Source organism: Monodelphis domestica, chromosome 1 (assembly GCF_027887165.1).
Source record: "Monodelphis domestica isolate mMonDom1 chromosome 1, mMonDom1.pri, whole genome shotgun sequence".
Lineage (NCBI taxonomy): Eukaryota > Metazoa > Chordata > Mammalia > Didelphimorphia > Didelphidae > Monodelphis > Monodelphis domestica.
Genome location: NC_077227.1, coordinates 631,224,354 through 631,296,442, shown reverse-complemented (window position 1 = coordinate 631,296,442; position 72,089 = coordinate 631,224,354).

Below are 72,089 nucleotides of genomic sequence, written 5' to 3'. Positions count from 1 at the left end.
TAAATGATCTAGTTCATTTATTTATTTGTTTATTTATTTATTTATTCATTTAATTATTTATTTATTTATGAGGTCTAGTTGAAAATATGGGAATAGAAAAAGGAAAACTTGGGTTGGAATATATATCTAGATCCACATAGAGTTGGAAGAAAATTTGGAGATCACCCTCTATAAAAACAGGTGTATAATTCTTCAGGTAATGAGAGAAAAAGGAAAAAAACCTACATATTCTAAATATGTATAGCAGCTCACTCCGTGGTGGCAAAAAACTGGAAATCAAGGGGATGTCCATCAATTGGGGAATGACTAAGTTGTGGCACATGATTATAATTTAATATTATTGTGTCATAAAAATGATGAGCAGGTTAATTAAAAAAAAAACATGGAAATATCTACATGAAATTATGAATAGTAAAACAAGAAGAACCAAGAGAATATTATATAAATCTATAGGAATATTGCTTAAAAAATAACTCGTATTTGTCCACCTCCATAGGAAAAATTGATAAATAGAAATAAGTAAGATATAGTTATATATGTATATATATAACTATGGCTTGTTTGTTTGTTTCTATTTATGTATATATTATGTATGTGTGTGTACATGTATATATATATATATATATATATATTTGTCAAATGATGTCTTCTCTAGTATGGGGAGGGGAGGAAGGAAGAGAGGTACCTGGGAACTTTAATGGAACATACAAACTAATTTTTAAAAATAGATGAGGAAACTGAGGTCTAGGGACAGCAATTGATATAAGCTCACAGAGTAACTTTGTCGCAGTCAAGACAAACCTAGGTCTTCTTGACTACTAGTCTATTATTCCTGCCACTATACTTTACTACCAGAAATATCTGAAGGATTATCATAGGTAAGAGGGCTTAACCTCTGATGCTTTGTAGCTTCAGAGAATATAATAAGAACCAATTGTTAGAAGTAGTGGAGATGTATATTTTGTTACAACCTAAGAAATTATTTTCTGGTAATGTTAGCTCTATAATAATTGGAGGAAAGCATGATAGCTTCAGATCCAGTAAGACCTGGGTTTTAAGTTCTGCCTCTGATATATATACTGAGCTGGCCATTTAACTTTTCAGTGTGCTGGGCAATATGTAAAACTAGAATATGCAAAGAATTTGCCAATTTACATGATCTTATCTGGTAGTTTCCTCAGCCATTGAAAAAAAAAATACCAGCTCTCAGTAAAGAGTAAAAAGGGAACTTTACAGATACAAACTTACTTCTTCTCAAAGACCTTGGGCACTTAGGTGAAGTATTATCTCTGATTCTATCTTACTACCAATGACCTACTGGTACTAAAATATTCATTGCAGCTTTTTGTGTGTGTGTGTGGTGGCAAAGAATTGGAAATTGAGATGTTTCTAGCTGTGTAGTAGTAGTCTCTCCATAACCGAAGATTGTCTTTGTGCGCTTTCATCTGTGATGTAGATGAGTGTGCACAAAAACACTTGTGTGTGAAGGAGATTTAAGTGGAAAAGTCGTTGCACAGAGACAGTCCCACTCTCTCAGCGTTGGAAGCCTGGGTCCAGTGGCACGAAAAGTCGTTACACCTGGAGACTTCCTCAGCTGCATTGGATGACAATCCACAGTGCTTTGCTGAGTCACCATCTCAGCTGCTGAACCTTCTTATTGGTTTCTTCCATCTGTTTGGCTGAAGCAGTCTTCACATGCTGGGTGAGCAAAGCCCTGGTTCACCAGGGGTCAACGACCCGATGGCTACCCTCACAAGGTTTAACCAGCCTGTCGAAGCCATTGCCCGGGGTGTGGCCGCTGCTGCATGCTAGCAGCTACTGGGAGCCACAAGTGAGAGCTGGGTGTCAGGTGAGGGTCAGAGGTTGGAGAGCTGCCCTAGGAGGGCACGACAAGCCCTTCATACCAGAGATACTACCCCTCCCTGAACACCCCATACACCCCTAGCTGTGACATCAATGTAATTGCTCTCCCTCTGTCAGATACTCATTCCCTTTTCCCATTTATCTTCTCTGTTATAATAGGTAGTTAGCTAGACTAACATTGTATGCTGGGTTTAGCTATATAGCATACGTGTAGATTTGTTTACTTCCTGACTCATATATGTTCTCTAGGTCCCCAGGGCATTTTAATTATTTTATGTTACTTAGGGACTTCTCTGACTTTTCTACCACACCCTAAGACACTTATCATCTTGCAACACCCCATCAGCCTTAAGACACCCTCTTCTGTTTCCTTCAGATTGAGCGAGAGTGGAGACATGAACTCCAAAAGCTCCATTTCAGAAGGTAGTTCAGTTCTGAACATTTTCTCATTTCTCACCTGACTGTTATGACTCTGGGACTTCTCTGACTTATACTCTACTTTATGGCTCTGCCCTGACCCCAGCTTTTCAGTTCCTTTTGTGTATTGTCTCTTTCCATTAGATCATAAACTCATTGAGAGCAGAGACTGTTTCTTTTTTTCTTTATTTGTATCTCTGGCACTGAGCACAGTAGGCATACAGTTGTAGTTGCTTACTAAATGTTTACTGATTATTTGATTAAGTGAGGGGGGGAAGCAGTTTCAGAAGCCTAAGATCTGAACCTTGTTTCTGACACTATTATTATTCATAGCCCAGAAAATAGAAACTCTGTCCTTCCCTGGACTGAGGTCAACCAAAGCTTTTTACTAGAAGGATATTCACTTCATGTTTCACCTGGTATAATTACATTTTTGTCTCATTTTTGAAGATTCCAAAACAAAAGGGAGAAAGGTCTTCAGGTTCCACGAAAGCACCCACACTAACAGTATATCAAATATAAGACATTTAACTTAACAAACAAGGCAAAACAGAAAGTTCACACATCTGAGCTCAAAAACACTAATGATAAATAGAATTGAAAGACTAGATTCCCTTTCTAATTCTAGTAATCTATTTAGCAGTCCCAGTATTGTCTTGTGCATATCATAGGAGAAAAAAGCAAAGAATTTTTAGTCTATAGATACCAATTCTTACACCTATATCTAAATCTTCATATAAAATTATATAATTAACTAACTAAAATATGCCAACTATAGACTGAAAATTAGATCAAGTCAGTGTGTTCTGCCATCACTATTGGCAACTTCTTTGATGCTGAGGTTTATTACCCATAGCAAGGGGAACCAATCCATTTATCCACTCTAGGCAAGCCATGGAAATTTTTCACTCTTCCCTCCATCCTCCATTGATGCATGAACCCAATTTTGCCTATTAAAAATGTAGTTTAAATATTTTTGGAATAACAGCAACAGTAGCACAACAGATGATTGCTATTTCTAAACAGTAACATTTTCAAATTCAGTAAAAATTATATTCTAATAACTAAGTTTTACATTGTAGAAGAAATGAGAAAATGTACTTCTGCCCTTCTTTGGAAACATGAAGGAACTAAGGATGGCTATGGAACATCATAGATAACATAATAGTCAATTAATATGTTGGTTAGTTTCACTACCTTTTTTTAAAAATTTAAATGAGTACTGGCTGCCTTCTCAAAGAGAGGAGAGGAAAATAGGGAGTGAGAGAATTTGGAACTCAAAAGTTTTAGAAAATGAATGTAAAACTTATTTTTACATGAAATTGGGAAAAACTAGAATATTAAAAGAGCAAATATTTTTAAATCGGTTGCTCTTAGGGAAAGGTAGGTGAGGATATATATTTAGAAATTAAATAAAACCAAAAAATATCAATATAATATAAAAACAATGATAAAAAAGAATTATAATGCAACTTCCCTCTGTATTGGTTACTGTTGTTGATTATATATCATCATAAACAATGCACTTTGCACAATTGTATTCCATAATAATATTATCTATACTCACTATGATCTCTTGAACTCTATGGTTCTTTTTTCTTTCTACTCACAATTATATAACAAACAAAAATAATTTCCAGATGTATGGTCAATCCATTTGGGTTGATAACATTCAGTACCCAAAGAAAATTCTTGCTTAAACTTTGACAAGGAAATCACTTTAAAAGACTGATATATATTAATTTAAGGTCGCCAAGGAATTCAGCTATGTAATTCCTTAATGAAAACTCAAGTCAGCAGTCAACCTTTATGGAGTTTTTAATTACAAACAGGAGGAAGAAAGGTAAGAGAGAGAGAGAGAGAGAAAGAGAGAGAGAGAGAGAGAGAGGGAGAGAGAGAGAGAGAGAGAGAGAGAGAGAGAGAGAGAAGGAAATAGGACTTAAATACCCCCTCTGTTTAGGCTGGGCCAAAAGGCCCAAGCCCTTAGATAGTTGTGGCAAAGAAAAGAGATCAGTCCCTATCACTCACGTGACCAAAATGGAGAAACAATCTCAGGGGCCTCCACCTCCAGCTTCCTTCAGAGCAAGCTTCTCAGAGCACAACCTCTCAGAGCAAAACCTCTCCAACCTCCCTAGTCCTCAGACCCTGCTATCTTTAAGGAAACCATCTAAGTTCCCTCCCCTCAGTTCTCACATCTACCAATCACTGTCCATGTCTTCCCTGTGCCGATGGTGGCTCTAGCTTAACCCAGGACCACCCAGAGGTGTGTGGCTTTGCATATGTCTGTTGAAGGTCATATTCTCAAATAATTAAATCTTGATCTATGCTGCAGCCCTTCCTAAATCCTTATTTTTTAAAATCTGATTTAATTAGTCAATTTAGAATAGTTTTCCTTGGTTACAAGTCATGTTCTTTCCCTCTCCTCCCCTCCCCCTACCCCCTCCAGTAGCCCACAGGCAATTCCACTGGGTTTTACGTTTGTTCTTGATCAAAACCTATTTCCATATTATTGATGTTTGCACTAGGGACTACCACATCTTCCTAAGGTAAAGTTCCAATTCTCTTTGCTATACCTCCACATCTGCCAAGGAGGGATACCATGACTTGCCATCAATCTATAATAAATATTGTTGTTTTATAGTGTCTAACCATGACAAAACACTTTAAAATCAGGAATACTATTTGATCCCCACAACAATCTGTGGTGTAGGAAGATATTTCCTCTTCACAGATAAAAACAATAATAATTTCTCACAACACCACTCAACTGAGAAGGGATGGACCAGGAAACAAATCTCCTGCCACAGAATTTGGGGGTCTTACCCCTTCTGATTCTCTGTTAGAAGTTATGAAAATATGTAAGGTTAAGAGGATGCTAATCAGCACTATGCACAGAGAACTGAACTTGGAATCAAGAAGACTTGAGGTCAAATAGAACCTCAGACTATTCTAGATGTGGCAACTCTAATCAAGTCACTTAATCTCCGAAAGTCTCAGTCTGTTCATGTGTAAAATGGAAATAATAGTTGCCATGCACATATGCATGTATGAGTGAGTGTGTGTGTGTGTATGGTATTTCATTACTTGCAAAGTACTTTACAAATAACATCACATTTTATTCTCATAGCAATCCTGGAAAATAAATGCTATTGTTATCCTCGGTTTTATATGATAAGGAAATTGCATCAAATGGAAGTTAAGTGACTTGCCCAGGGTGATATAGCTAGTATGTGTCTAAGTTCTAATTTCAACTCGGATTCAGGTTCTCTACTCCAGATCCAACATTCTTTTCAGAGTCACCTAGCTATCAGTGTTGTGAAGACCAAAGGAAATAATATATATAAAGTACTTTGCAAAATTTAAAATGCTATATAAATGCCAGCTATTACTATTAAGAGAGACTACTCAAGAAATAAAGGTCTTGCAGGAAATCCCAGGATTAGCAGCAAGAACAGCAATCATTTCTACCTCCTTTTTATAAACTACACTGGTCAGGGAGCAATCAGTATCAGTATCCTTCAGCCTACACCATTCTTTACAGTGAGTTGGCATATCTCACATTGCTAGATCAGTTGAAGAAAAAAATCCATCATTCACAGTGAGAGGAGGACAATTATTTTTTTAATAGAATTCTAACATAAAATTTTAAATAGTTACATTTTAGCTGACTCTAATTTCATTGGGCATGTAGAAAGATAATTAGTTTGAAAGTTTATCGTCACGAGATCACTTTTTTTTTTTGGTGATTTTTGTATAATTGCTATAGTCCAGATCTCTCTCTCCCCCACTCTACACCCAAAAGAAGAAGGTACCAAAATAACACACAACCTAGTTGCTTTTTGCTTATTGCTTTACCATTTACAGAGTATTTCACAATACTATCTTCTCAATAAGAATCAACATGGTATAGTGTATACAGCCTTTGCCAGTTTTAAATGTCAAAAAAACCTGAATCACTTAAATCTTTCAGTGCCTTAGGCAACTCTCTAAGACTATATTCCAATTTGCCTTGGCAGAGACAATTTCCTTGTTGAAGTTCTCTAAACACCAATGAAATCATGGGTCAATATGGGAGGTGGGGTGGGGATTCACACTCACATGGAAAAAATGACCAGTTGTTTGATTTTGTGAGAAACACTAAGATATGAAAAGGAGGCATTTCTGTCTCTATTTAAATTGTTTCCTTTAATTAAATAATGGGAAATTTTACCCTAATTTAGATTCATTTATTCAGCATCTATTAAGCATTAACTCTGTATGAGGGCACTGTACTAAACATAGTGAAGGATACAAAAATAAATGTCTTGGTCAGATCCCTATTCTCAAGTACATAATAGAGAATATAAGACATGTAAGGGCCAGCTAGATGACACAATGAATAGAGCACCCCATCTGAAATCAGGAATACAAGTTCAAATGTGCCATTAGACAGTTTCTGACTATATTTTGCTAGTCAAGTCACCCAATTCTATTTGCCCCAGTCTCATCTGTAAAATGAAGTGAAGAAGGAAATGGCAAACCATTCCAATATCTTTGCCAAGAAAACTCAAATGGGGTCACAAAAAATTAGACAAGACTGAAAACAACAGACTAACAAACTTATAGACATATAAACCAATAACCAAATAAACCAAAATTCAATAAATTATATGGGAGAGGCACTGAAAAAATGCTCTAAAATTCAAAAGAGGGGATAAATCACCATTGACTGAGGAATCTAGGAAGACTTTGTAGACATTATATTTGTCATTGCAAGGAAGAAAAAAAGGAAACAATCTATATATCCAACTGATATAGGACTGCTAAATAAATTATGATTTATTCATGAATATTACAATGTTTAAAAATAAATATGAAATAAGAAAGAAATATGTAGTCTAAATGAGATGATACAAAAATGAAATGAGAAATAAAAACTAGAACCATATGCATGCTAACCACTATTATATAATAATTATGGAAGAAGTAAGGGGGGGGTGGAAGAAGTAGATACAGGAAGCTGAAGACATAGGACAAAATAGCGCTAAAGATGAATGAATTTCAGAAAAGTTTCATAGAAGACATAGAACAAAAGCATCTTATTTTCTTTTTCTCAATTCTTTAGGTTCTTCATTCATGTGGCCAAGGAGATTATAGTAAGATTTTAACCTTTTTTTCCTATAATTTTTGTTGTTGATGGTAATTGTTTATAACTTTTTATAGTTTTAGAGGATTAAAGATTTAGTTAATTACTGTCAAATTTTAGGAAAGACAATTTGATAAAAGTTGTGAATTGTTGGAATATTAATTTAGTAGGTATTTAAGATGGATAGGAGGTAGACACTGAGTCTATAAATTAAGTAAGGAATCTGTAGCAGTCTTCCAAGGGAGAAATAGTTAAGAACAAGAATTAAGGTGTTGTCTGAACAAGTGGAAAAGAGAAGAAAGGAGGTATAATAGACAAAACTTGGAAACGGGAAAAAAAGATAACTAGTAAATTGCAAGCTTGAGTTATTAGGATTAATTAAGCCATAGGGCTAATGAGGACCATTTGGAGTAATTGGGATCTTAGCAGCTAAGGACAGGGTAAAGAATAGTGGGTAAGTGCCGGGGGCCATCAAGCCACGCTATTTTGACACGGTCACTTGTGGAAACCAGGAGGTCACAGGTGGCTCCTAAGAAGGATGGAGACATCCACTTGGCCCCCTCTGTGTGATTTCTCTCACTAACATCCCCTTAATATTGGAACTTCTGTTACTTAGCCCCAGGAAAAATAGATGAGAACAACATGCTTGCAGGGTTAATGCAAATGTCCTGCTCTGTCCCCCCAGAATATCATCAGGAGATCCTACTTACAAAATGTAATAGAGGGTATTTTTCAGTTGGTAAAGAATCAGAGAGGGAGAATAGAGTGCTCTCCCCCTCAAGGCAAGGCAAAGAAGGTGTCTCTGTTGGTAAAGTTGACCCAGAAAGAAAAGGAAGGTGAGTCTGTTTTGTTTTCTTTCCCTTGAACCTTCTTAATTATGTCCCCTCACCTAGCCTGCCAGATTATTACCCTCTCTATCACTTTGTTGCTATTCAGCAAGCCCCTATCCTCAAGTGAATAGAGGTCACTTCACTCCCAACTCAGTTTGAGATGCCCCTCACTCAGGTTTCAGCCAGTTAATAACAAATCACAAGTTCATTCTACTTAGGTAATAAAACAAGGTGGAGTGAAGAAAATGGGGTGAGTTGAGGTAAAGGAAAGAGGAAAAGAGGGATCCCTAACTATTTAAACCCCTTTCTCCCAAAGTTGGGGTGGCTTGAGCTCAAAAGCCTCAAGCCCCTGAGGGGTTCAAGGTGGTGAACCCTAACTTTTAGCTCTGCCCAGGAGAAACCTCAGTTCAAGAGAGGAGACTGTGATTTCCTCTTGTAGACTTTCCTTCTTTCTCAATCTCTGTCTCCTTGTTGGTGGTTTTAGGGTGATAGGTATTAGGAGTCAGTGAAAAAGAGGTTTCTTGGAATCTGGACCCAGTCAAAGATTGTACCTTCTCCTCAGCTTTCTCAAAGCCAAAGACACAGGCACCAACTGTCTCTCCAAATTCCCCTCTCTCAGAATTTCAAGATCTCTCCCCCATCCCCTGCTGCTGCAGCTGGGATCCTTTGTATTCATTCTAGGCTCCTTGCATGTCCAAGAAGTTTCTGGCTTTCCTCCTCTCACAAAAATTAAACCAAAGAATTCTTATGTACCCACTTAGTTAGTGTAAAGATTAAAATTTATGGAATATGGGGAGACTGAGGTATGAGGTAGAAATTAGTTCTCTCTGCAAGGAGTATTATATTTTTTAGAGGTTTATTAAAGGCTAAAGATTAAAGAATATACAAGTAAGAAACATGTGCCTAGGCCAGAGGCCTAGACAAAATAACCTCACATCACCCAAGAGATGAGCCTGCTCCAAAACGGAAGTCCAAAAAGAGCCAACCCCTCAAAAGCCTTTGAATCAGCTTAAATACCTTCTCGATCTCGGCCCAGGTGAGATTACAAGGCATTCTGGGGAAGTGGAGCAAAGGCTCGTGGGGATTGTAGTCCTGTATTCGAGTCTATTTTTTACATTAGGACCCTCTTTTCTAGGCAAAAAACCTCAGGCAAATCTGTGTTCAGAATTCCCCAACCTAAATCTGAGTCATGTTGATTCTACCCTCTGACCCCACACTTAGCAACAATATTGTGTTGACTATCTCCTTGGGCTTCGTGTCTGTTGTTAGGATCTATGGAAACATGTATGTTGCGAATGAAACTCATTCTCATGTGCCAAGTAGATGTGTGACCATGAGAGTATAAAATAAAGCCAAGCCTCAGCCAAGGTAGAGCAGTTTTCCTGTGAAACTTGTGCTGCAATTTGAATACAAAAGCTGTGTCCTATTCATTCTGCTGACATAGTCCCACTTCTAAGAACCCCTTCCCCTGTGGGAGGCTGGCCCACCCCACAACAGGTAAGGTTTATTTAAGGCCAGACAGAATCTTGGGAAGGGGGCATATGGAATTCTGCATAACCTGAGTCAGTTGGGCTTTTCCAGCTGCCAACCTACATGGCAAGGGTCTCCTGGAGGTTTTTTTCCCTAAGAGAAGGCTGGTGTTTCTGTTCCCTGAAACACTGAAAACCCCCAGTGGCAAGTGAAGGAAGAGAACAGATTAGAGTTTCTGGAATAAGTTTGTGAGGGAAATCAACAGAAAAGAAAAAGAGAGAGGCAGTTTTTCCTTTGTGTGACAGCTGAGAGGGTCAAGCCATTTTGAGACCTTCTTAGGCTGAAAAGCCTAGCTAGACCCAGAAGGACTGGCAGTGGGCAGGGAGAGAGTGAATAACCAAACTGATTTAAAGTTGAAAGAGATCTAAGGAGACAGAAAAGAGACAGAAAGAGATTGTGTTTTTCCTCTGTGTGGCTGGATACAGAGGCAGCCATTTTTGAGGCCTGTGTAGGCCCAGAAGACTGCTTAGGCAGAAAAGCCTAACTATGCCTGGAAGGGCTGGCAGTTGGCAGAGACACTGATTCAAAGCTGAGAGAAATTAACTGATAGTAAACTTTATTATAAATAAGAGGGTTATAATTTAGCATAGAGTTTTTAGACTAGATCTGGGAATTAGTATAGATTAAGGAGGGATAAGAAGGCTCGAGGTAACCTGAGCAAGAAGCAAGTTCTGGAGAACTAGAGGGAAGTGGGTAAAAGTTTAGACCCCTGTTAGATTTAGGGATCCTATCCTCAACCTTCATTACCTTTCCTTACCTTTCTTCAAACCTTTTCCTTAATATTTATTAAATAGAGGTTTTGGTTTTACAAACTGCCTCCAAGTACTGTTACTCTTGGCAATTTTACTAGGCAAAAACCTGTTATACAGGGTCCAGTTTAAGCTATTAGGCACTTGTCTGATTCTCTACAAGCAGTAAAAAGATACTGTTTCCAATTCCCCACCCCCACCCCATAACATTCTTATATTAACAGTTCCTGGCCATTCTTATTTACAACATTCGTTGCAACATTATTTCTAACAGGGTTACTACAAAAATGGTGGTACCTTGAATACAAATTAGGAGTTCAGGTGGAAGAATAAGTTTATAGAATAAAGATTATGGTTTGGTTGGGACAAGTTAAATTTAGGATATTATGTGTGCTAGTCTGGACTGGTGAATGGCTGGGTCTTTCCTCCTAAGCCCTAATCTAGCAATCAACTTGAATTTTCTGTGTCCTATTAGCAACACACTAAAGGATTTATATATAAGACATGGGGAAATGGCCCTTAAATTCTTCTAAAAACAACATATCCTTTAATCTCCTCAAATTAAGAGCAATCATAGAATTGGTCATAGATTCTCCTATGCAACACCCTTGAACTGGGAGTGACTGGGTGGGAAAGAAGAGAAGACAGTAGACAAACATTGCATTTTCAAGAAAAGAAATTTTCTTACTAATGAAAGGAAAGAGAACAATGAGAGATTAATTTGGGGAAGGATTTTCTTCTTTTTTTTTTTAAGTTTAGAAGATTCCAAAGTATGTTTCCAGACAAAGATTTAAGGAATCACTAGAGGGGAAAAAATGAACTTACAAAACATGAATGACTATTGGGACAAAGTCTTGGAGAGTCAGGAAGGGATAGTAGCAATGGGAATAAGGGAACAGTTAAATCTTAAAAGGTGGGAGAGAAAAAAGAAATGAAGAGAAAGAAAAATATTGAAGTATAGAGAACTTGAGGAAAACCATGTCACCAAACCCCATCTCAGTTAAGTAAGAGAGATGCTCAAAATGAGAGGTGGGGATGAGCTTGAGGAGAGTAAAACAGATTTAAAATAGCTGTTGGAGATTTGATAGGGAGTCAATATGTTATGAATAGAATGATTGTTGGGAAAATTGGGAACCTGAAATCAGAAAGAATTTTTGTAGATTGTAACAGGTGAATTTCATTATTTCCTCCAATAATGCTTCAGAGACCAAGAGTAAGAGTAAAAAGTGTTTATGAGAGCTATCCATGATAATAAGAGGGCTAGGGACATAGATAGGAACCAGACCTGTGATTTCACTGATCTGTTAACTTCCAAAAGAGGAAATTCCCATCAACAGTGCTGGTTAACATCAAGAGCTTCCTAAAGCAACAAGACATTAAGTGATATACCTACTGTCACACAACTAGTATGCATGAGAGGCCCAATAGGATAAAAATTTTAGGAAATTATTCAATACTCATTAACTTTTACATAAGAATGAGAACATTAGCCATATAAACAGTTTCTAAGGAATATGGTAAGTAAGCTTTCTTTTCCTTTCTATCTTTATAGGTCAATAAGACCAATGTTTATTTTTTCCCTCATTCATTAACCATATTGTGGTTATGATGGACTGTTTATACTTAGTTATCTCAGTTAAAAATCTTTTAAAAGTAACTGAAGCTTGCACTAGTAAGATAAAACCTGTCCTTCAGGCAATAGCCACATTTTGGACTCTATTAAAAATGTAATCATGGGAAATCTTAAGCTCTTATCAGTATTTTCTTTTCTCAGATTTCTTTAGTTAAATATAATATACTCCAAAGACAAGGTTTTACTACATGCGCCTATGTGTATTGCTAAGAGTTTGGAAGAAAAGTCTGAAATCACAAAATGTCATTCTCTGGCCAGGAATAGCTCCTACACCAAAATATAAAAAGTGAGTTGATTAACTAACATAGGAAGAAATAAGGGTCAAAGCAAGGCCAGTGGCTTAACAAACTAGATTGCCCTATCTTTTAACTTTATCTTTTTTTAAAGATTTCATTATTGGAAAAGACAATGCCTAATTTAAAAGAATAAGTCTCTAATGATGGAATTTATGGCAGTGGAACAATTTGGTAAGCAAGATGCAGGGCAAGAGATGCTCTATATCTGAGATAGTCAAATAGTTTGCAAGTCCTTTGGTCCAGCATCACTGGATATAAATGAATGAACTAGAATTTGTTAAGCATTTATTATGTGTGGAGCACTGTGTTAAATTGTGGTTATATAGATACAAAAACCATGCTAGTCGTCAACTATAAGGAGCTTAATTCTAATGGAGAAGATATCACATTGTGAAGTGGTAGCCAGAAAAACAGGGATTTTACTCCTAAAAATTACAGATCTGGTAGAGGAATGCTAGGGAGTTAAGGGAATAGAGTGACATATCCCTTCAAAATACAATGTCAGAATTGAATTGATCCTGGTTCCAGAAATTAAAGAAATAGGAGAAGATGCTAAGAAAGTAGGTGAAACAGCTAGATGGAGTAATGTTCTGGACATGGAATCAGGAGGATCTGAGTTAAAATCCAATCTTAGATACTAGTTGTGTGACCTTGGACGAGTCCCTTAACTTCTAGTCTACCTCAATTTCCTCAATTTTAAAATAGCGATAATAACAGTATCTGCCCCATTACCTATCCAGGATTGTTATGAAAATCAAAGGAGATATTTGTAAAAATGCTTGGCTATGTACATGGCACATAGTGAATTCTATATAAATGCTAGCTATTATCATTAAGTCAAGAGAAGATTGCTGGCATGAATAATTTCTTTAAATATGAAGATTAAATTAATTCTCCCCTGCCCATTTTTAGATTTACTCACCAGAAGCATATACACCCCCTTTACACTTGAGTGGGGGAGGTCTGTGACCCACGTTTATGATAATGAGTGATGAATCAGAATCAACTGACTTCCTCATGGGCAGTCCTAAGCAAAGCTTTAGCTGTAATTCGTACACATAAAATGGAAGAAAGTCACAGGAAGTGAAGAAAAGGAATGGTCTTTAAAAATGCCAAGAACTTCCTATGGAGGGGTCTTTTCAACTTTGGTCTTTGACTTGACTTTGGAAGAGCCCTGACTGAGGATCTTGGACTGCTTCTACTTTCCTAGAACTACCACATGGGGTGAATGAAAAAGGCTGACTCTTTTCCTGGATTTTCTGAAGGGACTAGTCTCAGGAGAGACCTACCCTCTTGAGAGAGGCTTTGTGCATCCACAGGTCTTCTGCTCAAGGCTGAGGCTCCATCAGCTAAGGACTAATTAGCCCTGCCTGGGTTGAGCCAGGAGCCATAGCAAAATACTTAGTGCTTAGGCTAGATTTCACTCTTTCTATATTTTACAAATAAATTATTAAAATAAATCTCTTTGGAATTTGACTTAATTCTTGGTGACCCTACTCCTAAATAATCTAGTCCAACCTTTTATATTAACCCCTTACATTTCTACTCTTTACATAAACTTCAAGTTGAAAGAGCTACAATCACAATATACTAGCCCAAGCTAAAGAAGGGGTAGAAGGAGTAATGATGTGAAATAAAACCTCTCAAGAAATTTATTTTTAGTATAATAGGGAAGGAAACGGCAACTGGTAAATGAGGATCTAGATGTCAGACCTTGAGAATTAAGGTCAAATGACAGAAAAACCCCAGGACCTTGCCATATAATGGAAACTCAGAGATTCTAGGATATAGATATGTTAACTAGTTATATTATATTAACTAGTTATTTTTCCTGAGTACTATTCTCATTTGTTTATATCTGCTTAAGGAGTATGAGTACTATTAGAAACCTTGAAATTTTGGTACTCTGAGGCAAAGCCTCAAATCTCTCTATATTATACTTTGGTAGAAGTAACATAGTTGGATTCTAAAACAAGATTTTTTTCTGGGAACATCATTCTGATGACCACCCAGGTAAGAACCCCAAGTTCAGATCAAACTTGTATTATATGGTAATAGAATTATTAGAAAACAAATATTTGTAAAATATTGCTTGACTGGTGAATTTTAAAGAAATATGTAGCTACCTTGAGTATTGAGATTCATCCCACAGGAGAAGGGAAAGGAATAAGCATTTATATGCCTGTAACTGTGCTGCCAAGCACTTTTTACAAATATTATCACATTTGATGCCCCCAACAACCCTTTGAGGTAAGTGCTATTATTATTCTCATTTTATAGGTGAGAAATGGAAGTGGAGGTTAAATGACTTGCCCAGAATCACACATTTAGTATCTGAGGCTGGATTTGAATTTAGTGGTTCCTGACTCCAGACCCAGCCCTCTGCTACCAGTTACCTTCACCCTTCACCTTTGTGATCTACACCACCAATATCAAAAACCCTTCTAATAGGCTGCATATGGCAGACAAAACTCCCAAGTGTAGCCTGAACCTGATTAAAATGTAACTTGAAAATATTTAACAAATAAATGAAATAATTTAAAAAGAAATATGTAAACTCCTGTGGTTTTCTAAGTCAATATTCAGCCTGCAGGGAACTTTATTTATTTTTAGTGGCTTCTGTTTCTATTCAAGTTTGGTGCCCCTGTTTGACATTAACAAAGGAAGGTTCTATTAAATCCAAAGTTTGGGATACAATGTTCCAAGGGAAATTTGGAAATCATATTCAATACATATTCAGTGTACCATTAGCATATATGATATGCCAAAAATTACTCATGTATATAGAGCACCATCTCAAGAGTCAGAAAGCCTGTGTTCAAATCCCACCTCTCTTAAATAAGTCATTTAAACTCCTTGGACCTCAATTTTCTGATCTGTACAATGGGGAGCTTCAACTACATGATCTCTGAAATCTCTTCCAGCTCAAGATTCATGATTCAGTGGTGCTTTAGTCATGATTCAGTGAACAAAGTACCTCACTAGCATAAAAATGTGGCATGTGAAAATATTCCTATAATGTTGTATGGTAAAAAAGTGATAATTAAGGAGAGATAGATAAGAGTAAAACTATTGTCCTTCATAGAAAGAATAATAGCTAGTACTATGGCATTTCAGCAAAAAATAACTATAACTATGAGAAGTCCTTTCTTTTTGGCTTGCTCAAAAACATGTAGAAGATCCTTAGTGTAAACCTTAAAATTTCACAGACTTATGAATGTTAAAAATTTTACTCCACATTGAGGAATCTTCCAATTCCCTACTTGAAATAATTCCCTACCAGATAGTGAGAACTCTACTTGAATGTGAAAACTCCTTGCTATGGGAGGATCTCTACCCCATCCCTACTTGGGACTGCTTTAGGGGAGAAAACTCCTTCTATGGGAGGACCTCTATTCCATCCATACTTAAGAATGCTTTAGGGCAGAAAACTCCTTGCTAAACAATGAAAGTACTTGAAAACCATACTTATAAAGGAAAGGAGTTCTTTGAGCCATGCCTATTTTTGGAATCGATACAATGGGATGCTAAGTGCCTATAAAGGTGGGACAACTTGTAAACTACTTAGACCTAAAAGGTGAAAACTTACTCAAAAGTTTTCTCTTAATGAAATTAGTCGACACAGCAGAATTTTTTTTCTGACTTACTAAAGAGATTAATCTACTCAGCTGTGAATTCAAAATGGGCTGTCTTTTGAAAAACATCTACAGTGATTGGTAGATGGAAGAACTTAGGGGAGGTGACATAGGAGATTTTGCCCTTAAAAATAACAGCTCAGAGAAGAGCTGGAAGTCATTCTGAAACATTCAGATTGAGGAGGACTCATTCTGAAACATTCAGATTGAGGAAGGACTGATTCTGAAACATTCAGATGGAGGAGGGAGCTGGTGAAAGCAGCTGAGACGATGCTGGCCTGGTGTCACTAGAATCCTTGCTTAGGCAGACCTTGTGGTGAGTGTTAAAAGACTGACTGACTGATCTCTCTCTCTTAAGACTCAGGTCTAGGCCATGTTGGCTTAAGGCCCTTCATACTTATTTCCTTTTTCTCTCTCTCTTTTCTTTAATTCCACATTTGTATTAATTAAAATCTCTATAAAACCCAGTTGACTTGGGTATTTGAATAATTGGGAATATTTCCCTGGCGACCACCTTATATTTGATTTAAAAACCAAGACACTGTAGTGAAACATATTTTCTGCGGTCAAATTTACTCACCCTCTCTTATATCTATCACAATTTATATCTTCCACTATTTTAACTCACTACAGTTTACAACATCACCATTTTAAATCTAACATTAGTATGGAACTTGTTGACAGGCTTACTCTTGTATGGCCCAACATTATCATGATGTCAGCATTAACAGTGTAGAATGAACAAGACTCTCAGGTTTTTCAGACAATTGCCCTCCCAGATGGAGATGGTCACCTATAAGGGAATGAAGCTGGGTCTTAGAGTAAGAAGTTAAATTTGAGAGGCAATTGTCAGGGCAGTAGGTGGCTCAGAGGATAGATCACCAAGCATGGAGTCAGAAAGATTCATCTTCTTGAATTCAAATTCATTCTCAGACACTTCTTAGCTGTGTGAACCTGAAGGAAAAAAAAGAGAGAGAAAAGAGGCAATTGTCCTTTGATGACAATGGAGAGATATGTTTAGCATTTATTATATAGCATTTAATCTTTGAGATGCTATAAAGTTTTTTGGGAAGAGGCTTAGGAGTGATTGTGGAGGTTCTAAAGATCCAGTTTGCATTTTGAACTTGTTTGTTTGGGGCCATAATTATGTTTTCCTTGATTTCTTTTTACCAAAATTTAAATTTTATTTATTCAAAACATATGGATAGCTATACTTGTCTCTTACATCTAGTATTGTAAAAGTTAAATATAGAGCACATTCTTCAAAGTATTTAATAATGTGTTTCAGAATAATATAGTGGGGGTTTCTACATATAATTGAAAAGAAATAGCAAGAGTAGCTAAGTTGCACAGTGGTTAGAGCACCAGGCCTGTAGTCATAGGACCTGAGTTCAAATTTGACCTCAGATACTTCTTAGCTATGTGACCCAGTGTGAATTTTAGATTTACTCCATCCTGCCTAGTTTTTAGAATTTTAGCAACCAGGAATGTATACACCCTACTTAAGGAGTAAGTGTGGGGGAAGAAGTTTATGACCTGCATGTGCTAGCAAGTGACAAATGAGAAACAACTGACTGGCCCCCTGGGCTATGCAAGAGCCAAGCTTAAGCCACCATTGGTACATGCGAGACACAAGAAGTGAGGTAAAGAACTGCCTTTATATTTTGCGTCACTTCCTGTGAGAGGGGTTTGGTGGTGGAACTTGATTGTGAAGGAGCTCAAGTGTGAGACCTCAGACTGCTTCCCTTAGACTGTCACATGGTGAATTCAAGGCTTAGTCCTCTTTCTGTGTTTTTACTGGAGGCAACAGCCTCTGGAAAGACCCATCTCTTGGAACCCCCTTTCCTTGGCCTTTCTGAGGGCAGCAGCCTCTGGAAAGGCCCCTTGACTGAGGCCTCTGAACTCCTGCCAGGTTCAGACCAGGCCAGGGCAGCTATCCTTCCCTTTTCTCTCTCTCTCTCATTCTAATTTCTTCCTTCTGTTGTAAATAAACCACCATAAAATTCCATTCTGACTTGAATATTTCATTGGGATTTAGAATTTAAATCCCTGGCAATCAACTGAAAATATATATTCAGTCCAACCATAAATTTACCCCTAACACCTGGAAGTCACTTACCCCAGTTACCTAGCCCATTCTGCTTTTCTGTCTTAGAAATTATACTAATTATTTATTCTAGGATAAAAGGCAAGAGTTTTTTTAAAGAAAGAAAGAAAAATAAAGAATAATATAGAAAGGAGTTTTTAACTTAATTTTCTATATTTTTTCATCATATACTTCTTTGAATTAAATTTTTTTCAAAAAATGAAAATGTTATCTCTTCTTTCCCCCCCTCTATCATTGAGACAAAAAGAAAAACAAAAAGATTCCTGCATCATCCATGACCAAAAATATATATGATTGTATATGTACTCTGAATCCATCACTTTCTTTGTCAGGTGGTGGATGTCATGTTTTTTCAAAACCAGGCATCCTTTCGGGGCAGCTAGGTAGCACAGTGAATTGAGAGTCAGTCCTGGGTTTAAATCTGGCCTCAGATACTTCCTAGCTGTGTGACTCTGGACAAGTCACTTAACCCCTATTGCCTAGCCCTTACTGTTCTTCTGTCTTAGAACCAATACATATTATTATAAGAAGGAGAAAAAGAGAGTGCTAATAGGTAATACTCAAACTTACTCTCAGTGGAATCAATTCTGAGAGGGAAGATCATCTAAATCCATTGGAGTATCAAATTCTATCTTACCCTATAGGGAAGTTGAGAGGGAAAAACTAAGGGAGGGAGTGGGGCACGGAGTACAAAAATGGAGAGTAAGAGTGAGGGAGGGAATTTAATGGACCCTAAAAAATTAAGAGGGGAATAAAAAGGGAGGGGACAAAACAGGAAATAAAATAAGGGTGAGGATTAAGAGGATTGATTAAAAATAAACCACGGATGTAGAAGAAAATAGTGAAAGAAGAAAGGACAAGACTAGGAGAGGAAATCAAAATGTTAGGGAATACACAGGTGGTAATTATAACTCTGAATGTAAATGGGATCAACTCACCCTTAAAATGGAAGCAAATAGCAGAGTAGAATAGAAACCAAAATTTGACCATATGTTGTCTACAAGAAACACACATGAGGCAGGTAGACACACACAGGGTAAAGATAAGAGGCTGGAGCCAATCTATTGGGCATCAACTGAGAAAAAGAAGGCAGGAGTTATAATCATAGTATTTGTTCTAAGACAGAAGGTAAGGGTTTAAAAACAATTGAACAGGCATCCTCTACTACCATAGTTAATCAGCACATTGATATCCTAGGTTTCCTAAAAGTCCCTAAGTTCATCAAAATTGTTTATTTTTGTAAGATTATTTTCTAATATTGCTCCCTTCATTCATTATCAGTATCTAACAGTCTTCTTCAATTTCCCTGAAATCATCCCCTCCATTATTTGTTATGTCACAATCATATTTCATTATATTAATATACCATAACTTATTCATCCATTTCCCATTTGGTAGGCATATTCTCAGTTTCTAGTTCCTTGTCACTACAAAAAGAGCTACTATAAAAATTTTATTATATATTTTATAGTAATATTGCTGAATCAAAGGGTATTCACAGTTTAGTGACTTTTTTAATACATTTCCAAATTGTTTTCCAAAGTAATTCAAACAGTCATAGTTCTAGCATTTAACATTTTCTTTTTCAATTTTGCCAGTCTGGTTATATTTGAGGCAAAGATATGATGGGTTTGAAATATAACCTTAGACCCTGATTTTTAAATATGACTATTATGGTCCCATCACAATATTCAATGGTGAATCTTAGGTATTTTTTTGGTTTTAGTTTTGTTTTATCCTGATTCCCATTGCTTTTCTAAAATCTAGATTAAAAGGTTATATTGCATATGTCTAATAATAAATGTTAAAAATATAGAAAACATTTTCTTTTAATTGTACCTTTTTCAGAACTCTTTTATATTTCCATTACAGGAGGACTCACAGCTTTAGTGGAATTGCAGGATAATTATTTTCAAATGTTTTTCATAGCTATAAAGTTTGCATTTCTCTAAATATCTACCAAATTATAGAGTAGAAAATATATTATTATTCTGCAATAATGGCTCACACTAATTCTTTTCATGGATGATATTTTTCTAGCCAAGATGGACAGCACTTTATAGGAAGTCCAGTCTTGCTAAAATAACTAATAGCTTTGTTTTCAAATACAATTTGCACAGCATGAACTTTCAAGTTTCATGCTGGGATAAAAAGAGATGACTTTCTTATCAGAACTTTAAAAGGATATTGAAACAGAGAACTGAACAAGCAAAACAAAGAAATATTAGAACACAAACTGACAATAACTACAAGACTTTGTTCTATTTCGGTAACTTCCTGCTTAGGAATTCAAAGCATTCTTCAAACACTATTAACTCCCTCTTCTTTTGAGCAACCTTTTAAGCTGGGCAAAAAGCCATCTTCAATAATCCAGGTTTAAGAAAAGAAGAAAATGAGAGTTGGATGCCTGGTTCAAGATTGTACAAACTATTCAATCTCTGACTTTTTTTTAACATATCCCACTCTTTACTGGGTTAGGGAAGGTCATTGTTGTCTCTACCCAATTGGCTCTGATAGTGGCTTTTCCGTCATCAATACCAAATTCTCCTACAACTGCACATAAGGAAGTAGTTGGTTTTTCCAAGAGCTTTTACTTCTGTAGTTGAGGAGGTAACTTCAGTGTAAATGATGGTGAACTTTGTCAGTAAGGTAATTGTCAATGATGAAATCAAAGTTGAAGATTCAGTCCTTTATCCTGTGTAAGGGTAATTTTAGGGTTGTGACTTAATCTAAATTAATTTGGTCACCAGGGAATATCCAAAATAAAATACCCAAATCAGTTTGGAAATTTTTATGGTGGTTTAATTAATGTAGAGGGTAAGAATTAAGGAGAAGAGAGAGGGAAAGGTATAGGATTTCTCCCACCTGGCCTATGCCAAAGGGAGTTCAAAGACCTCTGCCACAAGGTTTTTTCAAAAGATTAGAGGCTTTCCGAAGAGGATAGTGTTTGGAAGGTAAAGGAGAAAAGAATCAGCCTAAACTCTGAGAGAGCTCAGTGAAGATGCCTTACCTGAACTAAGCTACTAAGCTTCTCCCTATATTGTATCAAGGAAACTCACCACCAAACCTGGACAATAGCTGCCGCCACACCAAGACACCAAGACCTCAGCACGCTGCCGCCAGTCACCTCTCCATGCAAAAAGAGACTGGAGAGAGGAAGTGACACCAAATATATAGACTGTTTTTACATGACTTTCCTGCATCTCACATGTACCAATGGTAGCTTAAGCTTGACTTAGAACAGCCCAGGGGTCTGTCAGTTGTTTCTGATTTGTCATTTCCTCGCACATGTCTGTCATAGGCCATCCTTCTCAATACTTAATCTTTAAGTAGGGGTGTAGACATTCCTCTTTTGTTAGACTAAGCAGGGTGAAGTAAATCTAAAATTCACACCTGAAAAACTAACAGTTGCATAGAAAGTGAAACAAATACCAGTCTCCCCCTAAGAAATGGAGTTCCCCTCAAGGGATATCAATAACTATCTGAAAAGATTCTGAGCTTTAGAACAAAACCATTTTTGTAGGATAGTACAAACTGTGTAATTAAAATCTGTTACCCTAAAAACTATGATCCCCAGAAAAACTATGATTTCCAGCACCCTAATCACTTCCTGTCATTGTGTGCTGACATAGACAGGATATAAATTGGGTATAGCACCACCTCTCTCTCTTTCCTTCCTGTCTTGGCTTTGGTGGAGTGGGGATTTTTAAGCAGGTAGAAAAACTTAGTCACATGGTTCTATTTTGTCAGATAATAAAACTTTATAAAAAATAATACTTGAAGTATTGGGAATTAATTTAAATCCTACATTTATGGTGACCAAAAGTGGGGTTCAGAACCCTTAATTCTCCCTGAGTAGATAAGTTTGAAAAGAAACCACATTTCTTCTGCCATTCCCCACCCCTACCCCTGGAAACTCTCTTCAGAGTTTTTCCTGGCATTGCCAATCTTGCCTCCTCCTGCTCCTTTTGCTACTGCTGCTCCTAATCCTACTAATAGTGCTGCTGATTACTATTGCTGCTGCTGATTGCTACCTACAGGCTGGGAGTCCTTGGAGCTGATCTCCAAACAAGCTTGGAAAGTATAAGTCCCTCTTTCCCTTACATTGCCAATACATGATTGCTTGCTAGCTGCTTGCCTTGGAAACCCAGGTATTTTCCCATTTGACAATAATTAGCCTCCTAAAGGGTTTTTACCTGAGGAGAGCTTCTACCCTCTTAACTCCCTTTCCATGTGGCAAGGGAAGTAATCCACTGCCTGGCATTTTTAGCCCTAGGGGGGAGGAAAAGGAAGATTATTCTTCCAAATAAGAAGTAGAATTGCAAGCATGGCCCACTTTATGAAAGAGCAGTGTATTAACTATCTCAAACGGCTCCCAGTTTTAGGATGTCTTTTCTTCCTACCATTCCTGGGTGCACTGGTCCTTGTGATTAGCTTGAATAATTCTGAGATTCATGAGATAAATTAATCTCTCTACACCTTCTTGCCCTTCTGGCCTGTCCAGTCTCTATAATACATCCAATATGGGATTCCTCCACACTAATTCAGCATGGAATTCTCCCTCAATATGGGAGATCTCAGAGGTGTGACCAAAAGGAACCTAGATGGATGATGATACTGGGGAGGGGAAGAAACTTAAAGAGTCTGGAGGTGGATTTTAAGCCTTTTCAGACTTCATTGTTTTATGAAAAATCTCTATATCGGAATTGGAAAAAAAGAACTCTTGAATTCAGTGCTTATATCCTGTCACATATATTATATTTGCTGATTACTTGTTTTAAGATTTTATTTTGTTTGTTAAGTTCTGTTACACCATGTCATTTTAAGCTACTGTGTTTTGGCTATTAGCTATATATTCTGTTGCACTGTCTTTATTTGTACCTGTTTCCTATGACTGGCCTGGAGAAGATACCATTGTAAAAGTACCTTGGAGTTGTTTGTAACAAGCGATAAGGATCCATTTAGTAGCTGAAGTGAAGTGCTATAGCACTACTCCTCACTCCACAGTATAGTGGATGGGACATATAAAAGACATGCCTTTAGAGCTATTACAGTCCCGTGCCAAAGGAGGAAGCAAACCCAAGGAGCTGGTTACCCTATGATGGGTTATAGTCTTATAAAATTTTCCTAAGGGACATGGTACTCCTAAATGGCCCCCAAGAGGGAGCATTTCAGCCAAGATCAAAAGCCATGAGCTTCAGTGGCTACCTGAGTAGATCCAAGTATTGGTCAATACCATCCTCGGGGGGAATTGTGTAATTATCATAGGGATTGTATAATTGCCATAAAACTAAAAACTCCTTTAAGAAAGAAACATTCTGGAAAAGGAACTCAATAACTCTTTGAATCTAGAAGATTAATTGTTTGAAGAAGGCATCATGAAGATGCCTGAAGAAACGTCCACAGCATCAGAAGACCAAGAATGAACCATGGAATATAATTGGTTGAACTGTGGAGAGTTGTAACATATTTATTTTGTATGTATGCTCTTATGACAAAGGGGACTGCTCCCTAATTGGTTTCTTGTCATTGTGCCTAGCAATCATTAGTTTTGTTCTCTTTCCCTTTTATTCCCAAATTATTGTAATTTATAAGTTGGTTATGTTTACATGATCCACTGGGGAGACTAGTCTCCCAAAGGATCTTGGGGGAGATTGTGTAATTAGAATCTGTTACCCTAAAAACCATGATCCCCAGCAAAACTACAATTCCCAACACCCTATTCACTTCCTGTCCTCATGTGCTGACAAAGACAGGATATAAATTGGGTGTAGCCCTGCCTCTCTCTCTTTACTTCCTGTCTCAGCTTTGGTGGAATGGGGATTTTTAAGCAGGTAGAAAAACTTAGTCATGTGGTTCTATTATGTCAGATAATAAAACTTTATTTAAAAAATACTTGAAGTATTGGACATTAATTTAAACCTTTCAGAATTTCTAAAGATTTTTGTCTGAATTGGATTATCATTTGGATTGGATTGTCATTTTGTTTTATGACATAAACTTACAGGATCACAGATTTAGGACTGTCAAATATCTCATTTTGCAGATGAGGAAATAGGTGTAGTGGCAAGTGACAAGCATGGAATTTTTTTTCAAGTAAGTTATTTATCTTTTTTTTTAACATTATTTTATTTGGTCATCAAACATTATTCATTGGAAACATTGGAAACAAAGATCATGTTCTTTTCCTCCTCACCACCACCACCACCTCTCCCATAGCCGACACGCAATTCTGTCTCTATTTCTGTCTTTGTCTTTGTCTCTGACCCTGCCTGTCTCTGTATTGCTCTCTTTCATTTTTCTCATATATGGATGACAAGGTCCTTTATTCCCATGCCAGTATTCACTATATAGTCTGAGTATTGAGTAAGGGAACAATTTTAATTTCATTCCTCATAAAATACTTTCATCTCAAAGGACTTTCAGGAGTTCAAGAACAGATAAAATAGTCAAATAGTCCATCAACTTCCTCAAAAGAGAATAGAATTGTGGTTTGTTATCAGGAAAAGCTTTTGTCATTCTGGTGAAGCCTCTTTTCTCAGTTTCCTTCAAGGTCCTCTACCCTTCCACCAAGATTTATAACACACCATCCTCTGTGTTACATTCTTTCCCACAAAATAAGCATATTTTGCCAAACTCTCCATCAGACCTACACAATGGGAATAACTCACTAGCTGTGTTCTTGAATTAAGATAATGCAGAAGATTTAGGTGGAATACCCATGTATTTCTCCAAGGAGCATATGAACATATGAAAATGGAGAACATTTGTTCTCCAAGCAGAATCTTGTGCAGAAATTATACAGATTGCCATCTTGTTTCTCCAAGGAGCACACCGTATCAGGAAATCCCCAGAGGAATTAGGATTCATTGACAAATAACTAACCCCCTCAAGCTGTGTGTGAACATGTACATGTACCTCAGCAATGTGCTTCTTTTTTCCTATTCAATTTCTTCATCTTCATTTTTTTCTTGAACTTGAGAAATATCAACATGAGCCTTTCCACATCCTCATGTACAGAAAAAACACACAGTACATGAAACCACAAATCCCATTTTATGTATAGCTTGCATAAAAAAATGTTCATTTCAAAACTATCCTGCTTATCTATCTTTCTGTACTTCATGTTTTTTATGCATTTTAGAAAAGTTAGTTACTATTTTTCTTTTCTTTTTACATCACTATAGTCTGTCACTCCTTGTCCCAACTCCACCTCAATTTAAATAATAAGCTTTTAACAAATAAACAGTCACATAAAACAAATCCATCCATTGCCATACCAGAAAATGTATGTCTGAGTTGAGTAAGTCCCTCACTATGTCATGAGCTTCTTCAGGAATTCTATCAATTTCCCAGATGCTAACATATCTTGAAAAGGAAAAGTCTATTCTCATGAACTCTAGTCAATGACCTATGCTCAGAAAAGGAGCCAGAAAACTAGAAAGTAGCCAGGATTTGGAGGTTCATGAACTCCCTTCTCTGGCCACTTGGGCAAACGAAAGGAGCACTGCTATCTACCACTATTATCTTGCTCTTACATGGACATTAGCTTTTTTCCACCCTCATACCACTCCTCCTTCCCAGAATACACAGCCCCACTCTGATGTACATATATATACATATATATATATATATATACATATATATATATATATGTATATATATATGTATATATATATATCATACCATATATATATTAGCATCTTGAAAGTATGATTGGTGTATTGATATTGTATCTTATGTGTTCATATACCAGACTCATGGTCATGTTACTTATTGATATTGTATTTCCAAATTTTCAGTCCAAAGGACAAAGAATTGCTGAGCAGGACAATATTTGCCAGAGGGATCTAGATCCCACCTTGTTAAACCAAGTGACATGTTTGATTAACCTCCTCCTCTTTGATTACATGATTGTCAATTGAGCCAATGTTAAAACCTATGCGATGTCACATGTTCATTAGCTACCTCCCACTCCACATTCCTAAATTCTCCAATAAAAGTTTAAGGACACATGTAGACCAGCTCTCAATTCCATCAGAGGGGCAATCACGATGAAGGCCTATATTTTTAAACTCTTTGTCTCTGAGTCTTTACTCCTTTGTCTTTCTCCCTTTCAATCTCTTTCTCTCCTCTATCCATTTTCTCTCAGTTTCCAAAATCCTCAGGTGTCCACCCACGAACATATTAATATGTAACTGCAGGAGGTTACAATATATATCTCAGATATATTATATAATATAGATATATACATATACATATATAGTTAGGAAGATAAAGCATTTATTAAGGACTATGTGCCTAGCATTTTGCTAAGCATTGGGAATTCATATATGTTTAAAAAAATGACAGCCCCTACTCATAAGGAGCTTACATCCTAATAGGTGAAGACAACATATGTAAAGGAAATAATTATGTGGAAAGTGGAAGGTAGATAAAGCTTCTTGGGGAAGAACTGGAAAATTCTGGAGAATAAGGAGGAATGGAGCTGGGAGTAAAATGAGTATGACCTCAGCACCTGAAATCACAGTTAAAGACAGGGCCTTTCAATTAGAAATTAGTACCTGTTAGATTTAAAATAGTTTTGAGCATTAAATAGTTGTAGATAAGAGAGTGGGAGCCATAAACTGTGATAATTAAAATGTTTTGGGAGCAGGGGAAATATATAACAATTATGACCGCTGAAATATGTTTTCTACTGTGTCTTGGTTTTATATAAATATAAGATGGTCGCCAGGGAATATATTCCCAATTTATGAATATGCCCAAGCCAACTGAGTTTTATAGAGAAATTTAATTTATAATACACTGATTAATCAATAGAAAAAGAGAGAAAGTAAGAAAGGAATAAGAATGAATAAATCAGTCAGTTGGTTTTATCACTCACCCAAGATCTCTCTAGGTAAGGCTTCTCATGCCAACCTCAGGCTCCATCTTCAAGAGAGCCTCCTTTCAAGAAATGTTCCAGAGAATTCTCCTCCTGACTCCTCCTGAGTTCTCCTTCCACAGCCTTCTTCAAGACCTCTCCAGGAGCTCTCCCTCCAGGACCTTTCTCCTCTCAGACTCCTTCAGAGCAAAACCTCTCAGAGCAAAACCTCTCAGAGCAAAAAACTCCCTCCAGAGCAAAACCTCTCAGAGCCAAAAAACTCCCTCCAAAGCAAAACCTCTCAGAGCCAAAAACTCTCCTCCCTCTGTCCTCAGACCCCGCTATCTTTAAGGAAACCATCTAAGTTCCCTCCCCTCAGTTCTCACATCTACCAAACACTGTCGATGTCTCCCCTGTGCCAATGGTGGCTCTAGTTTAACCCACAACCACCCAGAAGTCTGTGGCTTTGCACATGTCTGTTGAAGGTCATATTCTCAAATAATTAAATCTTGATCTATGCTGCAGCCCTTCCTAAATCCTGTTACTTTAAGTAGGGTGGAGATTGTATTTTCCAAGACCTGGTTCTGTCATTCCAAGTATCTCTATTGTATCAATTCTAAAATCAATCATGACTCAAAGAACTTCCTGTTCTATGCTTAAGCATAGGTCAAAACCCTTTCCATTGTTTAGCAAAAGGTTTCTGTCCTAAAGTAGTCTTAAGTAGGGAGGAGAAGGATCTTCCCATGCCAAGGGGTTTCACATTCCAATAGAGTTCTTACTATCAGTAGGAAATTTTTTCCAAGTATGAAATTTCCCAATGGTGAAATTTCCAACATCCATAAGTCTAAGAAATTTTAAGGTTTACATACCTTAGGGCAGAGGTACCATCAAGTAAAAATGAAAAATAAATACCAGGAAGTAATTATCTGAGTCATACTGACATTTATTGCAAAAAGTTATAAATGACAAAATGGCAGCATCCAGGCCCATCCCAGCTGAGCCAAAGACCCACTGCTTATGTGTCAACCTATATATAAAGAATAAAATTACACAGACAGTCCCCCCCCTCCAAAAAAATAGGGTAGTGGTCTTCTGAACTTCTCTTCTTAGAGGTATGAATTTCAAAACTACTCCACCCTATTCAGACCATTTTTTAGAAGATGGGATTTAGCTATTTCCTGATCAATAACAATAGAGATACTTGGAATAACAGAATCAGGTCTTGGAAACTACAATCTCCATCATACTCAGGGTAACAAGATTAGGAAGGGCTGCAGCAAAACTCAAGATTTAATTATTTGAGAATATGGCCTTCAACTGACCTTTGCAAAAAGGACAGACCTCTGGCTGGTCCTAGGTCAAGCTAGAGCCACCATTGGCACATATGTGACGCAGGAAGTGAGGTAGAGAACAGCCTCTGGAGTTCTCGTGACTTCCTGTGAGGAGGGCTAGAGGCAGTTGGAGGCTGGTGCTTGGAGTTGGAGGAGCCGGTGGACTGTTTTTCTCCAGATTGGTTACATGACTGATAAGGACTGATCTCTTTCCTTGCCTTGGCTATCCAGGACCTTAAAAGCCCACTTTGGCTCAGTCTGAGCAGAGTGGGTATTTAAAACCTCTTTCCTTCTCTCTCTCTCTCTCTCTCTCTCTCTCTCTCTCTCTCTCTCTCTCTCTCTCTCTCTCTCTCTCTCTCTCTACCTCTAATACTTTCTTCCTCCTGTTTGTAATTAAAACATCATAAAAAAAAAAGTTTGCAGCTGACTTGAGTGTTTCATTTAGGAATTACATAGCTGAATTCCTAGGCGACCTAAAATTAATATATATCAGTCTTTTAAAGTAGTTTCAATATCACAGAGGGATGACCAGAGAAGGTCTTTTCAGTTTCATATATGGTAAAAACCAATGTTACTTCTTGTAGTTTCTAAGCCAAATGAGATATACGATCTGGATACCTTCCAGGATGCTGGATGCATGCACAGAGTTCTCCTTGGCAAAGATATCTTGCCAAGGCATTCAGAGGGTTTTCTTTATGATTTTTTTACTCACAATATGATTATTGGTTACTGATTGACATACACAATTATTCCATTAATAATTAGATTATTCCTTATCATTAATTGTATTATGATTATAACATTATTATACTATTGACCATCTAAGAGGATTACATGCAGAAGTTATACACACACACAATATTAATGACAATGAATGTTTCCTAATTAAAACAGATTAATTAAGTTATCTTTTACAGCCAAGGTGAGTAGGCTGCTGGTGAAGAGGTGAAAAAGTCTGGAGAGGAAGTAATAGAGGCATGAATTCTATAATCCAATCTGGAAGCCCAAGATAAAGAGAATGCATCAAAAGTTTCAGTCATTGGGAACCAAAAGAGAAATTTCCTCTGTCCTCTCAATAAGATAACAGATGTACCATGTCTACCCATGGGAGAGACCTTTTTTTTTTTTAAACCCTTACCTTCCATCTTAGATTCAATACTAAGTTTGGGTTCCAAGGCAGAAGAGCAATAAGGACTAGGCAATGGAAGTCAAGTGACTTGCCCAGGGTCAAAACATATAGGAAGTATCTGCAGTCAAATCTGAACCCAGGCCCCTCTGTCTCTAGGCCTGGCTCTCTATCCACTGAGCCAAATAGTTTCCTGAAGAAAAATCCCTTAAGCAAAACTTCCATGCCCTATAATCTTTTTGTCAAATTTATTGACAACCTCGGCAAACTGTTCAAGGGCTCACATGACCAAGGTGCCACCTGCCAAGAAAAATACAAAAAAGAAAAACCGAGGGTTTCAAAACAAAAAGACAGTCACTTTGTGTATATACTTATGGGAATTGTTTTACTGTTTCCTGTTTTCTGTGGTCTTGGTTCTTCCTGAGAAAGTTACATTCCATTTAAAGTTTGGAACACTGAAGTTGATTTCTCACAACTGTTTTAAATGGCTATTTTCTGTTAGCTATTTGGTGTTATCTTTCTTTTCCCCTAAGAGAAAGGTCCCCTGAGATTCCAGTAATTGGATCATTAGGCTATGGTATTTGTTGGATGTTAAAGAAATTTAACCTAAATTATTTTATATCCATAATATGAATGACTCTAAATTACATTCTGCTGCTTTAAAATTCAATGATTCCTGTCATCCAAAACTATGAACAAATTGTAAATAGAAACTAACAAACAAGAACATATATGTACTCCAGACCCCAGTACAGTTATGTTTTGAGTTTTCATTGTGTTTTGGCAGTGAATCTGGACCCTCAAGAGACATGCCAATAGAATGAAAGCTCTGGAAAGTTTAACCATGAAGACAAAGCTCCCATTTCTATTGCATTACTTTCCTCAAAATAATCCTGAAAAGTAGGCAGAGCATCTATGTATGCCTCTATTTCACAGATGAGAAAACTGTGTCAAAAAAAGTTAAATGACCTGCCAACATCACCCAATAATAAATGGAGAAGTCAGAATTTGAACCTAGGTCTCATATTTGAAATCAGAATTTTTCATTTATGATCCATTGAGTATATTGCCTCTGCACCAATAGTTAAATTTAGAACAACAGTTCATCACCCCAAAGTTGGATGCTCAGTGATGAATATTTTTGACCTAAGCTACAAGTGGTACAATAGGTAGAGTATGAAACCCAGAAACAGGAAGATGAGTTCAAATCCAACATCAGACAATTACTAGGTATGTGAGCCAGAACAAGTCATTTAGTCTATTTGTTCCTCATTTTCCTCATTTGTAAAATAAAGATAATAGTAGCATTCACCTCCCAGAGTTGTTGTAAAGCTCAAATGAGATATTAATTGTAAAGTGCTTAGAATGGCACCTTGCATATAGTGTGATATAAATGTTAGCTATTTTTATTGTTAGCCACTAATTTAAAGAGATTGTATAAATTTTCTCCCAGGATGCTTTCAGGGAAGGTTGTACTGAATACCTAGTTATCTTTCCTGGTCTACCAGTTTCCTTATAGAAAATTGCTTCAATGCTATCTCTTACTCAACATATTTGTTGACTTCCTGGAAGAAATTTTGAAGTGTCATGGCATAGAAGTATATACACAGTCCTTCATTTGTTGCTTAGAAATAAACCCACATAGGGTGTTCCTACTTTCCCTGTGGTAGCTCTGTTTTTTAGCTAACATTTCCTACAAAAGTCCAAATCTACCATTTTTCCACCTTTAAAAGGTAACTTGAAAAAACCCACAATTTTAGTATATCATTCTTTAATGCAATCATGCAATTTTGGAGTAGAAAGGGATAAACATAGAATTGAGTCCAACCCTTTCATTATACAAATGAAAACTTTGTGAGAAACAAGCAATTGAAGAGAATTGTATACCTCTAGGGAGGTGCATGGTGGAGGTCTGGTATTAGGACATGGCCTCTACTTTTATCCCAAGGTTGTTGTTTTTTTTTTAATTACAACCACATACTACTAACTCTCTTATTCCAATGGTTAAGTAATAATTCACCATAAGTGCATTAGTGTTTCATTAAAACCCAAGGTCCATTCCAAAGAGTCACCCTTCACCTTATAAGGTGAAAGATCCTTCTATGACAATTTTTAAAAAAACTTCTTGAATTAGGTCTGCCACAGATTGCCTTTTACTGACCTCCATTCTATAACAAACACTATTACAGCAAGATGTCCATGTGGTCCAGTAATACTGGGTTACCTTGAGTCACCCTGTTTAGCTCTACTTTCTCTCTCTTTAAATGAGGAGGTTGGATTCAGAGGTGTCAAACACATAGCCAGAGGGTCCTATTATGTTATACTCCAGGGTGTGTACTGCCAAACCAGATAACAATTAGTTAAAAAAAAAAAAAGAATAGAATAGAAATAATGTTAATATGTGATTTCTTAAGTTAATACATAGCCTCAGAGATCTTTATGTATGGTTTAGTGATTCATTTACTATTTTAATTTGAGATCACTTAATTATTAAAGGCTCTTCTAGTGCTGACATTCTAAGATACCAGTGTGCTGTACTGTACCAAGGCAGAAAGCATGGCATAGTAGACATAATTCTGACCTTAAACTAGACCTGGGTTCAAGTCCCAATTCAGATTCATACTAGTTACATGGTCCTGGGAAATAACTTCTCAGTGTTCTATTTAGAATCTAGACAACTTTAAGACTATTCATTGTAATTAATATGCTAACCTGTATTGGAAAAGGAAGTTTTCTCCTAAGGTCCTGGAAGTTTAAAATGACCCCTCCCTGATTGCTCTCGTATGGGACATGAGATTTAAACCCCACTCTTCCTGGTGCCAAATCCAGCACACCATTCAGTTTTGTGGTCTCATCTATACAATGAGAGGACTAGTAACTAGTAACAGAATTGTTATAAAGATAAAATAAGATATTTGAAAAGAGCTCTGAAGATATTAAAGCACTCTACCTCTCCCCCAAAGGGGCTAGACATCATTATTATCATCCTATGCTTCCTTAAGTCATCTTTCATTTAAGTGGCATGTCAAGAAATATTACTCATGTTAAATATCTTTTTTTTTTACTTCTCACTGTTGTACATTCTCTATACTGAAAAGTGCCTATCAATTGATATTCTTTATCTTCTAGTTCTTAATTTGTAAAATTTATAGTGGGGCTTGCCCAAACCTTACCATAGTAATAGTTTCCTTATGTTTTCCTTTACTATAAAAGTGAAAAGCATAATCTAACTCTATATTGGCTCACAAGCTACATTGTATTTATCTTTTCCAAGTCTCCTAAATGACTACTTATGGCAGAGTTCTCTTTCTCAGAAGAAAATGAATTGCATGTTATGGGTATCTTGGTAAAATTCCCTTCTTACATTCTGTATTCTTTAGATTGAGAACAAAGACTCTTTAGATAGTGAGAGAAATTTAAAAATTTCTCCTGAAGTTACCTATTTCTGAACTTCCTTTAAGACTCAGCCCAAATCTCACCTTCCACAAGAAGCCTTTCCCCATTCCTTGTCCCCTTCCCAACATACCCTATCCCCATTCCTTTCCTCTGAGAGTCCCTTATATTTGCACAGTATATTTCTAGTGTACATAGTTATTTTCATGTTGTTTCCTCCATTAGAATCTGAGCTCCTCGAGATGAAGAAACATGCTTTTGCCATTCTTTGCATCCCCAGAATTTAGAACAGTGCCTGACACATAGTAAATACTCTTTGACTGATTGACTTTGTATTTTCTAGGATAAATAGGAGAGCTTAGAAAGTCCTTAAGTTCTTACTAGGATCCTGAGTTTTAAAATTGGAAAGGAACTCTAGTAGTTACCTAATCCAACTACCTCATTTTACTCAGAAGAGAATTGAGAATCAAAGAGGTGAAGTTATTTCCCCAAGATAATACAAATTGTTCTGTAATGGATCCTGATTCCAAATTCAGGCCTCTTTCCCCACTGTACTATAGTTGACATTAGTAATTAGGGAAATAAATTATTCTTGGAAGTTCATGTTTCTCATACATTGGTGTGTCTACTCTATACCAGATCATTTTATAAATAAAGAAAAAAATATTCTATAGACTTAGAAATTAAATTCCACTCTCTATCACAACTGAAGCTCCTTATTTTTCCCCTCATAAGCAAATATTCTGAATGGTGGCATAGTTAAAAAAAAAACAAACCAAAAAGCAGAGAAACACAGGAAATTTGTGATTGACTGACACATCTCATGTTCCATCACAAAAATTTTCCAGAAGCAAGCTCAAAATTACTAAAACTATACTCTGTTTGTTAGCACCAATTCAAGACAGAATTAAAAACCTGGACAAAAAAAAATTATCTAGATAAAAACTAAACCTAAAGGAAAGGCAGAAGGCTGAGGTTGAAATGATCACATCCTTAAAACTCAGTAGGTCTTTCTGGGCTCTAGAGAGGGAACACATATCTTAGGCTCTTGATTCTGAGCTTGCTCTGTCATTGCTTATCCTTTATTTCTGCCCCCTTCCTCAGATATCTGACCACAAGTCTCCTGAACCTTGCTTATCTGCTAATCCTCTATCTTATAGCACTGAAAATGAACCCCTGGACTTTCTTAGAGACTGCTTTCTACTGCGCCTGCCACTGGTCCAAAGCTCACCTATACTGGTGGCTTTCTAGGTTTCCCCATAACAGAAACTGACTTAGTGGCCTGAGTGGCCCTTCAGATAGCAGGGACAGGGGACATTATAGGTAACATCATAGGGACTTGAGGTCTTCATTCCTAGTACTAGTACAGGGGAACGGGGAAGAGAGGCAAGAAGTTGTTTTGTTTTATTTTGTCTTGTTTTGCTTCCCTGTGCTAACATATGTGCTAACACCGACACAGACCTTGCTATAGAAACCACTTTGTGACACTGGCAAATTACACCATTTTTTTAGTTCACTTACAAAAGGAGCTAGACAACTTCATTGATTCCTTGCGTTCCAGGGGTTGGACTACAGAGGCTCCAACCACCACCACCACCTCTCCCCAAACAAGATTGAAATTCCCATTATACTACCATTTATTAACTCTTGGCTAATAAAGGTGTTAAGGGTGTGTGTGTGTATGTGTGCATGTATGTGTATATGCACATGCACACATGTGCCCTTATGCTTCTGGATCAGGAGGCACAAAATTTCCAGGAGAATAAAACACAATCCATAATTGATATTGAGACAGGGAAAGGCGTTGTGGACTTTTTCTGCTGCCTCCATTTGGGCAAATAGGGACTGATAGTTATTCCAGGGTAAGCTTACACCCTTCTATTATTGGTTCCTTGCAAAAAAGGGGCACTTGCATTTTGTGTCAGCTATAGACTTCCCTGAAAGAGACCTGGTAGGGCAGTCTAGTTTCATTTGGCATCATGAGGATGTAGAGCAGATTGTAAGGAACTCAGGCAGCCTCTCTACCTGACTAAATGAAGAAGCTCAGGAAGTTCAAAGCACTTGAGCTGCCCTGTCAAAGTAAGGCCATCAGCAACAGAAAGTCTCTTCCTCCTTTCTGGGGACAGTTTGAGTATATTACACACACACACACACACACACACACACACACACACACACACACACACACACACACACACACGAAACCTACTTCCTTCCCCCAATACCCAGTATTGCTGGAGCCAAATAAGAATCCTATCAAAATCAATCGTGTTTCCCCAGTTTTGAGTGCCTAATTCCATCAGGATTCCAGAGTACCTCCCTGTGTCCTTCCTCCATGACCAATCTTTATATTGTTATTACATCCCCTCATTAAAGCTTTTGCTTGCTTCATTTTCTCTCCGTCCATTACCATCTTGCACTATATTTTGTCTTGAAGCATTCTTCTTCCCAGTCACACCAGGAGTTACCTTCCCAAACCTCAGCCTGGGGAATCTAGAATGCAGTGAAATGGATGAATCAAGAAATCCAGCTTGTAGGGTGTTCCTGCTTCTCCCTGACACCAAATCTGTGGACTAGCGTCCCTCCCCCCAAGCTTCATGACTCTCTCAGTTCTTTCCAGTGAAATAATTAGCAGATTAAAAGAGATTGCTTTTTTTATGGTCCTTTGAAATCCCAAACCTTACTAATGCTATGATGACAGGGGATTTGCTTTTGCATCACCACTGAAATCACATAATGAAGGCAGTGAGTGACTTGTTTTGAACTTATGTTGGGTAGATCTACAGTGGGTAGATGGGTAAGACTATAGGATTACTGCTTTCACAGTATCTCCATGCCTCTTAGATGATAAGACATAGAAAAGAATCATTCCCTAGTTCAGCTTCTTATTGGTTTCTCATGGTCAATAAGTTTAAATGTTAAAAACAGAAATCCTTCTGTAGGTGATTTGATCACTAAGAAATCAAATTGGAGCCATCAGTTGGCATTCTCACTTACCATCTGAGCATACGGTATGCCTGAAAGTTCCCAGAATAGTAACAGGTCTTCCATAAATATAGTGAAGACTCTAAATCATCTCCCTCTAATTTAGAAATGGCAACAATTTCAACTAAGCCAAAATGAACCTTGCCTTTTGCACCATCTAAGAATAAAATATTGGTTAACCAAATTAGGACACAATAATAAGGTAAATCAGCCCAAAAGAAATAAAATAAACCTTAAATGAACAAAATTTTCAAGTTTTTCTTCAGTACCGATTTGCCTGTGAAAGGGAGTATTCTGATTGCAAATTGTCATTTCTATTACTAATGTCCCATCTGGCTAGAATTTAAGGCTCCTTCCCTAGGATGAAGCACTTGAGTTGAGCCTTGCCTGATTTCTGTTAAATGCTTTCTTTCTGCTCAAGTTATTTTCTATTTATTTATATGTTTATATGCTTTCTCCCCCAGAAAAATGTGTTTTGAGGGCAAGAACTCTTTTGCTATTTTTCTGTGTTTATTTTTCAAGAAATTCATACAGGGCCTTATAAATAGATGCTTATAAAGTGTGCTGATTCGTTTTGTGTTAAATTCATCTCAACACTTGGGGTTTAACTAGTTTGCACTATATTTACTTTCTTGAAAGAAAAAATTCTCATGAAATTATCAACAAACATTTCATATACAAAGAAGACAAGAGGAAAGGGATTTGCATATGAAACCATGAATTTCTTACAAAGAACTTGCTTTTTAAATATATGTTAAATTTAAAATAGTAGTGCCTTGTTTGTCTGTGTACCCTTCTGACCTTCCTTCTGTTGTCTTCTTTTTTTTTTGCATCATTCTTACTATTGTAAATCTTGAAATTTCTCAGACTTGTGAATGTTAAAAATTTCCCCATCGGGGAATTCTCAATTGGAACAATTCCCTACTAGGAACATTCCCCATTTTGATGTAAGAACTCTACTTGGATCAGAGAATTACAAGATATGAAATAACCTTATTAAATAGTGAAAACATTACTTTAAAATGTTGTACTACTCTTAACCCTGCCACCTTGCTTCCAGATTTACCAACTTCAGGAGAACCATTACACAATTGTAAAACATTAGTATCCATGGCAGAAAAGCCTTGAGATAATCTCTTGGACACTCCCTTAGACAATGCAGATCTGATTTTATTTACCGATGGTTCCTCTTTTATGAGGGATGGCATGTGTTACACTGGAGCTGCCGTAGTCTCAGAATTTGCCACTGAATGGTCAGCTTCACTACCTTCTAACATTAGCGCTCAAGGAGCAGAACTCATAGCTCTGAAGCAAGCTTGTATAATTGCCAAGGATAAAAAGGCAACAATTTATACGGATTCTAGATATGCTTTTGGCATTTGTCACTCAGTCGGAATGTTATGGCTCCAGAGAGGATTTTTAACCTCAGCTGGAAAATCTATAGCTAATGCAGAAATTATTAATGAAGTTCTTTCTGCTCTCCAGCTTCCTGAAGCCCTAGCTGTAGTTCATTGTTCTGCCCATACAGGTGGCACTGACCCTGTCTCTAGAGGAAATGATCGAGCAGATGCCGCTGCAAAGCTAGCAGCCATAGAAGGGCCTGAATTAATTTTAACATTAACAACCACTAATGATTTAAATCTACCACTTTCCTATAATGAAAAGGAAGTGGAAAAATGGAAACAAAATTTTAAAGCAAAACAAATTAATGGAGTATGGGTGTCATCTGAAGGAAAACCCCTGCTCCCTAGAAGTTTCTATAACCAAATTTGCCAATCTATTCATAAAAATGGTCATTTTGGCACCCAGGGCATCGTGGACTCTGTCAAGAGAGTATGGATAGCCCCTGGTATAACTACTATAGCCTCTAAAGTATGTTCAGCCTGCTCTACCTGCCAGGCATATAACCAACATGCATTTCGTGGAAAAGCCTTTGGACGTCCTCTGGCTTATACACCTTTTGAACATCTACAGATAGATTTCATAACAATGCCAAAGGCTGGACAATATAAATTTTGTCTGGTCATAGTAGACCAACTGACCAGATGGCCAGAAGCATTTCCTATAGCCCGAGCCACAGCAGCTTTTGTTGCTAAGGTGCTTTTAAAAGAAATTATTCCTCGCTTTGGCCTGCCAGCACATATTGATTCCGATAGGGGGAGTCATTTTACTGATTCTGTTCTAAATCAGATATATACTAGCTTGGGAATAACTCTCAAATTTCATGTTCCATATCATCCCCAGAGCTCAGGCCAAATAGAGAGGATGAACAAAGAACTTAAAACTATGATTGGCAAATTATGCACTGAGACCCATTTAAAATGGCCTGAAATCCTACCTCTGGCCCTATTTTATCTTAGAAGCAGGCCTAGAGGAGACCTACACATCTCACCATTTGAGATGCTTTTTGGACATCCGCCTATACAGGCTAAACCTTTTTCCCCTGCATATACATCACTATTAGGGGGAGATATTTTGTTAACTACTCCAACATCTATAAAGATTAGAGAAAAGGACTCTTGGATTCACTGCTCACATGTGAAGAAAGAATCTTCTGCTGAGACTGATTGACTGTATCCTATTATATGAATTGGAGATAATAATCCATAGACAAATGGATGCTGTTTTTTGAGAACACATTGAATTACTGATTTTTTCCTTATTTTTTATTATTTCTTCTCTTTATTTTTGATCAGAATATTTGATTTTTTCTCATTTTTGTACTGAAGGTACACATAATTAACATTAATATTTTTTCTGCAGTAATACAATTTTAATATATATATTCTTGCTATAATGTCAATGCAAAAGCTTTAAACTATGGGAACCTGCCATTTATTGATAAAATATTATAGGACTGTGATTAATGTTTGAATCTGATTCCAGAAAATGGGATAAAAACAAGGAACACAGGGGGCAGTTGGGTAGCTCAGTGGATTAAGAGCCAGGCCTAGAGATGGGAGGTCCTAGGTTCAAATCTGGCCTCAGCCACTTCCCAGCTGTGTGACCCTGGGCAAGTCACTTGACCCCCATTGCCTAGCCCTTACCACTCTTCTGCCTTGGAGCCAATACACAGTATTGACTCCAAGATGGAAGGTAAGGGTTTAAAAAAAAAAAACAAGGAACACAGACTTAACCTGAAATAGTGCCAAAAAGAGCACACAGGAAATACTAACGTGAGACTCGAGGTTGCAACGCTTGACATACGTTAAGTCATAGGACTTCCTTGTATCTACACTCTTTGTGAAGTACTCGTACAAGTACAAAATTTGACTATCATGCTGGCTCCCTATATCCCTGAGAATGAAAAAAAAATCAGACAAGGGAATGACGCTTCCCTATCAAAACAGAATTCTAATTCTTCTCTTCTTATATTATGGCAACTTCCTGTAGTCTTGGATACAAATGGCTAAGTGAAATATTACTGCATTCTGTCCTAGAGACTTATGGGATAGAAATTACTTTAAATTGGACCTATACAAGGACCTCTTTTGAATTTTTCCCTTATGTTTTTGATTGCTTTTCTCTTCTTTTGATAATTGACTCATACACCCCCATAACTGAACATTGCATTCTGAGCTAAACTTGATGTTTTTTAACACCTACTTTAGGGGGGATTGTATTTTAATTTAAAATCTAAGAATTTTTGAATTTTTTTGTTTGAGATTGTATTTTTATAAAAATCCAAGAATTTTGATTTTGTTCAAGAAAATATCTTCAAGAAAGAAGCTTGAAACTTCTATATCCAGAGAATGAATTGTTGCAGAAAGATGCCAGAAAATCCACACTTCATCAAGAAGATCAAGAATGAACTTTGGATATGATTGACTGAACTGAACTTTGATTGAACATTTATTGTAAATGTACACATTCATGCCAAAAGGGACTGCTCCTAATTTGGCTTTCTGTCAATGCACCTAGCAAAACGTTGGTTTTGCTTTCTTTCCTCTTCTATTTCTTCCCTCACTATTCTAATTCCTCTTAGAAATTTGAATATCGTGTATATCTATAGTTAGAAGTGCATTTAGGATTACAAAATGATTATGTTAAATGATCAATGGGGAGACTAGTCTCCCAATGATCATCAGGGGGGATTTTAAATCTTGAAATTTCTCAGACTTGTGAATGCTAAAAATTTCCCCATCGGGGAATTCTCAATTGGAACAATTCCCTACTAGGAACATTCCCCATTTTGGCTGTGAGAACTCGCCAGGATCAGAAATGGGAGGACCTCTACTCCACCTGTACTTAAGACTGCTTTAGGGGAGAAAACTCCTTGACAATGAAAGTACTTGGACCCATGCTTATGATGAGGCAGGGAGTTCTTTGAGCCATGCCTGTTTTTAGAATTGATACAATGGAATGCTAGGTACCTATAAAGGTCGGGCAACTTGTAAACTTGCCAGGAGCAAAGAGGTAAAAACTTACTTAGAGGTTTTCTCTTGAGGGGATTAGTAGACCCAGCAGTGTTTTTTCTGATTCAAACTTACTAAAAGGATTAAGTCGACCCAGCAGTGTTTTTAGAATGGGTTGTCCTTTGGAAAACATCTACAGTGATTGGTAGATGTAAGGACTTAGGGGAAGTGACATAGGAGAAAAACCCCAAGCAGAATCTCTTGAAGGAGGGAATCCTTTTGGAGGATCTCTGATGAGGATCGCTTGGGAAGAATCTCTTGAGAGAGGCTCTGGAGAAGGGAAGCTCTTGGAGGACAATCTCTAAGGAAGTCTCGCTGGAGCTCCTCTGAGGGGACTCTGTCCCTCTGGAGGCTCTGGAGAGAGGCCCTTTGAAACAGTCTCTGGCTGGAAGGCTCTTTGAGGAGGACTCTGTCTGGAACTCTCTCTGAGGGGACTCTGTCACTAGAATCCTTGCTTAGACAGACCTTGTGGTGAGTGATAAAAGACTGACTGACTGATCTCTCTCTCTTAAGACTCAGGTTTAGGCCATGTTGGCTTAAGGCCCTTCATACTTATTTCCTTTTTCTCTCTTTCTTTAATTCCTCATTGTATGATTAATTAAATTCTCTATAAAACCCAGTTGACTTGAGTATATTCATAATTGGGAATATTTCCCTGGCGACCACCTTATATTTGATTTAAACCCAAGACACTGTAGTGAAACATATTTTCTGAGGTCACAAATTTACTCACCCACTCTTATATCTACTATAATTTATATCTTCCACTCTTTTAATCACCACAGTTTATGTCTCCAACTATTTTAAATATAACACTATTCAGCTACCCTCTAGCCCAACTCTTCACCAACCCCAATACCACCACCACCACTAAAATGTAACAAGCATAGTAAACCAAAATAAATTTGGGTTGGATCAGTGATGACCCAAAATGACATATCTTATTCTGAGCTTAAAAGCCTTTACTTTTCCACCACAGATGGAAGGCAGGCTCCATTGTTAGTCTTATAGAGTTAAGATTGGTCATTAGGATGATCAGAGATCTTGACTCTCTCAAAATTACTTTCTTTTTTAATTCTGGACTCATAAATAATTCTCTTGGTCTGGATTACACTTCACTCTTCAAAAGCTGATGTAAATTTTCCCATATTTCTCTGAATCTGTTTCTTTTGTCATATATCAAAATTGTTTTTTCAGCCATTACTTGATTGGTGAGTACTTACTTTTTTTTAATTCTTTGTAGCAAAAAAAAAAGTGATCACATCCTGATATAGGTTGCTAATAATAAATCATTCAATCAATCAATAAGCATTTTCCAACCATCTAAATTATTTCAAAAGATCATCCTGTTTCTATTCCACCTCCTCACCATTATACCATCCTTCAGACAGCTATAAAAATAACTTTTTAATCTATAAATCTAGTCATAACACTCCTCTGCTCAAAATGCTTGTGACTTGTAATTGCTTACTAAATAAAATTCAAACTACCCTGCAAGTTATTCAAGATCCTCCATGGTGTGTGGTGTCATCCAACCTTTCTAATATTTTTCTAATATTATTCTGACTTGCTTCTCTCTGTTTACACAGGTCAAACTAAATTTCTCTCTCTTTCCCTTCCACCTTAAGTGTACTACATACCCTCAGCCATTAGTTCTGTGCAGTTTAAAATGGATCTGAACCCTGGGTGACTACATCTCCCAAGTTATTGCTTACATCTAGAATGTCTTATTCTTAACTTGTTGAATTACTATTCATCCTTTAAAGCTGAACTTATATGTCATCTCCTTTGCAAAGTTTTCCTGGGCCTACCATTCCTTTTTGGTAATAGTCTTAGCCTTCACATAGCACTTAGCTAGAAAACTCTCTAGTGATTTTATAATTTAATTTTGGATATTACATCTATCTGTGTATGTATGTATATTATTTCTCAACTAGACTGCTAGCTAAATAAGCTCAGGGATAAGTGCCCAAGACACTGCTCTGCATGAAATAGGTACCTAATATGTATTTGTTGAGTGAATGAAAAAAAAACAGATAGGTCAAAGAAAGGAATTGCACTGTTAGAGATATTAGAAGCAGAATCATTTGATAATGCTTGACTCTATTGTATGATGTTAATATCTGCATTCTAAATCTATAGAAAGTTTCTTCTGCAAAATTGCTTGAAACTGTATAGCATCTAAACATGTTATCCATCCACAAATGTAATATTACCAGTTATTATTCTCACTGACCTCTTACTCGTAGTCATGTTATTTAAAAGCAAAGAGAAAAGCATACAATGCCAGATATTTTTTGCCAAAATAAATTTTGTGGTGTTCTAATGGAAACTGGACCTAGAGTCACAGTCTCTAGCATATTCTATCTGTATAATCCAAGGCAAATCCAAGCTTATTGAGCCTTAGTTTCTTCATCTATAAAGGGGAATGATAACACCTATTGTGGCTACCCACAATGGAGTTATAAGGATCAAATGAGAAAAATACATTAAAGCATTCTGTAAACATTGAAACAATACATGAAGGCTAGCTATTGTTATTTTTAATGATAAATTTTTTAAAAAATAGAATCATTTGGGCCCTCCACTGTAAAAAGAAAAAGTTAACTAAAACCAACTGGACTATAAACTGTCAGTGATCACATATGATATATATGTGCTATTCCATGCCACATTTACTTATCCTTCTACCTGAGAGAGCTGTATTTGATAATCATTTTCACCTATGACGATGATGAATATTGATCAGACTCTCCCCAGAGAATTGTGAAGTAGGATGATCTACAACATGAGGAATATGGAGAACTTAAATATGATACAGAGGGGAAGTCCCCCACCCAAAAAAGATTAAAGCTTTGGGAACTAGTCCTTATCAGGTAAAATGTAAAGGTCTGAAGACAGGAGAGAATGAATCAGAGATCTCATACCTTCGTCCATGCATGCTATTTTCTTTTCTCCTTTTGAATTCATTCTACTTTGTATTTCTGTTCAGTCAAATAAGGAGTCTCACAAGCTGGTCTTTTCAACCCAGCTTTAACAAGGGATAGAGAGCCTTACTTAACCTTTTCCAGAATGTTTTCTTGTATTTTCAGAGTGAAATGAAATATAAAGATCAGGAGAAGAGACCTCAGATACTTTTTAATTTCTCATTTTATTTTTTTCAATTGTTAAGCAAATTGCTACATCAAAACATCAGCCCACAGAAGCTGCATCCAGTAAAACCCTTTAATTATATCAAGTTGTCATGGCAACAGCTGCTAGTGCAGACTTCCTGTACAAGAGCTGAATGTGATCAATTCAGTCTAAAAAAATGTAGAACTATATTTGCTACACTTCTACAGCTTTTGATAAACAACACATTTTGTGAAACTAAGCATAACTTGGGAAGTAGTTTTTACTTCTCTTTTATCAAGTATTTCTGTGCCTCCTGCTTTACTTTTCATCTAACAAGGAAGCATGGCTGTTTGCTGATTTCTTTATGCTAACCTAAAGTAAACTGAATTTTCCTGGGAAGGGAGAAGCCTATAAAAGAAAGAAAAGCAAATCCCTAAAGAAGTAGTCCCCAGTAACTAAATATTTCCAAAAACTTCCCCTTCCATCTATTCCTGTTTTACCCTCAAACCCCCCCACCACCACATCCTTTTTCTTTTGTTTCATGAAAAAATTACTTTTTTCTGTTGGAATCAAAGTGAATCATATTTGTTTTCGAGAGTAACACAAATCTCCCAAGTAACACAGCAGTTATTTTTAGAGGATCTTGAGAGGGGGAGGATCTTGGAGCCTGCTTCAGCTCAGATCCAGTTTGTTATATAGCAGAGATTTCCTCAAAGTGTTTACCATTTTGAAGTTTTGAACAGCTGTACATGCAATGGGCTGTCTTTAGATTCATCCATCTCTTCCTTTCTTTACTTTGAAGATTAGAATCTGTGGCAGAATATTTCTACCCAATGCAAATTGAGTACATAAATAACCCATACTATTTTAAGAATTTCACCATGACACTAGGTTGTGTTTTGAGAACAGAAATATTTGTGTAGATAGAAGTAGTTTGAATATATTCATTTATATGAGTTTTTTCCATTGCAGGTTTCCATGCAATAGTGATTTTGAGGTTTGGGGCTTGTTTTAAATATATTAGAGATGTGTGTGTGTGTGTGTGTGTGTGTTCCTTTGGATTGTTTATTTGTGATTTAGGTTATGGAGAGTAATATTTTTGTGGGCATTCAAGGATTACAGTCTATAACCCTGGAGAAAGTACTAAAGACAAAGACTGGAAGGGATGGTTAAGAAATCTCAGAATTTCAGACCCCATGTTTGGATAGGGGTTGGGAGTGAGAGAACAGACTGACTACTTTGTCTTTTGAGTTGTGAACATCAGTGAGATCATGGGTATCTATTTATTTATAACATAATTCATCAAAAAAACTTCCTTGGAGAAGTTGGGAAGTATGGGTATGGAATGTAACATACACCGTGAAATATGTTTTTAGCATTGTGTCAGCATTTATGGGTTTTATTTTTCTAATTTAGGTTTGTTACCTCACTCTGCTAATTAACTTGTTACCATGTTCATTCTTACCAGAGTTCTAAAGTAATCCAGGGCCATATGAGGATATTCAGTTATTTATTCAGAAAATTATAATATCTCTCATTAATCAATTAGCTCTAATTTTTACTCTATTTTATTAAACATTACATATAGGGAAAATGGAACATCTAGGTGTTAGAGTAAATAAAGTGCTAGGCCTGAAGTCAGAAAGACTCATCTTTCTTAGTTCAAGTCTGACCTTAGATACTAGCTGTGTGACCCTGGGGAAGTCACAACCCCATTTTCCCAGAATTCCTCATCTATAAAATTGAGACACACTAGAGAAGAAATGGCAAATCATTCTAATACCTTTGCAGAGAAATCCCATAGTATGGTTCACTGGGTCACAGAGTCAGACATCATTAAGCAGATAAGTGAGTGTGTGTGTAACAAGCTGGAGAAATTTCTTTTCCTATATAAGTAGTTGATCTTTTTTCTATATCAGGATCCTTAAGCTGAAGATTCATAACCACAAGTTTTTAAAAATACATTTTGTTGATAACATTTAAATATAATTACTTTCCTTTCTAATACTGTGTATTTTATTTTCCTTTCTGAGACTTCACCAGACTGCTGAATGAATTTATGATATCAAAAATAGTTAATAAACTCTTGCTTTATATATCCAATCATTTGGCCTTAGGATAAACTTCAGGTACCTGCTTCACATATGAAAAGTTTACCAAATAATAATAAAAATATAGAAATATTTCTTAATGATGTTTTTACCATGAGAAAGATCACAGTCAGTCATCTGTCACCATTGGAGCTACCATTAATTGTTCCTTACTTCTGCAACATAATTTATTCCACTGTTAAGTACTCTTGATTTTAGTCAGTCTTAAAAATCCCTTTCTTATTTATTTGTGATGTAAAAGTTAAACTCAATTTTCTACAACAATGAGTTATTTCTGTCTTCTCGTAGTCTGTATCCAGTCCTGACATAATTCTCCAGTCTCCTCAAGGAATTTTTTAATAATGTTTCTTCATAAGATAGAAATTAAAGGTTCTCTCCAAGAAAGAAGCTTTTTTCATCATCTTTTTTTCCATCTTCTCATAGTTTGTCATGCCACTGTTAAAAGTTTTAATTATGACTCCAAACCCTCATAAAGATACTGTCTCTATGGAGGAGGATAATGAATTTGAATCATAGGATATAGTCTCATAGGATCAGAGAATTAAAACAGAAATAAACCTTAGAGGTAATCTAGTTCAATTTTCCTGATAAAGAAACTAAAAACCCTAAGAGTGAAGTAGAAAGCCCAAGACCACATGGATAGTAACAGAGCTCACAATCTACTGGGGGCAGCTGGGTAGTTCAGTGGATTGACAGCCAGGCCCAGAGACAGGAGGTCCTGGGTTCAAATCTAGCCTCAGACTCCTCCTAGCTGTGTGACTCTGGGCAAGTCACATGACCCCCCATTGCCTAGCCCTTACCACTTTTCTGCCTTGGAGCCAACACATAGTATTGATTCTGAGACAGAAGGTAAGGGTTTAAAAAAAAAAAAGAAATTGTCCATTGATTCTTAAGCTAAAAACCAATCCTATTACACCATATAAATCAATTTGTTGTTGATCAATTTGAGGCTCACTGGAAGTGGGGGGGGGGGAGAGATAAAAAGATATCCAGAAATCACTGTGACAGAAAAATTAAAATATAAAAAAAAGGGGTTGGGGGAGAAAACATAAATATGAGATAGGGACTAGAACTCTGACTTCATTAGGCACTGAAAGAGGGTGAGAAAATGTCCTCTACCAGTGCAGCTCTACATCTTGCCTACCAGGCTGAGAATTTAAATGATCTTCCCAGGGTCACAGACCTAGTATATGCCTTGAGCTCGTGTCTAAGTGGCTCTGAGAAAGGCTCTCTATCTGCTCTTTTGTGTCATCTCTATTATAAATACATAAAATAAAAAATTATAGGACTTTTTTCAAGAAGCAAAGAATCAAAAAGCTTTCTCATCAGTTGCAAGAAAGAGTAATGGAGGCCTTTGGGTACTGAGATTGCTTGTGGAAAACAATAAATCACAGGCTACCAATTTTACACTCCAGGACAAGGAGAAGTCAACCTTTCAGAGGGAGTTTACCAAGTGTTCATTTGCTCATATCCTTTGGAGAAATCGATGGGTGGGTACCTGCCCACAAAGCACCTTTTCCTCTATCCCTCAAGTAAACTCAGATTTGAGATACATTGAGTGAGTTATAAGTCAGAGAAAAATAGATTGGAGTAATTATTGCTCCTTCGACAGGAGGAAGAAATAGAAGCCCAGCAATCTCTTTAAGGGAAAGAGTAATAAGTATATGAGTTACCTACTCTAAAAAAAAGTTGACAAATACAAAGTAAAATTAAAAGAAGTTTTATAAGAATAATATTAAAAAATTAGATTACAAGTAGGTACAAAAGATTCCCAGTATGCTTCCTTTAAAACAAATTCCCCTGGTACATGAAAAATATTTGCTTTTATGTGCACTCAACTTTCCAGGGAGATATTAGGAAAAAACCAGGTGAAACTAAAGTTAGAATGCATTCAAATTATCTACAACATCAGTTAACTAGCAGTGAAAGTGTGATAGAAAATCTCCTCTGCCAAAGGGAGAGAGAAGAAACCAATTCTCTATCATCTGTGGCCCAGTAGAAGGGTAATAAAGACTGACTTTATCAAGCAGACACATAAAGAGAAATTCCCTTAATGGAAAAAAGTGCTTTATTGTTTCTAATTTGAAATTTTTCATCAAAGATGTACTCATTCTTAACATTTTAGAAGTGTTTCACACTCTTCTTGTAGTATGTAAGGGGCAGAAATTGTGAGGGGGTTTTATAAAAGGTTGGACTAGATTATTTAAGAATAGGATCACCAGGAATTTTAATTAATTCCAAGAAATTTATTTAACAATTTATTTACAAAATATAGAAAGAATGAAAGTAAGAAATGAGAGAGAGGATAAGGTAATATATCTAGCCTAAGCACTAAGTATTTTGCTTCAACCCCTGGCTCAAAAACAGGCAGCGGTGTTTAGTCATTAGTTGGAGAGGCCTCGGCCCTTGTAGCCTAGGACCTGGGGATGCAGGGAGCCTTTCTCAAGAGGGTAGGTCTCTCCTGAGGCTAGTCTCTTCAGAAAATCCATGAAAGGAGTCAGCCTTTCACTGACACTTTCATGTCTCAGTCCAAAGGGAGAGATTCATGGACAGTCTCACCAAGTCTAAGGTTTCAGGTCTAGTCAGCAGATTCTTCAACAGCCTCCAACTCCAACTCAAAACTCCAAAGAATGAGAGCACTCAGAAGTCCTAAGCATGAAGAACTCCAGAAGTCACTCACAGGAAGTTGTAACTCCTTTTTAAAGACATTTCTTCTGCATCACTTCCTATGCCTTCCTACACACACACACACACACACACATATATATATATATATATATATAATATATATAGTGAAGATTAAATTAAACTCCCCTGCCCATTTTTTGATTTAATCACCAGAAGTATATACACCCCACTTACACTTGAATGGAGAGGTCTGTGACCCACATGTGTGATAGTGGGTGATGAATCAGAATCGACTGACTGCCGTCTGGGCAGTCCTAAGCAAAGCTTTAGCTGAGGGCAGTCAGTCGATTCAGTGGATACACTTCTGGTGATTAAATCTAAAAATGGGCAGGGGAGTTTAATTTAATCTTCACAATTAGTATGAGTCATCTAGCTAACAATGCCCACCTCTAATCCTCTAAACATTCCCTTTCTGGAGTGTACTCTCTCATGCAAATCCTAATTATCCTCCAAGATCCAATAAAAGTCTTATCTCCCCTATAAAGCCTCCCCATGAAATCTAGTAAAGTACATCTTGAGCTTGATCAGAACAAATATCTTTTTATAGTTTATCCTGTGCAGTTTAGTAATCCATGATATTTGTTTTGTGAAGTTTTATGTTGGCATATGTATGTTAGTTTTCAATCATCAGTTATTTATTTAAAAACCCACTTTATGCTTGAAGTCATTTAGGATAGCTAGATGGTCTCTTATTGATTCTTTAGTAATCTTGAGCATCAGTTTCCTGAGAGGCAATATGGAGTCATAGTTATAAACTGGCCTCCTAGCCAGGAAGACCTGGGTTCAAATCCTGCCTCTGACTCATATTGCTACATGATCCAGACCAAGTTGCTTAAATCTCTGTGTTCTAGGCAACTCTCTAATACTATAAGGTAGACAGAGTTCCTTCATCCAGGAGTTCCCTGTACCAATGAAATCACAGGTCTATAGCCTATCCCTCTCAGTTCTTGATTAAAAAATGAGAAATATAAGAATTTAGTTCTGCCTTCATGGTCTCGTTTTCTCTGAGCAGTGGTCCTAGGCCTTCTTGGTTTATTGTTTTTGCCTGAATGCAGATAAAATAATAAGTTAATTACATTAAAAAAATTTAAAACCATACTCTTTTTTTTATCATCTAGTATTTGTCCCCAGCCCTCGCTCTTTTTAATCTTTAAAATTTATTGCATTATTGTCCTATTGTATTTATTTTTTGTCAGTGCTTGTTTTTATCTTTTGTACCTCCCCTCCTAATAAACTGACATTCCTAAAACATGGATCTTACCATCTTACTCCCCTACTCAATAATATCCAGTGGCCTCTATAATAATATACATACCCTTCCATCCAAGAATTGAAAGCCCTTTATAAAAATATAATGGGCCTCTTACCTATCTTTCCAAATATAATTCCTATTGCTCTCTTTCATGTCCTCAGAGATCTTTATTATACTTTTTTTTCCAACCCTTGCCTTCCATCTTAGAATCAATACTGTGTATTGGTTCCAAGGCAGAAGAGAGGTAAGCTAGGCAACAAGGATTAAGTGACTTGCCCAGGGTCTCACAGCTAGGGAGTGTCTGAAGCCATATTTGAACCTAGGACTTCTCGTCTTTAAGCCTGGCTTTCAATTCACTGAGTCCCCTTAACTACTCCCTATTTTAGCGTTCTCCCCTATGAAATGAGAATATAGAAAATGAAATGTATACTACATGCTAATAAATTTTATTGTACAGATTGTTTTAATTTTAGTTATCAAGCATTTCCATCTACCATCTTACCTTTTATATACTATTCCCTTCACAAAGTCTACATTCTATTTACTGCCCTTCTTTCTCTTCTTCCTATATGATAATCCATTTCCTGTCTCCATGGATTTGTACAGCCTGTCCCTCATGCCTGAAATGCATCTTTTCTCACGTTTGCCTCTTAGAATCTATAGTTTTCTTTAAAACTCCATTCATAGACCACTACATAAGACTTTTCCAGTCTGTCAACAGCCACTGTGCCTCCCTCTTCCCCACATTTTCTATTACTTTGCTTATATTTATACTTCTGTTATTTTGTATATAAAAAGGTGTACCTGTTCGCTCCCCTGATAAAATGCAAGTTTCCTAGCATCAGAAACAGTACAGTATCATTTTTGACTTTATATGCCCAGCATATAGTGCAATAACTTACATCACAGTAGATCTTTATAAATGTTTGTTGATTGATTTTGTCCCATGCCAAGTAATTCCTTCTGTCTGCTAAGTAGAAAAAATTATCTCCCCTTCACACAAGATAACTATGTTATTCTATTTTTCCTTTTTTCCCTTCTAGTTCTTTTTTTATCATTGATATCATTTTATCATTATCATTTTTTATCATTTATCATTTTATCATTATCATTTTATCATTCAAGTGCAATTTTTTGAAATGTATAAAATAAAGTATCTATATAAATCCCTTTTCCTAGCCAAATTGCCAACTATTTTCCTAAATATATTTGTTAAATAATAAATCTTCTGTCCAGTTTCTGTCTTAAATAGATTTATCAAATATTAAATCTTGGTAAATATTTGATGGAATATTTGACACATCAGTTTTGTTCCACTGATCTATTGTTCTATTTTTTTGCCAATGCTTTGTGATATATTTTAAAATCTGGGAATATAAGACCACCACCTTCAGCATTTTTAAAACATATTCCTATGTATTCTGTATTTTTCCACAAACTTTTCATTATGATTATATAGTTTTAGAAACACCATGATATATTCATTGGTATTTTATTAGTTATAATTTATTAATTATATATGGATTATATACAATTATATATTTAGTGAGTATTGTCATTTTTACTATGATAATTCAATTTCTCCATGAACATTGAATGTCTCTCTAAGTCCATAGACTGAGAGTTGGAAGGTCATCTAATCCAACTGCCTCATTTTTACTCCTCAGAAAACTATGGTCCAGAAAGGTCGAATGCCTTTCCCGCTGTCACATATGAAGTAAATATCAGAAACAGGATTTGAACTTGAGTCCTTTCTCTCCAGATTCAATGCTCTTTCTTTAGCCCCATGGTCTAGGTATTATGGAATACAAGAGCTGACCATCAGCTGCCCTTGCTGTTGCTCATCAGCTGATCTTGCTGCTTTTTGACCGTCAGCTGATCTTGCACAATTCCATATTGACAAATTGCCTGAGAGAGGATCAACCACTCCTTCCCACCTCCAACTCCAGCCTCTGGCTTTTTCTGCCCTTCTCAATCTTGGTTATTATGTAAAATAATTTATGTAACCCCTTCTAGAGACTGTACCTCCCAAATATATTTAAACCCCATTCCCCCTGTCCCTTGTATGTACCCCAGTACGCCTACACTGTGAAGGACTGCAGATTATAACCTTGCCTTGACAAAAGATGCTTTATAAATACTACTTTGGTAGTTTTGTTTTATTCGTGTTGACAGTATCCCTAGGCAGGTTAATTCCAAGATATCTGAATGATTGCTGTCATTGTTTTAATCATTGGATAATATTTTAATGTGATTATTAACCTACCAGGTTCTGTGCTAATTGTGGGGACAATAAACAGAAAAACTGAGACGATCCCTTTTCTCAAATTGCTTACACAATAAAGGACAGAAACCTAAAAGTAAATTGAGGGTTGTAGTGGATAAAAAAACCTGGAAATCCTGAGGGTTTGACAGCAGAGAGATAGCTGAAATAATCATGTGAAGATCAGGAGGGCACAGAGGCCCAGCAGATAATAAGGTCTTGTTTTCATCTCTTTGGAACATGCTTTATATCACTGAAAGGGTCTCCATCTCATTCAAGAAATATGGGTTCCAGTTGGCCCAGAGAGGTGAAGAAAAGGCAAGAGATGAATGGTTCATCTTTCAAATCTAATATTTCTATCAAATATTCCAAATTCATCAGGATAGCCCTGACAAATGGCCCTCTGATATCCATGATTATAATGGGGATCAAGTATCAGCATTGTCTAAACTTCAATTCCAAAATTTTAAGCAATACTGAATTACTTGAAATCTGAACTGTTAAAATGTAGCCAGAGCTCTTTAAATTTTTTCCCTGCCTATACCATTTGGAAGCATATTCAATAGTCATTCATGGTGCCACAGCAAGCCTAGTGATTCCATGAAAACTGAGTTTGCACAGATCTCCTCCTACTTCCAAATGCATATGAATCATAACAGTATTGAATCCTCCCCAGTGGTAGCTGATAAATGGCCTCCTGTGTATGCTAAAGAGGGAAGCCCCCTCCCCTCAGTGATTTTTCTTTCTTTTGAGCTTCAGACCTTGAGGAACTGCATGGGGGAGAATTGGGCATAAGGAAATGGTAGATGCCTTATCTCAAAGGACCTCATAGAATCCAAAGAACATATATATCCCAGGCTAGGTAGGGCCTGAGATGGAGCCACTTCTCTTTTCTTCTGTTTCCTTCCAACTAGGTAACTGAGCAATTACTTTGAGATAAATGAGCGCAGAGACAGATGACCTCAAGAATTTCAGAAGGTCTTGAGGAAGGGCTGTGAGGCCAATCAAGAAATGGTTACAGCATCCAAAGGAGTAGTCATTTACAGTAGTAGCAGCAGAATCACTGACATCAAAGAGAAGAGCTGGCCTCACAGAGAAGGGTGGGGGCCTAGAAAAGAACAAGTTTGTACTGGATTTGCTGTTTAATCAGATTATGCTCATTAAAGATGAAAACAGTGATTGGAAGAATGGCCTAATTACATTATACCTTGAGGAAGTTAACTATCAGTTTTCTAGTGAAAAGGAACCTGTCTATAAATTAGATTTGTAAAACCTGTTTAAATCATGTTGTTAATGCATAAAGAATATGATTCTTTAGAGTTTATCATTACTTTATGTGTATGAATAAAATGACTTATCCTGTGACCCAACTATATGATGCATTGGGTACCTTTTATGACTCTTTATATTCCTCACTCATCACTTAAGATAAGAGCCATAATGAGAATCCCCAGAGAAACTGAGTACAGGTGATGAGCCAATGAATGTGAAAATTCAAGAGTCCAGTCTCCTGAGAAGAGATCAGGTTCCTTTAGCAATTAATTCATAATAAACAATACATGTTGTCTGTCAAAAGGAAGGAAGGAAGGAAGGAAGGAAGGAAGGAAGGAAGGAAGGAAGGAAGGAAGGAAGGAAGGAAGGAAGGAAGGAAGGAAGGAAGGAAGGAAGGAAGGAAGGAAGGAAGGAAGGAAGGAAGGAAGGAAGGAAGGAAGGAAGGAAGGAAGGAAGGAAGAAAGAAAGAAAGAAAGAAAGAAAGAAAGAAAGAAAGAAAGAAAGAAAGAAAGAAAGAAAGAAAGAAAGAAAGAAAGAAAGAAAGAAAGAAAGAAAGAAAGAAAGAAAGAAAGAAAGAAGGAAAGAAAGAAAGAAAGAAAGAAAGAAAGAAAGAAAGAAAGAAAGAAAGAAAGAAAGAAAGAAAGAAAGAAGGAAAGAAAGAAAGAAAGAAGGAAAGAAAGAAAGAAAAAGAAAGAAAGAAAGAAAGAAAGAAAGAAAGAAAGAAAGAAAGAAAGAAAGAAAGAAAGAAAGAAAGAAAGAAAGAAAGAAAGAAAGAAAGAAAGAAAGAAAGAAAGAAAGAAAGAAAGAAAGAAAGAAGGGAAGAAGGAAAACAAGAAAGAAAGAACAACTAGACATTTTTGTTCTTGTGTATCAGGACATGCATATCATTTTGTCTACAGGCATGTTCTATTTTTCAGCATAGTATCACAGGAAATCAGGCAGGTAACTCCTCCTCCTTGCTTTTATACCTTAAGTCCTTGTGAGTCCTATGAGTGGTTGTTTCTATGCTAAAAACAGAACACACCTATAAACAAAATGATATACCTGTCCCGAAACATAAGAACAAAAATGTCTAACCTTCCTTCCTCACTTCCTTCATTCCTTCCTTCCTCCCTTTCTCCCTTCCTTCCTTCCTTTCTTTTGACAGAAAGCATTTATTAATTGGTTATTAGGCCTAATGCTTATTAAGTACTACATGAATCTCCAGGGCTATAAATCTAAGCAAACAAGGCAATCCAGGCCTCCAAGGATAGACATAAATATAAAATATAACAGGAAATTGGAAAAGAGGAGTCAGGGGGTATGTAGGGTAATATGGTGGAGAGATATCATGGAAGTGCTCTAGAAGTCTGGTTTGGGGCAAGATAAGAAGAAAATTTATCCATCAGAGCAACCAACCTACTAAATTTTGTATTCCTTGGACATCAGTTGACAATCAACAGGAATTTATTGAGTATCTAAAAGGTATCCAGTCTCATTCTTAATGCTGTCAGAGACATAAATATGTCTGGCCCCTCCCCTCCAAGAGCTTAAAATATAATTGTGAAGCTAGAAACAATGAAATCATTGCTAGCAAAGCAAGACAGGAGATAAATCCATGCTAGGGGATTTTTCAGTTGTGTTACAAGAAGTTCAGAGGCAAGAAAGCTAATGGAATGCAGGAATAGTAAGAGAAATACCCCTGTAGGTAGTCATGATCATTTGATTCAAATCCAGTAAAGAGAGCCATTAGCTGAATTCTGCTGAAGACTGGCAATTTCAAGGAAAAAGGAAATACCTCTGAACCTGAATTCAATTCATTTCAAAAATAGCTATTAAGCACCCTGTAATAAGCAAGACCCTAGGTAAACAGAAAGTCACAGTTCCTGACCCCCAAGGACCTGGGAATGGAGTGAAAGGGGAGGAAAGGGGAGTGGCAAGAAGTGGGAAATAGTAGACAAAGGCACAGCAAATAATTTTTAGAAAAGAGCATTAACTAGGGAAATTGGAAAGTGCTTCCTGTTATGGTGATATTGACAAAGTTTCACTGAGGAAGAAGGATAATCCTGACAGGAGGGACCACCTATATAAAAGACAAGAAAGCAGGAGATGGAAAGTCAAAGGAAGCAGCAAAGAAGCCTATTTGAAAACAGAGGAGATTGAAAAAAAAAAAAGGGTAGGTGGAATTCCAGTGAAGGATTTTAAATGCCAGGTGAAGGATTTTGTATGAGAATGGTAAAATCTTTGATCTTGAAATTAGACTCCTTACCTCTTCTTCAAAGATATGAAGTAATCTACAGCAATACTTGGGTTTGAATGACTTTCTCTAAAGTATGATCAATCTTTTGCAGTCACATTCCTAACACCATTGGGAGTCTGGCCTAGGCAGAACAATTTCCTGTGATATAAATAAAAAATCAGGTCAGAGAAGTCACATTAGTTCCTTGAGGCAAAAAGCTGAATTCTCAGCCTAGACTTTCTAAACCAATGACTGACATGAATTTTTCTGAGCTGTTGATACAGTCCTATCCCATGACTTTCAGATATTTCCAGTGAAGCAATGTCAGTTCTCTTCTGCTTCCAGTTCCCTCCTCCCCTTTACCATCCCATTCCCAGAACCCAGCAGTCTTTTTTACTTCAGGAAAGAGAAGGGAGAAAATAAAAATAAAAACAAAAAACAAACTTCTTTCTGAAAAAGTCTAGGAAATAACTCAGTTTAGGTGCATAGGATTAAATGGATATACAAGTGTCATCTATTAGAATATAATGTTGATTTCTAGGTATTTGTGTCTGATAAATTTGTCTGATAAAATCACTTGAATTAAAGTTCCACTTTTTTCATCATAAACTATAATTGAATTCAGTATTTTTCAAGTAAATCTACATCGGTCAGAGCTCTTAACAATTAATACTATGCTATATATGCATGTGTGTATAAATATACACATATGCATTTCTCTATGCATGAATACTTCCCCATCCCTACCCCCCCAAAAAAATCTCTGAATAGATCTTATAATCATTTGATGAAAGAAATTTTATGGCTTCTGTCAATGTTTGTTTGTTTTTAATTTGAGTAATGTTCAGCACAAGAAATGGTAAATGAGGTGAAATAATCTATGCAACTCAATAGAAGTTGTTGCCCTTAGATGAGTACTGCTAGGCACTGAAGATCAAAATGACGACTAATGTAGAGAAGTCATAGTGAGGAAGATTTCAAATTAATTTAGAGAAAAAATATTTAACTCAGAATTATTCAGAAGTGGAATAGTAAGGAGATTCGCTAGTGAGTTTCTGATCAATGGAGTGCTTCAAGTGGAGGGTGATGAACACTGGTTTTGGATGTTGTAGATGAGGTTCATAATTAGGATAGAAGAATGAAATAATCTCTAAGGTCCTTTCCAATTGTAACTCATTCATTCATTTTATAATTATTTAGTAGGTTCCTATTACATGCCAAGCTTTAGAAATATAAAGAGGAAAACAAAAAAGTTCCCACGCTCAAATACCATGTATTCTCTGGGGAAGAAACAACATTAACACAGATAAGTCAATATATATATGTGTATATGTATATATATCACAAATACATATGCTTATGTTTATTTGCATATGAATACATATATACGTACATATCCATAGGCACCTGTTTCTCCTAATCTCTCCTTCTTGTTTATATAGATGTCTAAGTACCCTGATTGAGATCATTTTTCCCAATCTTGCTTTCCTTTCCCTCCCTCAGTGTATTCCACTTCGCCCCTTTCCTCTATTTAAAAATCATCAACATCTAACAAAACCATTCCTAGCCGCCCTTATATAATTAGACTCCTGTACAATACAATAGTCAACAAACTACATAAATTTAGCATATAATACAAGCCAAGCACTATGCTAAACCCAAGGGATACAAATGTGAAAAGTGGGAGCGGAAGGTACCACGGGACATGGAGAAGTCAGCGAAGTCTCAAGCAGTGCAGCCAAGTGAGAAATGAAGAGATGTTCTGAGCTGAGCTCCTTCCTCAAACAGAGGTCTCCCTTCCTTCAACCTCCAGCCAGAGAGGCAGAAGCTAGTGATGAGGTAGAGTACGAAGGTTGATAGGATCTTGCAGGATGATGAAGATACTCGATAATGAACTCCTTGGGATGTGAGGAAGTCAGACAAGTTCTATAGAACACAACCTAGCACAACACAATGCACAATTACTAAGCACTTCATATATACTAGGCACTAGGCTAAATGTGATTATACAAATAAGAAAAAGAAAGACAGTACCTGCCCTCAAAGAATATAATGGGGAAAGATAGCATACAAAGGAAAGCGGAAAAGAGTTGGGGCTGATGAAACACCCCTTAGAGGAGCAAGATGATGGTAAAGTCCAAACCATGCTGGGTAGCTGCTTGGAAATAAAGAGTTGTCTGCTCTTCTAGACATTCTTTGGACTTAACGCGGGGCTTTGATAGTAGTGTTTTCTACAACCCTACAAGCACAGAGGCAGAGGAAAGGGGGAAACACACACACACACACACACACACAGAGCAGTTGGTGTTCCAATGGATAGACATCTGAATCTAAAGTCAAGAATACCAAGTTCAAATCCAGTATGTAAACTATGCTATGTAAACTTGAGCAAGTCCTCTCAGATTGCTTAAAGGGATGCCCACATATTCTGATGAGGCAACATGAAAATTCATTAACAGTTAGTTTATTCTTTTGACTTGATTGATTAATCAAACTAAGTTCCTTCTAATGTTCATTGTAATGTATAGTCGTTGGGATGCCATTCGAGGGTGGAAGGGGCACTAGAAGTTGAGGGTTGGAATAGAATCAGGCTAGATCTTCTATAGGAGGCATCCTGGAGGAGATGGCTCTAGAACTGAGCCTTTACGGAAACTAGGGATTTCATGAATTGGAGGTGAAAAGGGATATCATTTCAGGCATAGGAAATTGCCTGGGCAAAGGCACAGAAATGGATGGAATATTTCTTATGCATGAGGAATAGCAAGTAGACCTGATAAAATGATGAAGGGGATTACTATATAAAAGTCTGGGAAGGTAGGCTGTAGACAGATTTGGAGGGCTTTAGAAGTTCAAATCCTAAGAGCAAGTAAGAGTGAGAGGAGCTTCTTGAGCAAAGGAATAACATGAACTTAAGTAATATTACTTTGGCAGATGAGGAAAGGACAATCAGAAGGTTATTACAATAGAATGAGAAAGAAGTGATGGGGGCCTTAACTAAGTAGAGGCTATGTGAGGGTAAAGAAGGATAAAGATGGGAGATAGATCATCGTGGAAATAAAGTCATTAAGACTTGACAATTGATTGAATATCTGGATGAATCCTGCATTGCTAACCTAGTTGTTAGTACCAACCTAAAAGGATTGGTAGAGTTGGGAACAATTATAAGGAAATTAGGAAAAGGGTGGGGGGAAGATGGTGAGTTTGTGTTAGACATGTTGACTTTACCATACTTATTTTTTTTTAAAGCCTTACCTTCCACTTTGGAATCAATACTGTGTATTGGCTCCAAGGCAGAAGAGTAGTAAGGGCTAGGCAATGGAGGTCAAGTGACTTGCCCAGGGTCACACAGCTGGGAAGTGTCTTAGGCCAGATTTGAACCTAGGACTTCCCGTCTCTAGGCCTGCCTCTCAATCTACTGAGAAACCCAGCTGCCCCCCTTTACCATATTTATAAGACATCCACTTATAGATATCAGTCAATGGGGAGTTGGCAATTTAGAAGTGAATATGAAGCGAAGGATTAGAACTAAATCTGACTCTATGCTTATGTGCCTCTAGATTATAGAATCATTGATTCAGAACTGAAAGGGACCTTAGGGCTCATATAGTCTAACTAACTTTATAGTTAAGGAAATAGAGTCTCAGATGGTTCACACAGGTTCACAAGGTCATACAAGTAACAGATCAGACAGGATTTGAACTCAGCCCCCAACTCCAGATATACTGCTCTTTGAGTAAAAATCAACACACTTTTGATAACTTTGCTTTTATTTAACAAAAATAGTTCATACCTCTTTAATTCAGTATAACCTATGACTTGGATAGCTAAACAACTCTTCAAAGGTCAGTTAGCCAGGATTGTCTTAAAAACAATGCAATTTCTATGTTGAGATAGTTTCCTGCTGCTTGTAGCAAAACAGCTAATGGGCCCTATGAGGATTTCATGCATAGGCAAAGTTCCAAATAGTCAATTCTGGCACAGGACTCTAGTTAGAATAGTGGCAAAGCTGTAACTTGCATTCACTGATATCAGTTGCCCACACCATAGAAGCCCTGGGGAAATCCAAAAGATAAAAGGTCAGATACTTAAACTGGATGGAAAGAGGAAAGGTCATAGAGAGAAAAACAGAGTTATTCTGGACTATATTGTCTTCCTCTCCCTCCCTCCTGAAATAGAAAAAGGCCTTCTCCTTAGAATTCCCCAGTGTTTCCTTTGTATTCTACTGTACCTCATTAAAAAAAAAAATTGGTATGTAATTTCCAAATGATAAGAAGGTAGCAGTGCCTGGGGTTAGTGAGTTGAAGTAATTACCCTGAAACATGGGATTGGGAACTCAGAAAAGTAGTGAATTGGTGCTTTAAATTTTTTTTTTAAAAACAACACATTTTGACATTATTCACAGAGACTGATACACTCTGGTACAATTGAATGTGATGGACTTCTTTACTAGCAGCAATGCAATGATCCAGGACAATTCCAGAGGGACTTATGAGGAGACCCCCATTGCCTAGCCCTTACCACTCTTCTGCCATATCCAGAAAAAGAACTGTGGGAATAGAAACATAGAAGAAAAACAACTGCTTGATCACATGGGTTGATGGGGATATGATTGGGGATGTAGACTCTAAGCAATCACTCTAGTGCAAATATCAGTAATATGGAAATAGGTCTTGATCAGTGACACATGTAAAACCCAGTAGAACTGTGCATAGTTTAAGGGAGGGATTGGGAAGAACATGAATCTTGTAACCATGGAAAAATATTCTTAATTAATTAATTAAATAAAAATTTCCCACCAAAATAATAAATAAATAAAAACAACTAACTTTTCAAAAGAATCTGAGGTCTAGATACATGCAATCATCGAAAGCAGTGAGGTAAATCCCTAAGATTATTACTTTTCACTACACCTGAAACTATTTATCCAGATGGCACTGCCTTTCTTCAGTACTATCTAGCACTTGATTTTCATTTTATCCTACTTCTTAACCTATTTAAGAATATTGGAGGTAGAAGAACAAACTGGCCACAGAGTAAACTCTGTGTACCTTCATATAGATAGAGTAATGTTTCTTCTTTATGACTCAGTTTCTTTATCTATAAAACAGAGAAAATAATTCTGATCTTTGCTTTGTGTGTAGAGAATATATCCATTGAGGGTAATATTTTCACAGACATAACCAAGGCAGAATAATTTGTAGTTGGCTTTTATTTTCACTATGGCTCAGAATGGTTGGGTTACATGTTAATATCAATTGGAATAGCAGCATCATAAAAACCTTTGAAAGAATAACACAATGGTAGATGGAATGATTATACAGCCATTCTTACCCTCCATTACATGTTAGCTTTAGATTTGTAATACATAATAGTTCAGGTGATGTTGACCCAAGAAGCCTTTAATTAACATCTCTTCTCAGTGAGGGAGCCTTCAAAGAAAGACAGTTGCACAAGCCAGATTTTGCACAGTAGAGTTGAAGGCACCAGGAAATAGAATTCTCTCTTCTTGTTTGTCCATAAAGATATAATCAGAAGAATCATTAAACTTATCCAGCTCTTTCCAGTTTCTACTTCTACCTTTTTGAATTTACACTTCCTGTCTCCCTAAATTCCATTCTATTGATAGGATTTGGGACATTTTCAATCAGATACTGACTTTCTGTGTCCCATTACCTATATGACTAAGATGTTGCATTTAAAAGAACCTCATTCATTCATTCATTCACTTGATTAATTTCTTCTCTCTCTCTCTCTCTCTCTCTCTCTATCTCTCTCTCTCTATCTCTCTCTCTCTATCTCTCTCTCTCTCTCCTGAAAGGAATTTGAGCTGATAAGTAATTGGATTGTTGTGTTCTACAATATTTTTGTTTTTGCCAATTTAGTTGTGTTCAACTTTTCATGACCCATCTGGGGTTTTCTTGACAAAGGCACTGTAGTGGTTTGCCATTTCCTTTTCTAACTCATTCTATAGACAAGGAAGCAGAGGCAAGCAGGATTAAGTGGCTTGCCCAGAAGCTAGTGTCTAAGGTCAAGTCTGAACTCAGATTGTCCTGATTCCAAGGCCAATACTCTTTCGACTGCACCATCCCAGCTGCCCAGTACAATATGTTCTGCAATATATCTGTCTATATTTTTAAATATTTTATTATGTTTTTATGTCTCTAACTAAACTTCACGCTTTTTTCTCTTCTTAGGAACAAGCGAATATTAATTAAAGCTAGGGGGAAGCTACAGGGATCAGTAGATAAGAGAGCCAAGTCTAGGGATAAGAGGTCCTGGCTTCAGCTCTGGCCTCAGATACTTCCTAGTTGTGTGATCCTGGGCAAGTCACTTAGTCCCAGTTGCCTAGTCCTTTCCACTCTTCTGTCTTGCAACTGGTACTTAGTATCCATTCCAACACAGAAGGTAGGATTTCTTTGTAATTAAAAATAAAAAGCTAACTCATGAGAAAATGAATAATGAGCAATTTCACACAATTTTTCAGACAGAGAACTAATGATGTAATAGTAAGGGGTAAAGTGCTGAGTGTCAGTCCCCAATTTCCCTTTGTTTCTGATTTCTGGTAGTGTAATGTATTTCACATGGATATTGTGAAAAATCAACAATTATCATGAAAAGTATGGATGCTTTTCCCAAAGTAAGCAGAATAAGGTTTGTATTGTTCATAAAGCAATGCTATCATGTTTGCTTCTCAGATCTAATAATATGTCTTCCACATACATATAAAAATACCTTCTGAAATTTTTTAGGGAAAACTTAATTCACTTCAAAAGCAAATAACTCATTGTAGTTTTGATTTTCTTCTGTTTATGGTCACTTTGAAGAATCTTGTTGATATGAAAAATCAGTTTGATAACTGCATATATGGTTAGTTGTAGCTTTTTTCTAATAAAGAACTTGTTCTGATAGAGATGAAATGTGTACAGTTTTTCTATATGATTTTGAGCAGTATTGTTAAGTGGGGTTATTAACTGTAGTCCACTACACAAAAAAGTGAACCTCTTTGTAATTGGGGAACAGAAAATCATCACTTTCAGATACTTTTTCCACCTTCTTCCATGAGCAAAACGTACTGCAAAAGATACAAGCTGTTCTTTTGGTCAAAGAAGCTCAGTCATGATTGTGAGCCAGAACAACACTCTGGAAGAGTAAGCCAGACAGCTGTCAAACTATTACGAAATTGTTTAGAAATATTAGCCCTATTCCCATGTGTTTACTTCAGAGAAGTTGCAAAATTCACATTTTTACCTTGGGAACAGACAACAGCAATTATCCTGACTTTCAAATCACATGTGTTAAAGCAGTGATGTTCTAAAAATATGGAAGAACTTTAAGAACAAACTCAGTATTTTTGCTCCTTTCATGTCTTAGTTGCATATGTTTTATGTCCAAAAAAGTCTCTTCTACTTTGCTATCACATGAGTAAAAAGTTCATTATACTGAAATGGTAACATAGGAATTAGAAAAAAAGTGAAAAACTCATTAAACTGACATAATAGTGCAGGTGTCAGAAAAGTCGCTTCTCATTGATCTTATTCCTGTATTAATTAATTAATGTGGCCTTTGGTCACAAAAGCCATAAAACTTTAAAATGAGGACAGATCTTTCAAAGCTGAGTCTCAGGTTGGTGAAAATATCTTCTACATGCAAATGATTTATCCACAACAACCCAAGCCCCTCCTCAAAGCCTAATGAGAATCTGTGGTTTCTGACTTTTTGTTGGTGGTGGTACTGGCAACAAGGGAGGTTATTTGATTAGTTACTTATAAAGCAATAACCTCCAAGTAACCACAAAAGAAAAAAAAATGCCTCAAAACAAATTTTGGAGCCACAGAATCAACAGAACACAGAGTGAAGCAGTGTATCAGCCAAAGAAAACATAAAAGGACAGAAGGTAAGACCTACCTTAAAGGGTAAGAGATGAGAGCAATGAAATGAGCATTGTGAAAGCAGCTGGATGCAAGCACATGCTAAGGCATGACTGCAAAAAAAACAGGGGAACCTTCACTGGCAGAAACAACCCTGGTGCTCACAAAACCAGCAGGAGCTGGCAACTGAGGAATGGAATCCTGCTAAATCTACTGCAACTGGCACCAGGGGAAACCCATGGACAGTATTTCTTCCACCCCACAAGTGGAGCTGAGCCACAATAAGACAGCAAAGATACAAAAAAGACCCTCAAAGGAATAAAAGAGAAAGAAAAAGCCTGACCCTGGAAAGCAATTTTAGCAAAAGAGAAAAACAAAATGCAAGCTCAGAAGAGTATATAGCAATATTAAAAAGGAAATATATGAACTCTCAAAGATAAATGTGAATGGATATCAAGCCCAAAACAAACTCCTGGAAGAGCTCTAAAAGAAAAAAAAAAAGAGAGCAGAAAAACTGAAAAAGAAAATGATAGAAAAAGTCAATAGATTAGAGCAAAAACTCACTGAAGAAAAGATTTCTAAAAAAGGAAATACAATACCTCAAACAGGAAAAGAACTCTCTAAAAAAAGGAAGTACAAAGTCTCAAAGAAGAAAATGACTTCCTAAAAATTTGAATTAAACAAATGGAAGCAATTGACTCCATAAGACAGCAGGAAACAATAAAACACATTCAAAATAATGAAAAAAATAGAAGAAATCTGGATTGTCTCACTAGAAAAATAACTCACCGGGAAAATAGATCCAGTAGAGATAACCTAAGAATCATTGGACTGCCTGAAAGTCATGATAAAAAAAAAGACACCATCATGCAAGAAATTACCATGGAGAATTGCTCTGATATTCTTGAACAAGCGGGGAAAATAGAACTGGAAAGAATCTACCAATCACTGCCTGAAAGAGATCCTGAATTTAACAATCCCAGGACTATTCTAGCCCAAGTTCAGAACTTTTAGGTCAAGGAGAAAATGTTATGAGCAGCCAGAAAAAAAAATTAATGTCAAGGAGTCACAGTCAGGGTTACACAGGACCTAGCATCTTCTAGATTAAAGGACAATAAGGTATGGAATGAAATTCTAAAAAAGTAAAAGATCTAGGACTAAAGGAAAGAATAATTTACCCAGCAAAACTAAGCAAAATATTCCTGGGAAAGAAACACATATTTAATAAAATAAAGGGCTTTCAGGCATTTCTGATAAAATGACCAAAGATGAAAAGAAAATCTGATAATCAAATTCAATACTCAAGAGAAGCATAAAAAGTTTAAGGAAAGAAAAGAAATGAAAAACTGAAGGGGCTCAGTGGATTTAAACTAATCACATTCCTACATGGGAAATTGTTAACTAAGATACTTAAGACATTCATGGTAAAAGACGTATTTAAAGTAACCAAGAGAAACAATGGGGTTAAACTAATTGCAGATATTTATGGTACAAGAGAAAATTAAGAATATTTAAGGTAATCAAGGGAAACCAAGGGGTTAAACTAATTGAATTACTATATAAAGTAATAACTAAGATACTTAAGCTATGAAACTTGACTCACCTAAGTTATCTAAATTACTTAGGATACTTAAGGTATGAAAGATATTCAGGAACTTTATCACTATTAGGGCAGTGAATAGGAGCATACATAGACAGAGTATGGAGTACATTGAATATGATAGAATGGTACCCACCCCCAGCAAAAAAAAAAAAAAGGCAAAACAAAAACAAAATAAAAAAGAATACCCTGGGAAAGGAGAGAAAATTGGAGGTATCTCACAAGGAAGAGGATAAGAATCAATATAGTAGAAAGAAAGATTGGGGGGTCAGGGTGGTAGGTAATTCTCATTAGAATTGGTGCTATCACCACTCCACTGATATTTCTAGGATTCTAGGAAAGTATAATGAGTTTCATTTCATTCAATTCCACTTTTGCCAAAAAATAAGCAGGTCAGAGTATATCATTTTTTTGGAGGGGGGTTGGTTGTATCCATTTTTATTCCACTTTTTATAGAAAAAGCCAGTGCCTTTCCTCACATATACCAATGAACAAACATAGAAACATGAAACACTCAAGTAATCCATTAAATTTATGAGACTTTCCCAGAAGTTAAACATTTTAGAGGAATGAGGAACAAATACTTCCCATTTTTCTCAGACTTGCACCACTAAAGTAGCTCAAAAACAAATATCATGAAGAGTTAGCAAAGTTCACATTGCTTGGTCCCCACTGATTTTAGTACAAATAGAGTCTCTTGGCCTAGATCTCCTGTGCTAGAGCCACCTTAAATCAACTCCTGAATGCTGACTGTAAAATTTTCATGTTGAACATTTACATCTTAGAAATTGGCAGATACTAAAAATCAAGGCTTGATTTTTTTTTTGGTTGCCTAGATCTGTTTTAGTTATAATTGTTCTTTATGCTTGAGTGGCCACTGCCAAACCAATATCATGATTTTCTTTTTAACTCTCCAGGTTCAACATGATCACAGCCTCAATAAAGCAGATTTGCTTTACTGTCTAGGGAGCTTCCTTATATTGGGCCTTTGGTATTCCAAACCTTCCCAAGTCTGTATAGCTATAAGGCCCCTTCTAGTTCTAAATCTGAGACTCAAAATTAATTAAAAATTAAACTCCATTTAAAATAAAGCTCAGCACAAATCAATTATCAGAACACAAATCATTATGGCTAGGGAATTCAATAATCTTGATAAATGAAAGCTGCAATTGGACTTTATTTCATAAACATCATTTCTTCAATTATCCAAATGACATCCTTATCATGAATACCTTTATATGAACAGATTTAGGAAGAGTTTTTTTTCCAAAACCTTTTTTAGATTTGACTAATATTCTATATTTATTATCCCAACACTTGTACTTAAATATTTCAATTCATTCATCTATATCTTCATCAATGTGAGTATTCTCTTCAATAGTAAAGATTAAAGTACATCCTTGCTTTCCCATCAGCTAATTCTCATTCTGTTTTCCCATAGTTCCTGTAAGGAGGACCTACCCAGTTTGCTGAAGGACTTGCCTATCTAGGTCACTTGCATAAAAACGCAACACTCTGGCTATCTGGCTATCTTTCCCTCTTTGTTGTTGTGGTGGCATCTTTTCATTATTTCCCAACTCTTCACAAACCCATTTTTTGGGCTTTCTGGGCACACACACCTAAGTGGCTTGCCATTTTCTCCTCCAGATCTCTCCCTATAGTTACATTCAGTTGAAGGGCTAGTTCAAAAAACATTTTATCAAGAGGTCTACTTTCCTCTCTTGTCATATATTTTATGGATGATGACATCAATATCACTTCTTGAAGTTAATTTATTGTGGCCAACTGAATTCAATATGTTTCTCTTTTCCTTTTAGGTCACTTACATTTTTTATTCTTTGGAAATGGTGCTATTTCATGATTCATAGTTCTATAACATCCTTTAGAGAATATTGGTGTTAAAAAAAAAAGGTGGGGATAGAATTTGTATCAGGGAATAAGGGAAAATAGTAATGATTTTTGCAAAACCCTTTAAAAATGGAATCATGTATATGGATATCTTCTAGAAAAATGTTCCATTCATCAAAAAGGTAGTTGTTAATTACAGCAGACTATTAGATGAGGGCCTATGCCTTCTATGTTAAAATATAAACTAAATTTTAAGAATTTTAAAATTCTTTATTTTTTAATAGTCACATGAAACCATTGGCTTTGATGGTTTCCAAACAATTAATAATATAGGAAATATAAATTAAAACAATTCTGAGGCTTTACCTTACACCTAACAAATTGGCAATAATAATAGAAAGAGTCAATATTAGAGGGGCTAAAAAAAGAAAAAGAGAAGCATAGTAATATACTGTTGGTGGAGCTGTGAACTGGTCCAAACAGTTTGGGAAAGAATTTGAAATTATGTTTTAAAGTGACTAAAATGTTCATACTCTTTGATCCAAAGAGCCTAGCTAGGCACATTCTCCTGGGAAAGTTGACAGAAAGAATCTTCATTGTGGTATTTTTTGTAGTAGTAAAGAACTAGGAAATAAGTATACATTCATCAATTGGGAGAAAACAAAACAAATAGAGGCTCATGAATAATGAATCATTACTGTGTAGTAAGGGATTATAAATATGAAGAATCAATTAAACAGTAAGCATTTATTAAGGGCTACTATGTACCAGACACTGCTATCTCTAGACATTGGGGTTACAGAAACAAAAATGAGATAGTCCTCAGTCTCAAGGAGTTTATACTCTAACAGCAGAAGCAATATGTATATAAATTTAAAATACACACACACACACACACACACACACACACACACACACACACACAAAATCTAGGTTTCCTAGTCCAGTGCTTTCTAATCTCATTATTTGTTGATAATTAATCAATCAATAAGCATTTGTTAAGTAGTTACTGTGTGCCAGGCACTGTGCTAAGAGCTGGGTATATAAAAGGAAGCAAAAGATTATCCCTACTCTCAAGGAGTTAACAATCTAATGGGAGAGACAACATGTAAATAAATATATGCAAAACAGGATAATTAGGAAATAATTAAAGAGAGAAAGTACTATAATTAAGAGAAGGCTTCCTGTGGAAAGTGGGATTTTAGTTGATGCTTAAAAGAAGTCAGGGAGGTCAGTAGTCAGAGCTGAGGACAGAGAGCATTGCAGACATGGGAAACAGCCAGAAGAAATGCTCAGAGAAAGATAAGAAAAAGAAAAATTAGAGAGGTAAAACAGATAACAAAGCCCAGAGGAACATTTAATAATAATAGCATTATATAGAACTTTAACATTTGCTAAATACTTGATCTGCCCTCATTTGATCCTCAAGACACTACAAAACTCGTGCCATTCTCATCCCTACCTTTTTAGAGGAGAAAACCTGAGGCTGAGGTACATGAAGTGATTTGCCTGGGGCCAGATGGAAATACAGATGAAGAAATAGGTTGACGTGGATTAAGTGATTGCTCAGGATCATAAAGAACACAGTGAACCAAGTAGGAATACCATGCTTATATGTTTGCCCAGGTGAAGAGATAGTCTGCCAAGAAATATTTGTTAAGCACCTACTGTATGCTAGGTACTGTGATAAGAGGCAAAAGACAGTCCTTGCTCCCTAGGAACTCACAATCTAATTGGGGGATGAGAAGAGGGGAGGTGTAGAGAATGGAAGAAAACAAGCAATATGATTGTGATGGAATACTATTTTGCTACAAGAAATGATGAGCAGACTAATTTTAGAAAAACATGGACTTGCATGAAATTATGAAAAGAAACAAGCAGAACCAAGAGAACATTATCTATAGCAATAGAAATACTGTTTGAAGAATGACTTGTATATATCTACCTCTAAAAAAAGAACTGATAAACAGGAACAAGCAAGACATAAGACATAGTTTTGTATCTTTTCGTTAAATGATGACTTCTCTAATTTGAGAAAAGAGGGAAGGCAAGAGATACCTGGAAATTTTAATGTAACAAACAAACAAATAATTTTTAAAAAGAGACAAAATAAATCAATAAAAAAATTATAAATCCACTGACCCTTTAAAATATTTACTTAGAATGTGAAATAATTTTTCTTTAAATTATTTAAATGTAGCAAATGAACTGAAAATGAAATTATGTGCCAAGTAGGATAGGACTTCTGAAACACCTCAAATTGTCCACATTGGCCTGGTTGTACCTCGGAACAGATCATCCCTGAAAGGCTATTGCATTCAGAGACCGTAGAACAGGTGTTCTCTGCTTAGAAAAGAGAAGCTTTTCAAAAAGGCATAGGGAATTTTTGGCACATAGTTATATCATTTTAAAGAAAATAATTAATCTATTTTATTTCTCAGGTCATATATGTGACAAACCCTAGAATTTCTTTCTTTTCCTTTTGATTAGGAGGTATGGGAAGGTTCACTGAAAGCAAAGGAAAATAGGACAAAAGATGTGGCAATTCAAGGTGAGAAGAATTTATTAAGGGTTTACTAAGTGCCTAGAACTGTGTAAAACTCTGAGGATTCAAAGAAGAGGCCAGTTCCTGCCTTCCAAAAGCTTACTTTCTAAGGGGGATAGACACCATACAAAAGGGAGCTGAAACTGGGGGGTAGGTAGGTATGTACACAAGGGCATGATGCCAAAGTTCTGAAAATCAGAAGCAGAGCAATTAGGGAAACTTAGGTTGGCTCATTCCCAAAATAAAGTCCTTAAGAAAAATTCATCAATGGGAATGGGGCCAGCATTGCAGAATGATGTTTTGGGGGTGAGAAAAAACAGTTTGGGTATGTGCACCTGATTTAGAAGACCCATGACAACAATGGTCTGTAGTAGACAGAATAAAAAAGAAAGGAAGAATCAGAGCTTCTCAGCAATAAAACCATATTAAAGGTAATATCAAATGTAAAGAGAATTATTTTCTTTTAGAAATGAAAATTGGATCTTAACTAGTTCCAAATATAAAATGACTTTCTAGTTGCCTTCTGAAAAGGCATTAGTGTTAACAGCAGGAGTTTGAATAGAAATTAGGAAGTTGGAAAATCTGAATAATAAAATCAGGAAATGAAACTCATAATCAGACTCAGTGTGGTGGTCATTTAGATTAGCAGAACATACTTCCTTTTATGCCTCAAAAAGAGGAAAAATGAAGAAGTCAAGTCCCCCTTAAAAAATCTTGTTAGAAAAACTGACAGTAATTTAAAGGATAAGTAAACAAATTCCAAAATTTCTCATATTGATGAGGACATCCTTAGGAAGATTTGGAAATATGGTCAATCAAAGATGTTAGCAATTACAACAAATAGAATTAAATACTCTCAGACCTTGTAAAATTAAGATACTCTTCTACTTTGATTTTTTTCCCATGGTTACATGATTCTTGTTGTCTTCCTCCCCCTTTCTCCCCCCTCTCAGAGTTAACTAACAATATCACTGGGTTATGCACATATTATCACTCAAATCCTACTTCCCTATTATCCATTATCGTTTAAAACCAAAACTCCCAATCACATACCCATATAAATAAGTGATAAATCATGTGTTTTCTTCTGGATTTCTACTCCTATAGTTCTTCCTCTCAACGGGCATAGGATTCTTTCTCATAAGTCCCTCAGAATCGTCCTGGATCATTGCATTCATTGTTTTAGCAGAAAAGTCAATCATATCTGACTATCTAACAATGTTTCATTTACTGTACATAATATTCTTCTGGTTCTGCTTATTTCATTCCTCATCTGTTCGTGTAGGTCTTTCCAATTCCTATAGAAATCAAGCAATTCATCATTCTCTAAGTACAATAGTATTCCAGTACCATCATATATCAATTCTTCTACTTTGGGTTTCATAAATGGCAGCAAATGGCAGCTCATTCAGCAACCATTTATGAATCATTTATTTTGTGTACAGCATTCTTAGGTACTGGAGGAGATGCAGAAATTAAGCCTAGTATTTCCTCCCACAGAATTTATAATCTAGGAATGCCTTGAGGAAATGTGGTACAGATAGCACTACTAGTTTGTGTGAGATTTGTAAATTTCATCTAAAGTGGACATAGCCTAGGTCAATGATGGCAAACCTATGGCACGGGTGCCAAAGATGGCATGCAGAACACTCTCAATAGGCATGTGACCACCCTCTCCCTCTCCCCAATTCCCTAGAGTTTGTTACTAGAAAGGCAGAGGGATTTGGGTGGAGCTGCTCCCCTTCCCCTCTTCTTTGCACTTGATGACATTTTTTCACATCCTCTGCCTCTCTGCCCAGCAGCCCAAAGGGAACACACAGGGGTAAAGTTGTGGCCCACAGGCAGCAGAGCTGGAGGGGAGTGGAGCACTTAGGCCACTCTCCTCCCCCTCTCTATACTTGCTGAGGACATTCCTCACTTCACCTGCCCCTCTGCCCAACAGCCTAATGGGAGTGCTTTCTCCTTCCCCTGTGTGAGGTAAGAAGGAGAGAGGTACAGCACACAGTTTCTTAAAGGCTCACCATCACTGGCCTAGATTAATGTCTAATCATGTCTATCTTGGGAGGGAGAAGGCAATGGGATTTATATTTATTTCTTCCTTTTCTTTCCCTAATCCTTAATACTCTAATGGTTCTAATTTGTTCTTCTGACAAATTGAATGAAACAAGCTGTAAGTCACTATAGTCAGCAAGTGTAAAGGGCAAAAGTACCATGAGTTTCCTATATTAATGGAATTATAGGAGTCTTCAAAACTTTCACTTTCCCAACCCCCAATCAATGCATTTGTGGTGTCATCAATGTGGATACTTACTCCTTTGATATGAATTTCAACTCATCTATGCCCTCCTATCCCAATTTCTTGTCCATAAATCCTATACAGAGGATATTCAGAATGTGTTGAATATCTTCCTATGGTGTGTACATATCAGTGGAGCATGAAGTCTATCCAGCATATACTCTTCTCCCTTAATACAACTTGTCCATCTTTTCCAGTCATATATCTCTCTGATGACATCCTCTACATGACTCCTTTTGTACATTTCTTGTTTGGTAGTGCATTTTAGCCTACTTACACCCTCCATGTTTTTCTGTGGTGTCCTCTTGTAAAAAATAGACTTGAATACAGGACTACAATCCCCACGAGCCTTTGCTCCACTTCCCCAGAATGCCTTGTAATCTCACCTGGGCCGAGATCGAGAAGGTATTTAAGCTGATTCAAAGGCTTTTGAGAGGGCTCTCTCTTGGCTCTTTTTGGACTTCCGTTTTGGAGCAGGCGAGTCTCTTGCATGATGTGAGGTTATTTTGTCTAGGCCTCTGGCCTAGGCACATGTTTCTTACTTGTATATTCTTTAATCTTTAACCTTTAATAAACCTCTAAAAAATATAATACTTCTTGCAGAGAGAAACTAATTTCTACCTGCCTCAGATGCCTCAGTCTCCCCGTCTCCCCTACATTTTAACTGTTACACTCTGGATAACTCTTATTTATGGAATAACATTTTTGACTCT